The following is a 72089-nucleotide window of genomic DNA, read 5'->3' on the forward strand; positions in this document are numbered from 1 at the left end:
TTACACTTAATATTATTTAAAAAAAAAATAAAACTTTAGTTCAAATACCATCAAATAATTGTTAAAGAGATGTTAAATCATTTATCATAGATCAAATTGCAATTCATTTTTCCGTAACAAAAGTTAACACATTAAGGATGAAGATACTTTTTAACAACCGATTCTTTTCCGAACCGAAAATGCTTATTGACGTAGGTTGGGTATCATAATTGAAGAAGTCTTCTTACAAAAATCCAGATCAATTTATTGAATTAAAAAACTTTAAGATCTCAATAAAGTTCTTTTTTTTCAATATCACGAGAAATATTCTCAGTTGTTCTTAACCGACTTGCTAGTACCGTGGCATGATGGTTAGTGCGTTGGACTGTCATGCAAGGGGTCTTGGGTTCAATCCCTGCCTGTGCCAGCTTAATTTAAAAAAAAAAAATTAGTTTTCGCGGGTACTGCCTCTTGCGAGGAATTGACAAATCCTTCAAGAGTAATTCTTGTCATGAAAAAAGTGCTTTCTCAAAACTAGCCGTTCGGATTCGGCCTTAAATTGTAGGTCCCTTCCATTCCTGACAACAGTACTCGCACACAGGAATGGTTGAGAGTTGTAAGTCACTAGGCCCTGGTTCACAACGGACTGTTGCGCCACCCCATTTGATTTGATTCTTAACCGACCTGTCGCAAAAGCTCAAATTTGTTTTACCAGTTTTATTACTGCTGGCCGATAACACTGGTAGTCAAGATTACATTGTTTTTCCCCAGCCCAAACAAGACAATACATTTTCAAAGGCTTCTTAAATATGGCCCTTTAAAAATGTTAAAGCAACCAAAAACTCGGTTTTTAAAGTTATGTTATAACTCAAATTTTATCGTTACACTAATTTGTATTATTATTTTGTAATGTACAAATCCTTCTCTTCTAAGAAGAATGAAAATTTTTGAATAATATATAAAATAATAACAAGATTTCAACTAAGTATTGAAGAAAGAAGTTATAAATTTGGAAAACTATTATGAATTTTATTGAAAAAAGCTACTTCATAAATTCAGATTGAATTTTAAAAAGTAACATCTCAAAAACATGACGTGATAGAAGCAATTTAAAGCCGGATTTGAATTAAAAAAATCAAAAGCCATTGGAAGAAAACCTTGCCGACCAGTTTAAATAAAGCTGTAGGTGTCGTTATGCATAACGAAATTCACCAATTTTTAAATTTGTACGCATGTATTTATTAAGTAAAAATACCAAAACAAATGTTTGGACTGTTAAATCAAAGGTACGAATAATAAAATATTTTAAAAATTCCCACTTAACTTTAAGAGCTCTCTTTAATCAAGTAGATTCAGAAGAAAAATGAAAGTCGAACGAAACAATTCTCAGGCTACATTGAGTTTTTAACATTTCTGTTAGAGACTTAAGGAAATGAATAAATATAATATTTGTGTCCTTATTTTAGTTTATATATAGACTCCAAGTCTCTGTTACCTGCTAAACATTTTTGCTCGGATGTTTTGCAAATATAATAAATTTCTATTTTCACAACATTTGAATCTTAAAATTTTAGTTTTTACTTGAATACAAATTTATTCGTACCCGAAATAAATATGCTTTCATTATAAATTCGTCAATTTTTAGATAATTATGTTTAAAAAATATTGCGAAATATTTTTTCCCAAAACGAATATGAATCTTTTCATTTTCTTTTAAAACTTGTTGAATTCAGTTAAACATTTTTAATTAAAAAAGTACTACTTCTACGATTCATAAAATATAAACTTAATTAATAATAATTATAAATGATTATTTCGAAGAGCTAAGAACTTTAATAACAAAACATGGTTTTAAGATGTGTTTCTGTAGCTAAAAACTGAAATGGAAAAATTACTTTTAAAGAGTATCAGTATTTTGTATGCAAATGAAATATTTTTCATATCTATTTAAAGAAATCTCGGAATCAGAACTCAAAACCTGAACCTTAACACTTTCACATGGAATGATTCGCTCATCGATGGAAACAACGAATTTTGTTAAAAACGCGTCTGGGTATTGAGAATTCATGAATAAAAAGGAAAATTAAATCAAATTCTTTTAACGTAGGTATTAATTATTACAGAAATCATATGGATAAAGCAAACAACTAAAAGTCAAAACAACATGAAGATAGTGACATTGTTAATTAAAAAATCGTTTCTTAATCTTTTTTCTCCCAGAGCATTTTAGTATATTTTTATTTTGAAAAATGTTTCTTAAATCTCGCACTCAAACTGATTCTACTGTATTTTTTTATTAAATAAAAAATATAATTATTAACAATAAATTATAATAAAAATCATAAATAAATACCGATGCCTTAAATAAATTCTAATACATTAAATAATTTTTTTTTTAATTTTAATTTTTACATTTTTATCAATTTTTCTTATTTTCTAACCCACAAACACTAAATTAACAATAAATTATATTTTGTTTGTTGGTGTGTTTCAAAAATAAATAAATATTTACATAATGGAGATGAAATTTTATGAAATAAAAACCAAAACCGCGTAGAATGCATTTTGATTTCAATTCGTAAGTTTACGTGCTTCGACTAATTTATTTATATCGTTAAATGTATTAATCATCGCTGGATTCTCAAGATCCTTGAAATCTGTGCACATTGAATAAGTCTCTGCACACTTAATACCATCCTGACCATCTTTAGCAGCTTTCATGTATTTGAAAAATCTGAGAATTTCCGGGTTCTCAGAAGTGGGTTTCCGAAGTTCATCGAGTTCTCTAAAGAAACAAAACATAAATTAATGTATTTTCGAAATAGAATTGTTATTTAAATAGTTATGAAACTTTCAAAAATTTCATATATTTTGAAATGTAAAAGTTTTTTTTACCTGCTCAATTGTGCTGATACCAAATTGCTGTAGGGTGCATATTTTTCAGGATCAGCATACATGTGGCAAATTAGTTTCTCTCTGCAATTTTCATCTTTCGACTTAAGCCCCAATTGATCAAAAATTCCATCTAAACGTGACAATATTGGACTATAAAATGGATCATAGTTCGAAAGTACAAGTGATGATGATGGTAGTTTCTTAAAAGTTTCATAAATTTGGGACAAAGATGAAGAATCTGGATTGAAATGGGCATTTTTCTTCTCATCGTAACCGTAGGTGTTCAAATACAAGTCTTTAGTATTATCGTTTTGACCAAATCTGGATAAGGCATTATTATTGAGTGCAGCTGCGTCATGAGGTTGTGTTGAAAAATGATTCGATGAAGCTTCTGATCATATATTAAATTAAAAAAAGAAAATTGGTTTAAATTTTTGATACAAGGAAAAAACTGAAAGAAGAACAAACCAGGTTGATTGTAGGCGTAGCTACCGTCATCCATAACCATGAATTTACTGTCATCTTCAAAATTATCCTTGAAATTCAAATCGTTGACTGTTTCTGATGGACGATTAAAACCAGCTAAAGATGATGAACCTGGAAAGTATTAGAATTTTTGTTAAAATAAAATTTCAATCACATTTTTTTAAAGGCCAACAATTTTTCAAGAGCTCAAAATTAAAACTTAAGACTCAAAAGTTCTTGAGCTTTGTTAACTAGCAGTTCAAAATATTTACTACTCTTTAAGTTGACTTATTTAATTTTGAGAGTGCATTGCTTCATTTTTAGTAACAGTAGAGATGCTTATCCCGTACCCGTAGGGGTCTTGAGTTCAATCCCTGCATGTGCCACCTAACTTTTTTCACGAGTACTGCCTCTTGCGAGGAATTGACAAATCCTCCTCCACCACATAGAATCAACTGTTTTGACGACAATTGCCGTCGAGCGCACGCAGCTAAGCAAGTTGGTATGCACCAACTCATCTGCAAGATATGGCCAGAAGAGAGCATGCCCGATGAGTGGAATCTTAGCAAAGGTTTCCCAATACACAAGGAAGGAGACCCTCTTATTTGTGCCAACTACAGAGGCATTAGTCTTTTTTTTTTCGTATTATGTGAACGTTTGAAACCGTTCATCAACAATCCAATAGTTCCTTATCAGTGTGGATTTAGACCAGGATAGTAATTCATTGACAAAATATTTGCATAACGGCAGATTTTGGAAGAAAACGAAGGAACTTCCAATCGACACCCACCATATCTTCATAGATTTTAAAGCCGCGTATGAAATCGTCTATAGGGAAAAGCCTTACAGAGCAATGTGTAGTTTTGGCATTCCTGTCAAACTTGTCCGTTTATGTAGAATGAGGAGGGAGAACGCATAGTTTTTTATTAAAGTCTGTAAGAACTCACAGATGCATATGATGTCAAAAGGTCTTAGACGATGCACTGTCATGCGACTTCTTTAACATCGTTCTGGAAAGAATTGTAAAAAATTCAACAGTCAACGCTAAAGGTACAATCTCCCAAAGGTTTATCTAATTACTTGGATACGCAGATGATATTGACATATAATTAAAAGATCAAAGTGTGATGTCAGTGGAAAGGTTTTGAGCATTGCGACGAAAGCAAAGAAGATGTGTTCAGTGGTCAATGATGGAAAGTCCAAGTATGCGCTATTATCAAAAAAAAAAAATACATTGAACCCAACGTTTTGGACAAAACGTCACCATGAATTGCTATAACTTTGAAGTAGTTAAGGATTTTGTCTACCTAGGGACCTGAAACCAAACGAAGACCAAAAAGAGTAGTAAAGTCCTCTCGCCATCTATAAGACATTCATCGTACCAGCGCTTGAGGCCTGGACCCTACTAAAGAAAGTCTTAGGATGATTCGAGACAAATAGTCCTTGGGTGATTTTTGGTCTGACCAAACAACAATGTATAATTTTGAAACCAAAATAAATTTACTCTTTTGTTTCATAACTCAAAAAAACTGAATGAAATACTTTTGATAAAATATTTTTGTATTTTTTAAGTTTAAGATAAATTGACTGACGTGTCTGAATGGAAAGTAATCGGTGTGAGTCGCATCCCGACCTTTTTATAAGGTTTACTTTCGAAACCGTAAAACGGAAGAAAAAACAAAATCTGTATGTTAAAATTTCAGATTTCTTTTTTTCAAACTTGAAAATCAATTATTTCGGAAAAAAAACAACCTCGTCAAAATTAACAGGATTTATTCTATTTTAAAAATAACTCAACCTCGAAAAAGTGACCATTTATCTCTCATCGTTGACCAAATTTGTCAATAATGCCTCTAAAAGTTTACTTTTTCTTTTTTTTATCTCAAGTGCCTCAAGTTTTTCTAAAAATATAAAAAATTCATAGAACTTGTTCACTCGGCTGCTATGAATATGGTCCACCAAAGATCAGACTTTTAACAGGTTAAAAGTTGTGTCGAATACCTTAGGCATTTATTACTCATAGGTACACACGCATCACACATACACTGCATATAGTTTGCAGACAAAAATATGTGTTGAAATTTTTCGTAAAAGTATAATGTGACGTGACATGAGTTATTTATGAACTATTTTCAGTTCTCAGAAACGGAACACAGTCCTATGGTGCTGAGTACAAAGAATTGTTTTATGTCCGACAGCCTCCAGTAAAATACATGCATATTGTATACGAATTCTCGTTTCGAGCTGACACTTTTGACTTTTATGGGAATATGTATCTAACCTACCAGGACACGAAATAGGTAAATGAATTACTTCATTTTGAAAAACCAACTTTTTGTTGCATTTTGCCTGAAACGTACATAGAGATGGAAATTCATTTTGATTGGAGAATTCACATCTCTTGCACTAAGCAACACATTTATAATTACAGCTATGGCCATGTTAATAGCAACAAGACTTAATTTTTGGTAATTTATTTATTTATTAATCTACAAGCTTCAGGCTCAACAGATAGAAAATACATACAATACAAATACAGTACATACGAAACATAAATATTTTATAATTTATTATTTATGTCAATATGACTAATTATTTCATTGAAATTCAGAATTGATTTTGAAACAGGTTCATTGAGGCCATTTGTCCTATGTTTAGGCTGAAGAATATGTATAATTGCCATTTTCCAATGACGAGATAAAACGTCAGATTAGAATGCCATTTAGGATATTTTTGTAGGCTTTTTACGTGTTGCTGCGCTGTGATAGAAGCATGGTGACTACGCTCGAAGTTAAGACACTAGAAGCTCATTTAAAAACTCTTTTGTCAGGAGATGAGAACAACCATGCTTTCTATTATGCACAACCCAATGTCACTATCTGCGAACTGAATAATCCTATTACTCGACCTGGGCTTGAAACTACTCTGAGTAAAATGAAGAATAATAAGGCTGCTGGCATAAATAGCATTGCGATTGAATTTTACAAGAATAGTACGAAACCGTTTAACAATCATTTTATGGCATGTTTCAACAAACTTTATGAAAATTCAATTTCAACAAAGCGGTTATATTCGCAACCCTCAAAAAAAGGAGATATCAATCAGTCAGAGAACTATAGATTAATCTCGATTCTCAACTCGCTAAGAAAGATTCTAACTTCAATTTTTTATGAAAGGTTGACGGAATGGATTGAAAATAACTACCGACTCACCATGTTCCAGGCAGGATTTCGGTCGGGTTTCTCAACGCCATACCATATATGCGCTCTGACGAGTATTGCCAGGAGATCGTTTGAGCAGAAAAAAAATAACATGCCTGTTTCGTGGATTTTAAAGCAGCCTTTGACAAGGTAAATAGAAATGCTTTGATTTACAAATTGTCATCCTTAAGAGTTTCATGTAAATTCTTGAATAATCTATTGCATCAGTGTTGGACGGAACTAAATTCTTTGAATGGTTTGAAACAACATCCCCTACGGTTGTATATTAAACCCGATATTGTTCGCCTTGTTTATTGATGACGTGTGGAATACACTTTGCCGGTAAACAAATCAAAGTTTTGCTGTACGCCGACGATTTAGTTTTACTGGCTGACAATCCATCTACCCTTCAGCTGCAAATCAACAAACTTAATATATTTTGTGAATCCTAGAGTCTCTGCGTCAATAGTAACACGACAAAAATAATGAATTTTGAATCGCGTCAGAGAAAAAGACTCGCAGAAGAAAACTTGTCACTAAACAACCCGCTATTGTTTGAAATATCTTGGAGTTTTGCTGTCTTACAATCACACAAGACAAAACCAACGAAGCCAAAGTAGCTCTAAACTTTATGTGTTCTAAGTTGTAATTCAACCTAAAAATCGATCTTATATCCAAATATCGTGTTTTTCAAGCAACTGTGAACTGCTGCATGTGCTAAACGGTACCCAAGTTTTTAGATATTTACAACTGGAGGTGTTTGTAGCCGTGCAAAAGTATTTCTTCAAACACTTTTTCAGATTGGCTTCTTTGACGCCCAATAATGCTAAATATGCAAAGTCTGGCATAAGGCTTCTTTATATAACCAACTTAGACTACATATTGAAAGAAGCCTTCATAAATCCATTATGACAAGGCTTATGGAAAAAACCGCCTCCCCGTTCTTCAAATGGCCTCAACAACAATATCAAGAAATGTGTATAAAAACCTCAACTACCAAATAACATCACAGGTATTAATAATAATAATAACCTTATTTCAGTAACGAGTTTTCTTCTGAGGCTATTAGTTACATATTTAGAGAATCTTAACTCTATTCCGCATCGAACTGATCTTCCACAAATCAGTAGCCTTTGTAAAACCGAAGAACCATTAGACATCACACACTTCTTTGCATCGTATTGTCTACTCCAAGAGATTCGGCGGCTGTATTTCGAACTGAGTTTTCTTAACCCAACTTGACTCTATGAAATCTTTAATGGAGACTTTGGATGGTTGACTGTCTATAGATACTGAAAATATGCTCCAAATCACCGCAATAGTTTTTCATAACTCTACAACCTTGGTTTTTGTAGGTTTAAACAAAGTTTCACAATTACTTTTTATGTGTTTCAAAACATGTATTTCAAAATCATCTCAAAATTGTTGAATTCGCACCCGATGCCTTAAGAAACTATATATTTTTTATACATAATTAATTGCACTTATGTTTATTATTTGAATTTTAACTCCTTAACATTTAAATTGTGTTTTTGTTCTGAAATGTCGATGATGCATACGGCAGAATTGCTATGGTCATATTCTTAAAGAAAAACATTTGTTAATAATTTATATCTTAAAGTAAAAAAACTATCTATCTATCTATCTAACTATCCATTGGGAAGGATGACATCCTGATTCCTTTGACCCTATCTTTCGTACACTACATATGTCGAGCTTGAAAATCTAAAAATAAATTCCATCGCATTTTATTAAAAACACACAACTTGTGAAACGATAAAGAACTTTCTTAATTCTATCTGAAAACGTTTGTTGGAAACGGTTCCATATGAAACCAGAATACTCAAGAGATGATCTTTCTATTGAAGTATATTGTATATAGGGATCACAGTGGTCAGTAGAGTTCTTTTTGATGAAAATAATCATTAAGTTCCCCTTTTCAATAGTACCATGTCAGGATCAAATGAAAACTTGGAATCAAAAAGATAAAGCCCTTTATTAGGGGAGCATAAATGGAATGTAGTACCCGTGGCATGATGGTTAGTGCGTTGGACTGTCATGCAAGGGGTCTTGGGTTCAATCGCTGCCTGTGTCACCTTAATTAAAAAAAAAAACAAAAAAAAATAATTTTCGCGGGTACTGCCTCTTGCGAGGAATTGACAAATCCTTCAAGAGTAATTCTTGTCATGAAAAAGTGCTTTCTTAAATTAGCCGTTCGGATTCGGCCTTAAATTGTAGGTCCCTTCCATTCCTGACAACAGTACTCGCACACAGGAATGGTTGAGAGTTGTAAGTCACTAGGCCCTAGTTCAGAACGGACTGTTGAGCCACCCCATTTGATTTGATTTGATTTGAAATGGAATTAATTTTAAAAAATAATTTATCTCATATGAGACATTGGCTTCAATTTTAGTTTTTACAAATATCATCGAAAAATATTATAAATAAAGTGGGCTGAGATGACTACCCTGAGGAACTCCTGAAGTGCATTTGATATATCTCGAGGTTTGATTGTCTAGTTATACCTTTTGGACCCTAACCGTTAAAAAAGATGAAATCCACTGAAGGAGATTAAATCCAAGAACTTTCGTGCTTACGAACCTGTAAAATTCTACTAAATACCGTGTAAACAGTGGTTGATTTTGACTTTCGATACAATTAAAAACTAAAAAGGAAAAACATTCCAAATTAGTACAGATGATCTAATCGAAATTCAAAACGAAATGTTCTTATTATTTTGGCCCAAGCCGTTAATGTAAATGTACAGAAACACTTACAACTGCATTATGTAAAACTATTGGGTTCTATAAATGCTTTGAAGCCAGTTTAAAGTTGCTTCTCTCATGTAAATGCAGTTTAGACAACAACAGGATATTGAAATCATGAAATATGGAGAAATGGGCATATTGAAACAATGATTTAAAACTATATGAAGCTGCAGCTGCAGGCAGGGACTTCTTCTAAGTTTTGGAATAATACATTTAATACGTCAATCGATATACCATGATAGGCACACCATACGTTACAATATCAACACATTAGGTCTTTTGGCATAAATTCCTAAACTGAATAAATTACATTCATAAGTGGTCTATAAAATCAATAATTCCAATAAATATTGTTTACATTATTTAAGCTTAATTGGAGTTTATGGTCAAATTTAAAGAAGATTTCGTGTTTTTCTTTTTAATAAATAACGATAATTTCTACAATTGTTGCAAAGACTAGGAATTTACGATCTTTGACCGTGAATACAGGCATAACGCCTGTCAACTTGGCTGACAATAATGTTAAGTCTATTTATAAAGTTCAAATTCATTTAAAAGAGATGAAACAAGACACTTGATTAACACGGCCGTTCTTTTCCAAAAACACTCCATTAACTTTTTATACTTCGGCATTATCTTCCTACCGAAAAGAATATTGGAAGTAAGGTAGAGATAATTTTAGTCACTATTTGTTAATCAAATGATCAAGCAATACAGGCAAAGCACCTTAGCTTTTGAAATCTTTAGTGATTTGAAATAAGGTTCTACGTAAGATCCAAAAACCTTCAATTGCAGACCAAAAATCGCTGTTTTTAAAATGTTTCTGAATGGGGTCATTGGTCAACCATAAATGCTAAGTTTTGAAGAATTTAATAATATACATAGGAAAAACTTTTGATGGTAGCAGGTAGGTTCAAGGTGACGTTAAGTTGAAAGTTCCACTTTTCATGTAAATTCTTCCAGAATATCATTGTTGAATCTAAAAGGTGACATAATAAGTATCACGTACTTTTCAGAGAGAATCTTTTCAAACCTATTCTAGCTCTCCCGGATCTTGGATACCCTTTTTTTTTGTTTGATAACAAATATTTCTACTTCAACGTGTTTTGAATTTTATTTTATCAAAATTTTAAAGCTATCTTAAAGCTAGACAAGCATACATTTTATATTACTACCGTAAATTTCAAAAACTTAAAAAAACATCTTACTGGCTCTATGCGGGTTCTTTAAATTAATCCATTATCTTACAACTACCACCTTTCAGCCTAAGAACAATTTTAATACTAAATAACAAGAACTTAATCTAAAACCAAGAAAATTAAAAAAAAATCTTGGCACCTTTATAATTATTTTTTATTTTATATAAAACTAAAAACTAAATAAAAAAAACCGAAACCCATTATAATACTTAAGCAACTTAAAACTTAAAAATACTTAAAACTTTTTTCTGTTATTTTTTTTTGTTTGTGTTTATTTGTGTGCCACCCTGACTGTCCCTAACCTAATCCTTCAACCTATATAATTCGGCCAAGACCAAACGCCCTAGACAACTTTAATTGATATACTCAATTTGAAGCCATCAAAACTGGTTCTCATGCCTCACCCTATCTCTTCGGTCCCTATCGGACACAGTCCTACAGAACCGAAGGCACTCGGCTCCGTCCGAGGACGTCTCGACTGTAAAGAAGTCGCCTATCTACAGTTCGTAACGTATCAGCCCTCGATTGTCTAAATAGAGAAAAGCTTTGGTGGAATTTTGCCACTTAAACGTGCACTTTCGTAGAACTAATTGTTGGGGTAGTAAGCTGTTAGTCGACATCGCTCTTGCAATGTGACTTCTACAATCTTCAGCAAGAAATTATCTATTCTGTTTATGTTGGCTCTGTTGTATAGAACCTAGTTGGAATAGTAATGTTTGTACTTCGACTCTGGTGTTCTGTGTAGTCCAAGGCAACGTCGCAGACATTGTCTCTCAAACACCCGAATCTTTTCCATTTGAGATGGGGCTACGTTGAACCATACTGGGAACCGGTAGGCAATCATCGGCCGGATAAAGGCCATGTAGCAAATCACTTTCACCCTGCTGTCAAGACGCCTGCTAAAAAAAAACCGTTTTGTCAGGGCAAAAGCTCCCATTTCTCAGGCCAGAGCAGCACTCATATGTCTGTCGAAATACAAGTACTGATCCAACCAGATGCCAAGGTACTTTACTACACTTTTATTTATCAGGGGCTGTCGATTTGGTTCAACGATCACTAGATTTTTCCAGTTTTTTCTCGTATCAATTGAGGTTCCATACAGCGGAGTCCTGAACATAATAGTTTCGCATTTCTGAATGTTGATTTTCAACTTCAAGTCATCGGAATATTGCTGAATCTTGTCGAAGTCACCCTGGAAAAGTGCCGTTTTTAATGTAAAATTACTTGATCCCTAGATTACTTGACGTATGTATATTTAACATTGTAGTATATAAATTTAAAATTATAAAGTAAAAAAGTATAAAATCTTTTCTGCTGAATTATGTGAATATCTAAAGCCCTTCATCAACTACCTTATAGGTAGTTATCAGTGTGGTTTTAGAAATACACAGTCGATCAATTCTTCACATTAGGGCTCCTGAAAAAACCCAAGAACATCAAATCGACACTTAACATCTCTTCATCGATTTGTAAACTGCACATTACAGCATCTACAAAGACAAGCTTTCTGTGCAGAATGACCATGCAGAATTGTTGCTTCTCCATAAAGGTTGGAAACAACTTAACTTTACAAGGTGATACGCTGTAATGTGATTTCCTTAACATCGGTCTTAAAAAACAGAGAAGTGCTCCCACGGTAACACTAGAGGCAATATCTTTCATAAGTCTGTCCAATCACTGGCATATGCTGTTAACATTGATATAATCGGAAGAACTCAGCGTGATGTCAATGGAGCCTTTGTAAGTATTGAGGCAGAGTCGGAAGAAATAGGTTTACTAGTTAATGAGGGAAAACCAAAGTACATGCAGCCAGTAAGAAAGGATCTACAGACCGTCACGTCAAAATGTCACTATCGACAGACGTAACCCTGAGGTAGTTAAGGACAACGCTAGCGCTGAAAACGAAGAAATACTCTTGCTAACGGCTGTTTTATCGGGCTAAGAAAACAATTGAGTAGTTAAGACCTATTTTGAGTGGCCAAAGAGTCGTTATATACGAGTAAGACCCTCATATTACCGTCCTCCTATGCGGTGCAAAATGATGGACTATGACACAAGTAGATGAAAGCACCTTGGGTCGTTTTGAGAGAAATGTTCTTCGGGTAAAAGACCAACGACTGAGAAGGCTGGTTCGCGTAAACCGTATGGAAACCAATGCTCCGACTCGAAAAGTCTTTAAATCCACATACACATGACAATGCAGTAGAGAAAGACCTGTTTATAATATTTTGTTTTACAAAATTATTCATTTCGGAATCGACAATGAAAAAGCTATACGAAGACTTTTTTGAATGTGCGTACATACAATAAGTGGGAAGAAAGTTTTTTAGACGTGTTCGGTAAAAAAATCTTCTAAGTTATTGTTATAAATAAGTTAAAAATCAAAGATTTTTTGAGCAGAATTGGCTGAACGTAACATTCTAAAGTTTGATTTGAAGTATCCGAGTGGAGGGATAAGAATGGGAATGGATCCTAAAAAAAGGGTGGACTCGTAATTATATTTACTAATTCTAATAAATCAGGAGAATCAATGATACCAATGATAAGTTGGTAGATGAATAATATATCAGCGATATGACAACGGACGTTGAGCAAGCGTTTTCAGGCATATAAGTTGAAAGCTGTCTTCATAAGGGGGTAGAATTAAGGGATCAGACTAAGGCAAATTACGAAAGGTAAAATCTCCGTTGTACTGCTTCAGTTCTTTGCGAGTGAGTAATGTTTAAAGGTGACCAAATCTAGCTAGCATATTCATTGGGCTGACATAGGTAACGGAAATGATAGGTTCGAGTAAATGAATGAAGGTGAACCTTAACAGGACAGAGGCATAGATTTGCATTTTTTATATTAAGTTTCGAAAAGTTTTTATTGCACCAGTTAAAAAAAGATATCGTTGGCAGAGATGGAAATACCAGAAAAAAAAATGATGTTCCTTACGTCATTGATGGCAAGTATAAATAAGATTGGGCCGCGATAGCTACCCTGAAGAACACCTGAGGATGCAAAGATTGGATCGGACACAGAATTTCTAAAAAAAGCTCTAGGTACGAGTTAATCCACTCAATAAACAATGTTGGGAAACCAAGGGCTTTAATTTGGTGTCAGATCTTGTCGAATGCCCTACTAAAATCAATGGTTTTGACATCAACTTTTAGACTCTATTCTAGTATAAGGAGTTTTTTTGCAGATAAATTAGGTAAGATTTGTAGTGGTCTTGCCCTTTATGAAGCTGTGTTGGAAAGGTGAAACAAGAGACTTACAATGAAAGTAAAGAGTCGTAAACGATGCTTTCAAAGAGCTTGGGTAGTGTAGAAAGTTAAGCAATCAGGCGACAATCATTATTTCCAAACAGAGCAGAGGTTAACACAGTTTGCGAAAGTAAAAGTTGTAAGAGTCTAGTACGGGGTTCCCAAAATGCATTAGAGCATTTGTGAAGAAAAATAGCAGGAAAAAAAATCATGATTCAGTGAGTAAAACTTATCATAGACGGAGGCTATCTCCTCGCGTGCGATAAGAGACCTTTTGTGGAAAGTTCGATAGAGATGTGTGAAAATCTAGAATGGGTTCATTAGACCATTACTAAGGGACTTGCGTCAATAAAGCTAGCAAAAAGTTTAATTATTATTTTTAGATCAGATGAAAATATGCCAAGTAAGTTGAGCATTGAGGAAAGACCGTCTGAATTTCTTTTGACGTTAATAAATTGGGCAAAACGCTTTGGTTAAGAGATAATGTAAGCCTTTATCATATTGAAATACAACTAGTTAAGGGATTGGCATAAAATTGAAAAGGATGAAGATACTTATTGGTAGTAAGGTTAATTTAGAGGCGTCTGAAATATGGGATTAGTTTTCCAAAACATCTGTTTAATGTTTTAGGGTTACAATGGTTAAAAAATACAGAATTTAAGGAATACAGCATTATGACCAAAAAGCATCAGACAGAATTTTGATAATTCGAAAAAAAACAGTATTTTGACCAGCTGTCCTTTAAAATACGTCCAGCTTTCAACCTCTCTATGTTTTTGTTTAGAGCTAAGAAATGTTATTTTAAGCTATAGTAGAGGCTTGTATTAAAGTTAAAATAAAATATTAAGAAAATCTTCTTGATATTTCTCAAATACTTTGTTTTTCTCATTTTGATAAAAAGTGCTTAATGCAAGACTTCTGAAAAGAAGTTTGTATGCCCTTAAAAATAAGTAGTTGACTAATCTGATATCAAGTTAAAGCTTTAGAATAAGAAATTGAAATTGAAAATAATCCGATTTTCATAGCATAAGTGATGTCCCTTACTCCTAATTATAATCTGCAGAGACTTTCATGTTAAGAAGGCCTTAAGTGCGTATTAACAATTAAAAGTTGGTAGGTGTGTTGAATCGGCAACTCTTACAGTGTAGATACTACAATTTTGTATTTATTCAGATAAAACTTTCTATTTGAAAGAACTTACCTTGTGATGCAATTTTGCCAAAAGATCCAATAATACTTGGCAAGAACAGAGCAAATATCAATGATTTGATTATTTGTATTCCAATGAATATCGGCCAAAGTATTTTCTTCAAACCTTGAAAAAAAAAATATCAAATTTATCAATTTTTTTTAACATTTATTTCAGAATGCTTACCAGCAAAAAAGAATAATCTTCCAGTTTCAGCAGCTCTAGGCAGTGAGACATTCACAACAGCAGATCTGACAAATCTTTCTATATTCTTCTCAAGTTTAGTTCCAATCTTTGATAAACCTTCAATCTCGTTTGTTTCATCAGAATCATTTATTTTAACTCTGATTCCAGATCTTTCAATATTCTTCTTAACAAATAATTCATCCAGAAAAGATGTGATTGACTCTTCAATAGATCTTAATTCTGAGCTGATGTCCATGTCATTGAGTACATCTTCAACCCTTTTATCATTCTGAGGCATTTTTTTAAACACATTAACCTTAATTTCTTCCGGTTTGATTGGATGATCACTTTCGATGTTAATTTCGTTTTGTTTCTTAAATTCTTTTCGATTAAATCGTAAATCACTTTCGACTGGTTCAAATATTCGATATTGGCCAGTTTTTGTGAATTGTTGTCTCGCTATCAACTCCGAATCATAGTGTGTTAAAGCCATCGGTTTGAAATCATCTTCCGAGGTATTATTTAAGGGTGCACTGTATCTTGCACTATGGCTACTACTGCTACTTATTGATAAATTTATACTACAAAGTAAAACTAAGATACCTATCACCTTTTTCTCCGTCCAACTTATATCACAGCTCCTGATGAAGTTGAACTTCATCATCGATGTTTTTCTTCGAATTTGAAGCATTTTTATGTAATCATTTGGTCTTTTACTGTTGACTTTTTTGTAGTGACACTGAAAATACAAAAAGAATCAATTATGTAGTTTATTTGATTAAGACTTAGCAACAAAGCATAAAGAAAGGACACTAAAAGTGTCACAACCAACGTTCCATTCTATTAAGTTTTATTAATTAATTATCATACTTTGATTCAAGATACTTTGTATTATGCAAAATTTCTTCCTTGCTTCGCCAGAAGTTGATGTACCTAAGCAATTCACTGTTAGTTGCGCTAGTGAAAGGACAAAGGTTTTCACGGTATCGTGAGAGGTAATTAATTTCTCGTTTGTTTCCGCAACAAAAACACAAATTTATTCCTTCGGTAACAGAAGTTTTAAGGAAGTGTTTTTCTCCCTCAAAGTGTTTAAAATCTGTTCATAAGTTTCAAAGCAACTTTGATGTACTTTTCAATACGAAGAATTTGCATTTGCTTAAGAAGATTGCTTTGAATCTCTTTTAAGATTGATAAGCTTGTTTATTAAGTTTTTCCTAGAACTACTAATTTTGCTTACATCCACAACATAGAAGGATTTGTGATTTTAGTCAAAAATTATGTAATTTGCATAACTTTGGATACAGCCATAAAGGAATGTTTTGATTTTCTATAAAATTTGTTTCTAGAATTAGGTAAAGTTTGTTAAAGCATTATTTTGTTCTTATTTCATACGAAATTGTTTAACGAAAATATGAATATTGTAATTTTAAAACTGTGTACGGAACGGAACAAGTGAAATTGATGATTTTTATTAAACATTCTTTGTTTAAGAATTTTGGGAACTCATTAACCGATATCAGTAAATTTTCTTTTCACAAGCTCTTACATATATTGTCTCAATAATACAGTGCGTTTCAAATTATAACCCACTTTTCTATTTGCGATTTAACCTCCAATGAAATTGACAAAAACTCTAAATAACAGGGGAAAATTTACGATTGAAATCATTTGTAGTCTTCGACAGTTCGATATTACCGCAATTACTTGCTTGATTTTTATCTCAAGAAAATTCCTTTATATTTGAACTGAGCTACGGTGTTCGGTCGATTTGATGTGGTTCATATTTATAACCCACTTCACAATGCTTCCTATTTACATCAAGTTCAGTGTGTTTAGATTAAAGTGTTTTGGCTCAATTAATTAAGACTTTTTTTTTCGAAATATGCCGTGCGGTAAGGTACTTTCTGTAGTCAAAAAATGTGAATGAAGGGAATGTGAGCATCAGTGCATTTTCGAGGGAAATTTACAGTAGTCTTCGGGTTGTTGCAATTTTTTTTTTAAAATCCAGAAAGTTACGGTACTGTGACACAATCAGGAAGATAAAAAAGCTCAGTGACCGCGAGGAGAGAATAATCGGTCGTGCCGCCAGCAATTCAACTGCAAGTTCCGCCAAATTAGCAGCGCTGATTCAGACAAGAGTGTCAAAAACAACGGTTTGGAGAGCTATTCAGCGAAATCCTAACTTGTGTCGGTCTAAAGTGAATCGGGCACCACGTCTTTTAGATAAGCACAAGGTCGCTAGGCTGGAGATCGCCAAGAATAATAAGGACTCTAATTGGACTTCTGTATATTTGAATTAAAAGTTGTTATTGAATCTTCACTAACGTGTTTTTTTTTGCATTCACCTACAAAGCATGCTCTTTAAAGATTATTTTTCCTGATGAGAAAAAATGGAATTTAGATGGTCGTGATGGTATGGACTCTTATTGGAGTAACACGGAAAGAACCGAAATATTTCCACAGGTGAAATTTTAGTGGCGGCTCGGTGATGATGTGGAGTGCTTTCTCATGGGATGTTTAGAAATGCAATTCACTTCATCGAAAATGAACAGTAGAGACTACATTCAAGTTCTTCGACGCAGTTTGGTACCTTTTTTGGCAGATAACCATGAGAGATCTTGGATTTTTCAGCAGTGCTTGTGAATATAAAAAAAAAGAGGGTGGGATGCGACCCACACTAATAACTTCCCATTCCTCCTGTCAATTTGTCTTGCTTAAAAGTTTGTCTATATGTACTCGCATCAATTTTTACCAAATTTGCGTACTATTTTTTGTAGATTTTATTTTTTATGAAAAAAACGGACTGTTGGATCTTTATATAAAAATTACTGAATATCGAAAACAATATTTTCTGTGAAATAAAATAAGTTTCAAGCCAATATTTTTAATTTTTGAAAAGCTGTTTGAGTCGAAAGTAAATTTTTACCACGTTTTAATATTGTTTTTTTTTTAGAGTTTTATTTTTTGTAAAAAAAACTGTCAATTCGATTTTTTTTTCAAGATTTGACTAAATGTTGAAACAAATATTTTGTACAAGATAAAATTAGTTTGAGGCCAATAACTACAATTTTTAAAAAGATATTTGAGTCGAAAACCAATTTTTACCATCTTTTATTAATTTTTTTTTTAGGTTTTTATTTTTTGTAAAAAAAACTGTCAATTCGATTTTTCTCAAAATTTTATCTGATGTCAAAAACATTATTCTTCGTTGCACAAAATTGTTTTGGAGATGAAATCATATTTTGGTCTTAAAATTTTGGAGGTGACAAATTTTTTTTTCAGTTTTTTCGATTTATAAAAAAAATTAAATTTTTCCAAAAAATATACTTGTTTGGTATCTCAATACAGTCTATTTTATAAAATTTAATTCAAGCCTCTAGCGTTTTGGTTCGTAAGATATTTAGGGTTAACCAACATTTTCACCTTTTTTTCAAACTGCTATGGTACAAAAACCACCCACGCAATTGTCTTGAGAGCCCTTTCTGAATCTTTCTGCCTTATTATCTGTATAACAAAATTTATTTGAAGTCGATATCTCTTTTGGTTCTTGAGCTATGGGGGACCAAAAAAACGTCGCGAACGTACGGACGTACGGACGTACGAACGTCCGTACACACGCACTCACAGACATCTTTCTAAAAATCTTTTATTTCGACTCTAGGGACCTTGAAACGTCGAGAAATGTCAAAATTTTCAATTTGACAAATCGGACCCATTACAATAACTTCCTATGGGAAGTTAAAAAAGAAGGATAATGACAGGATCCATACCAGCAGAGAAACAATGTATTGGTTGGGAATAAATTCTATTGATGTATTGAATTGGCCCGCATGCTCTCCGGATGTAAACCCTATTGATAATCTTTGTTGAGTATATTCGCGGAAGGAAAGACATATGAGACTGTATCAGAGCTTAAACACGCTCTTCGTCAGGAATGGCTTAAAATCGAGTTAGAACTCTTTGATAAATTGATTAAATCAATGAGAAGAAGATTTTTGACTTTATTCTTGCCAAAGCTTCTCAAATAAATTATTAGTTTCTGTTTTTCATTTAGTTTTATTAACTGTTGAAGCCATGGGTTATTTATTTGAAACAATAATAAATAAAAATACACTTGTTACGTTTTTGAAATTAATTTGTTGTTTGAATTAATTGCCATGGCCATTACTTTTACTCTCTATCATTTTTTTGTAATTATTTATAAATGACACCGCACTGTATTTGATGATCAAAAATGTCCAAATTTTTGTTTTGATTTTTTTTTTGCAAATTTGGACATGTGTACAAAATGAGTCAATATTTATTTAGAACATCGAAAATAGAATGCATTTTTATAAATGTTCTAAATAATTGCATACTACATTTACTTTGAAACAACAATTGAAAAAAATTTGTTTAAAATAAATACTCTAACCTTTTTCCAAAAAAAAATTTAAAATTAATATTTTTTTGAAAAATCAAAAGGTATTTAGGTTTCTACAGATTAACTTATTTAACGGGTATATTTTAAAATCATACACTAGCATTCAGTTACTTAGAACAAATTATTATACATTTTATATTTGATTTTCGTAAGAAAATGGTGACCCGTTTCGAGAGATAGAATTTTGAAAAAAGTATGACATTTTGAAACAAAAATAAGACAATGAAATTTTTGGTCATCAAATATTATTGAGATTATTATTATTTAGAGCAATACAAAAATTAATTTTTCTTATTGAAAGAAGCCAAGTTAAGAAAAATAACTTAGGGACAAACTTTATTTCTGACCAAAAAATGTCTATGTCAAATACTACTAGTTTTGATCCAAAATAAGAAATTGGAAAACATTAAACACTAGTTTTGAACTAGACAAAATAAACGGACCCACTATTTTTGACCTATCTAATAAAGAAATGTCTGAAGTAACTAAATTATTTGAGGGTATAGTAAAACATCGTCTGTATTTTAGTATAAAAGAGTATATTTGCGTTGAAGAACATGGGTTTATGTCAGACAAGTCTACTTTAACAAATCTCATGCTTTATTGTAAATATGTCGTTATCAGGTAGATACTATCTAGACAAACTTTATAAAAGCATTTGGTTCTACTTGTCATGAAATTCTTCTAGCTAAACTTCGAGCTTTTGGCATTCACGGATTGCTTCTGAAATGGATTTCCAGCTATCTTTATAAGAGAACACAATGTGTGAACTTTGGGAAATTTTTCTCTAATATCATACAAGCTTCATCAGGAGTTCCTCAAGGTAGCCATCTGGGACCACTTCTTTTCAGTATATTTGTTAATGATATCCCCTCTCTTCTTAAAAATGCATCTTGTTTGATGTATGCTGATAACATGAACATTTTTTTTTGATCAGCAAAATCTTCAAAATGATTTAAATGTTTTAACCGATTGGTGTGATACGAATATCCTTCCAATAAATATCACAAATTGTAATGTGTTTACGGCACATCGTATTTTAGTTCCAATGATCCACAACTACCATATGTTCAACCAGACTCTTAATCGCAAATCTGAGATTCGTGATCTTGGAGTCATTTTTGATATGAAGTTGTCTTTTTAGTTACATATAAATTAATTAAGTAACTGTAAGGGCTTATTCAATGCTTGATTTCGTCAAGCGAAACTGCAACGACTTTTCTAGCCCTTATGCTCTGAAATCAGTGTACTTGTAATTTGTTCGTCCGATCCTTGAGTATTGTTCAATTGTTTGGTGTCCTTCTACTTCCATTGGGATAACTCGTATTGAAAGAATTCAAAAGGCTTTCACAAGATTTGTTGTTAGGCATCTGAAATGGAGAATTGATACTCCTTCATATCCGTCAAGATGTGCTTTGATTGGACATGATTCTTTACAAAAAAGGCGTTCTGTTCAATGTGTACTGTTTGTCCATGATACATTTTCATACCGTATAAAATGCCCACAAATCATTTATAATTTTGAAATCTATATTCCGAAGCAAAGATTGCGTCTTCCGATCCTAAACAAAGATGTAATTATAGACATCTAATTAGATGAAGAAAGATGCATACAATTTTTCACCACTAAATGTAATGAACTTGATCTTTCTACAAACTGATGTGAATTTAAAATCGAATTGTAAACTGTATTATAAATTAGCTTGAAGTATTTAATTATATTTTTCTATCAAAATTGTTAGTAATCTGTAAGATTTATATCCGTAGATGAATAATAAAATAAATAAATAAATTAAATTAAAAATAAAAATCTGGAAATACAATTTTTAACAAAGCAAAACCTGGAATAAATTTCATATGTTTTACAAGTAAAACTTAATTTCTCTTTGCAGAGGGAATTCGTGTACTGAACATTTTTCGCAATTTGAATTATTCGTTTAAGTTGTTTAGTATTTAAATACAAAGCTAAAAATTGAAAAAATCATAAGTATTTGTAAACTTTTATTACATAAAATCGATTTAGTGACAGAAGTTCTAATTTTTTTTTATTTGTTATTGCAGATCAATAATATTTTTCAGTTGTATATATGCTTATTTGAGAGATATAAGTAAATAAATAATGTGGCGCAAAAGTCAATTGAGAACTAGGGCCTAGTGACCCGTATATGGTATTTAAATTCAAAATTGTACATTAACCCAAATGCTATATAAATAAAATAACAAATTAAAGAGAGTAATAAAGTGATTGGTAGCACCCGTGGGATGATGGTAAGTGCGTTGAAAGCTCATAGATAGACAGATCAGTTCCTTATTCTTATTTAAATTCATATACTTATAACATTGAGCTCGAATACATAGACATATTTAACAATAATATTGTATAATAAGAATAGTTAGTGACAAAAATTATTTTTAGAAAAAATTGGTGATTCTACATCGATTTTATTTTGTGTGGGGTTACAAAAAATATAATGAAAGAAAAATAATTAATATAAATTATACATTGAAAATTATGCATTAGAAAAATAAAAATAGTTTTAGCAAAAAGAAATTTGAAAATTAAAAATATTTTTTAAAGTTAAGTTTCAGCAAACAAATCGTATTTGGTTACATAAAGAACTTTAATTTGAGTCAATGTAACGTAGCAAAGTTTCTATTTCTTGGTGGTCTGCGGCAAGAAGCCATAACTTTATTTCTTTTAAAAATCGCGCAAATATTTCTTATTTTACGAACTTCTATAGGAAGCGTATCAAAAAGTTTGCATTAAGTAATGGAATATAAGTTTCTGTAGCTTGTCGTACGAAAATATGGGACATTTACAATAAAGGTGGAATTACCTCTAAAACTCCGTGTGTCGGAAATCGGACTATTCAAATAACCAGCTCTTTTAAAAAACGCACTTTTAAAACTTAAAAAAAAATATAAATGTCTAACGGGAAGAATGTTTAAAGGCCTTAATAGTTCCATTGATGTTTTTAAGCGAGAGGTCTTACAAACGTTACGTATAGCTGATTTTTGAAAAACAGTGAGTTGTTGTACTTTGTTGACATAAACACCAACCCAACAGGGTATTCCATATTGCAACTTGGAATGGAAAATGACAAAATAAACCATCTTTAACAAATTTGTGTGTGTCCCAGTTAATGTTTTGATCAATATAGATGCCGAAGTATTTAATGTCTTTAACTTTTAACGATTAAGGCAATCGTGAAAATGAAAAATGAATGATACGTCTGGAAAGATACTACCTCTTAGGTGGAAAAACATTAATTTTGTTTACAGGTAACTCAACAACACAGGTAACTTAGTTAATATCTGAAATAAGATTCAATAGACTATAGCTACAGTATGCAATTCCAAGGTCATCGGCAAAGGCTCTGACTTTAACTCGGAAAGGAATTGAAAAAAGGTAATTAATATAAACTAAAAATAAAATTAGGCCCAGCACGAATCCCAGTTGGACTCCCAAAAGACTGTCATACGAGAGGTATTGGGTTCGATCCTTACCTGTGCCACTAAAGTTTTTTCCACGGGTATTGCCTTTTGCGATGAATTGAAAAATTTTCCAAGAGTAATGTTTGTCATGAAAAGTGCTTCCTCAAATAAGCCTTATGGATTCGGCATATAAACTGTAGGGCCTTCCATCCCTGATAACAGTACTCCCACACAAGAAGTTGAGAGTTGTAAGTCACTAGGCCCTGGTTCTCTCAGGACTGTTTCGCCACCTAATTTTCCTTTTTATTCAAGAGATTAAGAATAAGCTCATTATCAGAATAAAAATATCTTCTTTAAAAGTTGTCTTGCTAATTATAAATTACAAGCTAGAGTTGCTTATCATTACACTTATCATGAAGCCTGACTGTAGAATAATACTTTAGCAAGTTTAGCATTAATTTTAATATTTTGTTTTGCATTCTTGGAAGCTTTTTTAAATGGATTTTAGCGCAGTCAAATTGCACTGCAGCATTTAAAATAAGTAAAGGTTAGAAAATATGTATGAATATCAACATTTTATTATACGCACCAAAACCTGAGTTGGGGCATAGAATTGGTATAAAATAGGATTATAAGTTTCGTTTTGTTAATTGTCTTGGCGATATGCTTGTTAAAAGTCAATTACTCGTCAAGTGTTACCCTTAGGTACTTGTAGTTTTTACACCAAGGGATATCAACAACGTTTAGCTGTAACTAAGTTTGTCGCAAAAATCAGATTTTCTTCGCCGAGAAAACCATATAGCTTGTGGTTTTTGAGCACAAACGTTGCTTTTCCACTTATGAAAATAGTTTGTTATTGTATTCATTGGGCATTATTGACTGCTAAGAACACATTGAGGAAATACGCTAGACGAAAAAAGAGCTGTGTCTGCAGTAAACATAGCAAATTTATTGTTTAAGTTTAAATTTGTCAGATCAGGCACATAAACGTTGAAAGGTAAGGTCCAAGTACAGACAACTTTAGAAATGCACTAATTTTATCGTATAGAATAGTATCGTACAGCAAATTTTTTGTTTTGTAAAAAAAATTGCATTAATTTTGTGAGATGTTTTGGAAAACCAAACATCATAAGTTTGTTAATTAACTCGTCGTGCCACATATTGGTAAATACTTTTCGATGTCCAAAAGTACAAGACATATTTATAATTTTAAATGAGGCGATTATTAACTTCTCATAGAAAGTTTTTTTAATCGGTATGATTTTTCGAATTGAAAATTTTCTTGACGTTTCAACGTTCCTTGAGCTCTCATACAGATAATAATGAAGAAAGACACAGAAAGGACTCTCAAAAAATTTGAGTGGGTGTATTTTTTAGCATAGCAATTTAAAAAAAAAGTTGAACTTTTTGGTTAACCCAAAATATCTCACGAATAAAAAACGCTTAAGGCTTGAATAAAATTTTAAATTACATAACGTGATACCAAACAAGTATTTTTGGAAAAAAATAAAATTATCGGTTTTTTTATAAATCAAAAAATTACGTTTTTCAAATCTAATAAAATTTTAAGAAAAATCGAAAAGACTGTTTTGTATATAAAAAAAAAACAAAAACATTACCAACAAATGGTAAAAATTGATTTTCGGGTCAAAAATTTGAGATCATGTCTTAAAACTAAATAAATCTTATAGGAAATGTTGTTTTTATCATTTGGTAAGGCTTTGAGAAAAAACGAACTTACAGATTTCTTGAAAAGAAAATTCTAATACTTGGTAAAAATTTACTTTCCACTCAAATATCTTTCTAAAAATTAAAAATATTGGCTTCAAACTTATTTTATCTCACAGAAAATATTGTTTTTTCACAAAAATCCAACAGTCCGTTTTTTCATAAAAAAATAAAATCTGCTAAAAATAGTACGAAAATTGGTATAAATGTTTGGTTTTCGATATCTCATAAACAATAGGAGACATTGACTTCAAACTACATAGTTCCATTCATCCAACACAAAATTTTTAGAAATGCTACTTAAATTATTAAAAATTGGTTTTCGACTAAAAATCTCGTTAACGAAAATTTGTCAGTTTATAGAAATAAATTGTTTAGAAATTAATAAAAAGCAAAAAAAGGATGGGATGCAAGCCACTCTGTTAATTTCGCATTAGTGCCCTTCTATCTTTATATCGAAAAGTCTCACTTAATATTTATAACAAGATTTTGTGGAACCTAAAAAAAGTTTGAAGTTACTATCGTTTTTACTTCTTTTTTCCATATACCCAAGTCAAAAACCTATTTTTTTAAGAAATTGTATCCAAATGTCAACAACAATTTTGTCATAAATTTGATTTCAACATCTTTTTTTTTTCAAGAGGCATTTTATTCGAAACCAAATGTAATTAGTTTTTATAAACATGGAAAGTATTTATTTATTATATAAAAATAAATGATGTTTTTTGTTTGTAAATTACCATATTTATTTAAACAACAATATTCTGTATATAATTTTGTATTTAAGATATTCGAGTGAATTTCTAATTATACTCGTTGCAGAAAATTTTGCATTGATAAACAAAATATTTCATCAGTTTTTAAGAATGTAACATAATTTGCAACAATAAATAAATTAACCAAAAATATGATATTAATACGAAATTAAAGTTGTAATAAACAAAAATTGAATCATTAAAAAAATTTGTGTTAACTTCGCAAATTTTTAAATTGAAAAAATAACTTGATGTATTTTCTGAAAAGTTGATTAAAATTGAAATAGTTCTTCAATCTGTTTGGTATTTAAGTTAACTAAGACGAAACAAGAAATTTCTCGCTCCCCTGATCTGGGTAGGTACAACGAAAAAAAGCTAATGTTAACAATATCATCCTTGACTTTTTTCTTGCCCCACCTCAATTAAAAGATATTTTAACGAAAATAGTAAGTATTCAAATAGTTTAACCATAATATTCGCCTAAATTGAATAGTACTGTGAACTACAGAGATTTGCTCTTCAGCCGTACTACGCGAATGAAGAATGCTTAAACTCTTCGTCCTCATTGTCGACAATTTGTTAACCTCTTCCTTTTTCCTTGTGCTCCCGATTTATTTCTGCCATTTTAAATGAATACAAAAGTTTTCTGGGGTGAATATAAAAAAAAAAATTTCAATATATTGTATTCAAAAATATATTAAAAAATGTGTTTTTAATTTGTTTTGTTTTAAAGATTTGCAAAATAAATAAAAACTAAATATTTTTGTTTTGTTTGAATCACGCCCCACACGCACCTTTGAATTGCTTATCGACACTAATATCCACTTTCGGATATTAAGTCGGCATACCTGAATAATAAAACAATCAAAGAATAGGCTTGCAAACCCGTTTTTAAATTAATAAATTGAAAAATTAATTCCTAATTGATTACCAACTGTGGTAACTTATGTAATATTTACAAAATAAAGTTCTACGATTTATTTGACTTCGAACTATAAAAGTGAAACCAACCAATAATAAAGGAGGCAAAATTATTATGTTTACTTTAGTTTCACTTTCACTTGACAAGTCTGAGTCAGACTTCATTTGGTAGATAGCAATGAATTACGTATATATCACGACTTAGCTGCGTTAAGAGACTTGAGATTTTTTTTTTTTAACACGAGACTATTTGCGTTGCGTAGGAGAAGAAACACAGTCTGAAATCCTCTGTAAACCAAAAAGAACCTGCTTGAAAACGTGCAAATCCAGTTAAGAAAAGTTATGGGCAGGTTCGCTTGTATACTTGGTGCACAATGCACATCTAGCTGTAGGCTGCAAGGCAACAATAATGTCTCAATTGGATTTTTACAGTTTTTCTATAAATGTATGTGTAACTTACATACCCACCTCTATCGGCAAGTGTAAGCTATAAGAATTTTTTCAAATCATTGAAGTCGCCATATACCTACAGTGAGGCGAGGCAAGAGAGGAGTTGTTTTCCAAATAAAAATATGTAGGTGACCACCACATCAGCCACTGCATGCTTTCACTTGAATTCTGCATGTTAAAAAGCGGTAGGTAAGTTAAACTTGGATTATTTTATACCTAACTACCATCAGTCATCAATAAAATTCCATTAAAACAATCATCACCAATCCATTTAAGTTTTAACTTTACCGGTTGAATTTTTTGAATTCTTATGCATTTACGAACAAAAAGAAAAAAGTGAAATTAAAATCAAGTTTTGGAATTTCACACAAAATCATGCAAGGCAAACAAATTTAACTTTTTGGTCTGCAATCAAATCGTAAATGTAAATAGTTTCTCAAAATACTTTCAAAAGTAAAACCTCAAATTTTATTGCTAGGAATCAGTTTTAAGTTTTCCAAGAAAAAAAGGTGCAGCACACACAAAAGAGATTCTTTGCTCTAGATGATGGTGAAGGTCGTTAAAAGAACAACTGATGCGTCCTCATTAAAAGGAGATAATATTTATTGTGAAATTAAATGTTCCTCCAGTTTCAGGAATAACCAACGAAGCTAACACGTTCAGTTCCAGCAATTTTTACTTTCACTTAAATGAGATAAAATGTGTTTTGTCGAGAATTTGGCTTAAGGTTTTTTAGGGTTCAGTTGTTTTTAGATTATTTTAATGGTAGGTGATGTGTTTTGCGGGTTTTGAATGTTACACACATTAGTATATACATAAAAAGAAAGTAAAGGATTCTTTGTTAAGCGAGTACAAGCATTCGTCTGGGGCTGATGGTATATCAAATGTGTTTGTTAAACGAATTTCATGTTTCGTAATTGATGTTTTCGCCTGTTTTTTGCAGGGATTTTCTCTGATGCTCTCAAAACTGCTGATGTCATACTATAATTTAAAGAAAGGTTCGGCAAGTATTAGACCTATATTTCTTCTTCCCGTCTTTAGTAAGATTTTTGAAAAAGTTATAAAAACAAGGATGGTTATCTTTTTGAACAAAACAAATTTTTTAATCCTGTCCAATTTGGGTTTCAGAAGGGAAAATCAACAGAACGCTAATTACAGTTTTCTGACTAAATAACGATCAATTTAGATAAAAAACAGTTCACAGCTGGTTTATTTATTGATATAAGAAAGGCTTTAAATATGGTTAACCATAAAATCTTACTGCAAAATTAGAAAATGTTGGATTCCGCGGTTTTATGTTAAAGTGGTTCGGATCTTATCTTGAAAACAGGTGTTAGAGAGTGAAGTTGGATGAGATCAGAAGCGAATTTTTGTTTCTCAACCTCGGTGTACCCCAAGGATCTGTTTTGGGACCAATTTTATTCCTAGTGTACATAAATTCACTCTCTGTTTACTCTTGATTTCATAGGTAAACCAGCTGCGTTTGCGGATGATGTTGGTTTTTCTTACGGCACTAATAGTCGATTCGTAGTACCCGTGGCATGATGGTTAGTGCAATGGACTGTCATGCGAGAGGTCTTGGGTTCGATCCCTGCCTATGCCATCTAAAGTCTTTTCACGGGTACTGAGAGAATTTGACAAATTCTCCAAGAGTAACTCTTGTCATGAAAAGTGCTTTCTCATATAAACTGTAGGGCCTTCCATCTCTGACAACAGTACTCGCACACAGGAATGGTTGAGAGTTGTCAGTCACTAGGATCTAGTTCTCAAACGGACTGTTGCGCCACCCAATAAATAAATAAATAAACTAATAGTCGATTGGATTTGGTCTCAGATATGAATGGGGTCCTTGAGTTTTTGAGAATATGGTTTTCGGTACACAATTTGGTAATTAGGTCGAAAACTCCGCTAATGTTGTTCAGCTTATCATCCTTCCAAGACGTTGAAGCTATTTTCAGTACCATGTCAAGAATGTCAAAAGTTCAAGCTTTCTAACTCTAACTTTTAACCGGGACCAAGACTTATCTTACTTATACTAACCAAAACTGTGCGTGCAATTGTTTTTCACTTACCCCTTGAAAATGATTCCAAAATGAAATTCTCAATTCATACGGATAACTTGGGAAAGTACTTAAGAAGTACAATGAGGCACTTTTACTTTTTGTACAACTTAGTTTCAACTGAGCTTTTAAGAACCATTTACTATGGCACTTTCCAGTCTAAGCTACAATATGGAAAAAATGATGATGTGGTCTTGGACAACCGTTGATACCACAGTTTCTCTTCTTGGCACAAACTCTCCAATCGTGTTTAGAGGAATCCAAACAAGTGAAGCATATAAAATTCTCTTCTACAAATAAAAGTCTTTGATCCTCTCGCAACGCTGTTTGTGAAAAAATTTAGAAGGAGCTTCAACACTTTTTGATTCAGAATGAACACAAGCTCGTGACTTATTAGATCTGGAGACAATTCAATAACTTTTTCCGTTAACTACAATTTAAAAACTAATTACCAAAAGATCATAAAACTAACCCATTAACACCCAAAGGTATTTAAAATAAAAAATATTTGTTTTTTATAGTATTTTATGTTTATTAAGGTGAAAGTTAATATATATTAAAAAAAAATATATATACAAACAAAATTGTATTTAACAGTTATGGAGGTCGGGAATTATAGTAGATCACCTTTGTAGCTGTTTGCTAGCTTGTGGAGCCTCCAGGCATTGGACGTAGTAGACGAGATCATGGCTGTGAATAGGTTCCACCACCACTTTTTATCTCTTATTTCAATGGAGTAAGTGTTGATGAACCGGTCATGCAAATCAACAGCACCCATGTTCGTGTTGTAGTTTTTGAAAAGAAATGGCTGAGGAATATTGACTTTCTTCTGCTCATCCGTGCTCCACCATTTGACATTTTCAAGAGGTTCGATCTGGTCGTAGTTCGTCGCCATCGTTACGATGCTATTGTCTTTCCATTTGACAAAAAGCAATTCACATCTTTTATCAAATTAGTAGTCAAAAGTTCCCCTTTTCAGCTTTTTATATTCTGTATTAGAAGTTAGAGGACATTTTTTTAACCGATTATCCCGAGCTGTTCCGGTTGCTCTAAATTTTTTTTCTTTCAAAATCTTTATTAGGATATAACTAGTAAAAAAGTTATCGAAATAAATAACATGGTCACTTGGACAGTCAACATTCCTTAGAAGTACGAGAACCACTCTAGGCCCTAATGGGCTTTCAATGAAGGCCTTACGTTTTTAGCTCCGCAAAATGTATTGAGTTCATACATGTAGCCATCTTTCCTGGAAAGCATCCAATTTTTGAAACCAAATCTCACAGGGTTTCCTCTTATAAAGTGCTTAGAAGAATGTCGACCGAAATACTTCACCATTGATTCGTCTATAGATAAATGCTCATGCATATATCCCCACTTTTGAAACTTTTGGCACAAAAGTTTACTAAGCGGACGGAGTTTTGCCATTTTATCGTTCATGTCAAGGGTATTATTATCAGCAAAATGAATGAATCGTTTTATTCCTTGAAATCTGTTCCTGGACATACTGTTTGCAATAATAGGTACATGTGTATCAGCTGCTTGTTTCCAGTACATGAATTCTCTTGATTCAGTGTGATAGTCCGAAAATAGAAGGAATCCAATAAAAATGTTTAAGTCTTCATCATTGAACGAAAAGCTGTGTGTATTTTGTTTTGGCCTGCATACAACATTTTTTTATTTACGATAAGTTGCCATAATTCGACATCAAACAGTTTTTCAAAGACTTGAACTTCATTGAGGCCAACCAAATCAGAAGCGCAGCTTTGGATTCTAGCCAAATAATTCGTTGTTGGATTTATTAGATCTGTTGACGTAATTGACTTTGTCCATAACGGTAGAGCAAACTCTAAGCTCAGACAATGGAATATCATCTTCGCTGTCAAATTCACTGTCGTCTTAGGCTAAATAAGTTTCCACAAAAACCTCACCTGGAACATCTTGTGGTAACTGTATTGTCTTGAAGTTATCTTCATCGATATCCTCTTCATCCGTAACATAATCCGCCGGTGGAGGAATCATGACGATATCAGCATTGACTATCTTTGTAATAATATCAATTTCTTGCAGGACGGATTGTGAAAACGTTTTCCATAAAATATTTTTGTAGAAATAGATTTAAAATCCATTTTGGATATCTACTTAAAATAAAACGCACTGTCCTTTTTAAAGAACATCTAACTTAAGCTTTGCTTACCTCCGTATGTTTATACAAAACTACGTGGGGACTAATTTTTAACTGATCTTTATGTTTATTTTGTATTAAATTCTGCAGAAACAATCAAGTTATCTCGTTGATTGAATTTTTGGAAGAAACAAACATTTTTGATGGAATCGAAACTTAGAATATTTTAAAATGCTTTGCGCAAAAAGACAATGCAACAAACGCCTACTTCGATAAAAAAAAATAAGCCGAAAAAGCCTTTAAACAGATAAATTTTAATTCATAGCCTACTTTTATATGCACATAAGTTATCTGCATTTTGCTGTACTCTAAAAAGGACAGTGGGAGAGAATGGGCTAATGAAACATGATACAAAAATATGGCTTGATGACCTGCCAATTAAATTTTTATCAAATTTTTATCGAATGCTAAAGGCAATGTTTCTTATAAATTAAAATCATTTCGAACCAATAATCTCAAACTTTCAAAAAGATATTTGAGTCGAAAATTACTAAAGCCTCAACTTTTAGTAATGTTTTGCTAAGGGTATTATTTTTTGTTTATTTAATCTGAATGTTAAAAATAATATTTTTCATAACATAAATTTAAAAAGATATTTGAATCGAAAGTCAATTTTTAACAACTTTTATTCATTTTGTTTTTATTTTTGAAAAAAAAAACTGTTAATTACTTTTTTTTATTTTACTGAATGTTGACAACAATTTTGTAAAAATAAAATTAGCTTAATTCCAATATCTCAAAGTTTTGAAAAGATATAGAGTTCAAAAATCAACTTTTACCAACTTTTAGTAATGATTTTTTTGGATTTTTATTTTTTATACAAAAAAGTTGTTATTAAGATTTTACTTAAAATTTTACCAGATGTCAAAAACCTTATTCTTAAACCCGTTTTTCGTTAGTAAAATATTTATTTGATTTATGGAAAACCGTTAACTGAGTTATTTTGCAAAAATATACTTGTTTGGTACAAAGCATTATTGGTTCGTGATATATTTTGGGTAACCCAAAATGTTTACCTGTTTTTTAAATTGATATGGTAAAAAAACACCCACTCAATTTTCTTGAGAGCCCTTTCTGCATCATAACAAAATTTATTTGAAGTCGACTGGGTTCTTAAGTCCTATTCCAAGTCCGAACGGCTAATTGTAGGATATATATAATTTCAGTTGGAGGATTTGTCAATTCCTCGAACACATGAAAAAAAAACTTAAGGTGGCACAGACAGAGATTTAACCCAAGACCTCTTACATGATAGTCCTAAAAACAACCTCCGTCCAAAAATCGATTTCATCGGTCAAGTTCAGTATAATTTGTGAAAGAAAAATTTTGATGGATGTAAAAGTACACACATATTAAATACATAACATAATATCATTTTTGTGGAAAGCCTGTATTGCAAAAACCCAAAAAACAGAAAACCTTTTAATGAAAAACATCTTTACACAGACAAAAAAAAATATTATATTTCTAAAAACTAAATTATAATCAGAGCTACGAATAACCCTTAGAAATTCCTATCACTTCATTTTTCAGAAAATAAAGTTAATATATAAATTGGGTTACACTTTTACAACAAAGCAACAACCACCCAACTGAAATTTCCCAAGTTTTTTCCAGACAGTCAATGCACTGCGCTTATTTTCGTTAACAAACATACAGAAGTATCTATAGTCTCGAAAGATGCAATTCTCTTGGCGTTTTTTCAATTATCTTATACCTCTCAAGAAAATCCAATGATTTGTATATTTACTCAGCTGACACTGAGACGTATCAAGACAAATCACTTGTAAAGATGCTTATCATTTGTCATGATAAATCGCATGATGATTCTAGAATCATGGTGTAATAATAAGTTTATATTGAAACCCATTTCTAAACGCTTCGCCGTCATCGTCGTCTGATGAAAATTACGTTGCAATTTCTTGATTTTTGTTCTCAAGTGGGTTGTGGGTTTCAAAACAAAATCTTTTCAAATATTCGCAGTAAATTGTTTTGATTTCTTTGTATTTTTTAACAGATAACAAAGAGTTTCTTTCTAAGGATATCCAATTTTAGGTTGGTATTTTTCGCAATTGAAATGAAATATCTCAAAAGACGAACTCTAGACTATTCTCCGTGATTTTAGATCATCTTGTTTATCTTTTTTTTTATTCAAAGTAGAAATGTCGCCACGTGCTTATGCGCTTCAATTAACTGAAGAAGTGAAGACTGATAATGATGTTGTAAATAATGGCTGATTATACTCTATTTTGAAAAATCCTCGTTACGTAGGTGGTTAATATCGGCAATTTATGAAGATTTTTGTAATGGTTAGAAAACAACGAATCAAAATAAATTGGCCCAACATTTTGATACATAATGTAACACAATTATTTATCTGCATATATTTAGATACTGATGGTTTGTCTACGTCCTTGCCAGTGTTTTATTATGTCTTCGGTCTTAAATCAACAAGTAGACATATTTATCTTTGTTTTTTGATTTAGATGAAAGTCATAAAAGCAATTGTCAAAGATAATGTCATGTCATGATAATTTTATCATTTCACACGAGTATTATTAAACTTTTTCCAATCAAAAGTAATTTATAAATGCGTTTGAAGACTAATTGTCAACTTCAATTTTATTATCATGATTCCCTTTCTCTTCAAAGTTAATATTAAATAGTTAACCAAACTATTAAAGTTAAATCGAAAACAAAACGGAAGCCTTTGTGTGCTTTTCAATAACCAAGATCAAAACTAATCATAAGTTTTCCAGGGCACCATCAGCATCAGTAACTTTCTAATAATTGCTGACTGAATATAAAAAATAATTGAAAATAATTCTAAAGCAAAATTGTGCTGAACTAATTTTATAATTTTATAAAAATGCCATGCAACACCTCTCCTCTATTTGCAATCTTTAATTGAATTATATTTAATAATTGAGGAATACATAATTTATTAGAAAATAAAAGTTTAATAGCCTTAAGCAAATTTGTTTTAACGTGTATATGTAAGTGATATACATACGTATTCACTTCTTTTATATTCAAGACTTTTTTCCGTAGGCTAAAGATTGATGTAATTCTGGAGCTTATTTTGTTTGCCTTGTTTTTAAGTAGAAATGTATTAAATCAGAATCAAAATGATGTTGAAAACGGGTGTCTTTTTAAATTTGAGCTGAAAGTTTAAATCAAACTGCAAACTGTAAAGCAATGTAGAGTTCTCGCTGATCCGGCCACGCGTTCCTATGGCTATCGTTTTTTTTTTTGTCATATTACATTGTGGTAAACTGTTGAAGGGGAACGGTAAGAAAACATCAGACATGGGCACCACCATGTTTTTTTCAAATAGATGCCTTTTGTAAAAAACATGGCGACTTTAATGATTGATTTTTTCTATCGTTACCCTTATTACAATGAAACTAATATAAACGAATGATATAACTTGCAAAACTTGTAAGGGTGCAAAATTTTCGGATTATTTGGAAAGCACAGCCTCCACGAAGAAACAACAGATAACGGCTTCCGACTAATCGACTTTGCTGCAGCTCGTAATATGGTGATAAGTAGCACTAGGTTTCCAAGACGGAAGATCTACAAAGAACCTAGCGCGAATATCGAACGACAAAAAAACATGTGCGGCCCAAAGAAAGAAGTTCAACATCGGTTGCCTTACCAATGCCAGAGACTACAGTGAGCTCCTGAGCGAGCGACTCTCGGCCGCCGTCCTCCCAAATACTATAGACGTCAACACATTGTGGAACCAATATCGCGAAATAATAAGAAATGTAACCGAGACCACCATAGGTTACCAGCCAACCCCGAAAAAGAACCCATGGTATTATGATGAGTGCGTGAAATTGAAATGAGAGACGGAAAATGCACGTGTGCAGTGCAGATGCTGAAACGGAAAACAAGAGCAGCAAGGGAAGAGTACCGCACGAAAAGGTGAAATGAGAAAAAGACCCTGTGAAGAAAAGAACATCCGCATTTTTTCAGCTTAAAGATCTAGAGAAGTCTCGGGCCAAGAAAAACACCCGCCGTTTTTTAAAAGGTCGAAGCAATTAACTTCTGGTTTAAGAACCGGACACAAGCTCTTTTAAACAGTGAAGGAAACCTATTCACCGAAGCACAGGGAATTGTAGATGTTTTCAAACAGCACTTCCAACAGCTGCTGAATGCGCAAAATGTCGAGCAAGATAATGACGAAAGGGAAGCAAGCCCCAGCAGAGAATAGGTAGAAAGAGCCATCCAAAAGCTAAAAATTAACAAGTCCGCCGGGTTAGATGGCATACCCGCGGAACTCTTTAAACATGGAGGAAGTGTTTTGACAAACCGCTTGCACCAGGTCATCACCAAAGTGTGAGAGGAAGAATGCATACCCATCGATTGGTCGATAGGCTCCATATGCCCCATCTACAAAAAAGGCGACCCGATGTTATACAAAAACTACCTTGGCATATCCCTGCTTAATGGTGCATACAAAATCCTATCCAACGTATTGAGGGTGAGCGTCTTAAACCTTTCTACAACACAAATATCGGCACGTACCAGTGTGGCTTTAGGTCAGGCAGAACAATGATAGACCAAATACGCACACAATCCGAAACCCACCATCTATTCATCGACTTTAAAGCTGCTTATGATAGTCGCCAAGAGCTTATGATGGCTGAATTCGGGATCCCGAACAAACTGATCCAGCTATGCCGCATGACGCTAAACAATACGCGCAGTGTACTGTGCAAATGTGACTTCTTCAACATAGTCTTGGAGCAGATAGTGCGTAAGGCAGGTGTGAGCACGGAGGGCACTATCTTCAACAAATCCACCCAGCTCCTAGGCTATGCGGACGATATAAACATAATCGGTCGATCCAAGAGAGCTGTGCTTGAGGCCTTCACAGCGATTGAAGAACAGGCGAAACTAGTTGGTCTTGAAGTGAATGAGGACAAAACAAAGTACATGTTATCAACAAACAAAGCAACATCTGTCCGCCACCTAGGACAAAACGTCACTATTGGTAGCAGCAATTTCGAGGTAGTTAAGGAGTTCACCTTCCTTTGAACAAACATCAATCCCACGAACGACACCGCTCCAGCCAAGAAAGTCTTCTCAGCCCCCAGGTTCAAGACGACAAATAAGACCGAACCTACGGTACAATGACCAAGTGACTGCGCTTGGACTCCATGACTGGAAAGTGCATGCGAGGGATCTTTTAAGATGGAAGACTGTAGTATCTCAGGCTCTCAGCCTTCATGGATTGTGAGCCGGATAAGTAAGTAAGTATAAGTAATGTAAAGCAAAAATCAGAATATTATTTTTATTCAAGTTTGTAACAAATGAGTATATTACATAGCTTTTAGGTAATAGCTCGTGACAGTTAAACTTATAAATGAGGTAGGTAACGTAGGGTGGATAGTTTAAAATCTTCTAACAATAATATTTGTTATGTGGACTAAAAATACTTTAAATTTATATTTAATGTAGCACTAATCGATGCACAATATTTTTGTTTAACCTGTGTTTCGCTTAAACAAATAGACTCGATTGTGTTCCTACACATAAACATACAAAATATAGGTAGCTAACCGTGAGAAAAACATTGTTTACCTTTGAGACTTATTTATATATATGTTAAAAGCTTAAAAAATTGGTAACTGTTATCGTCTTGAGGGTATAATAGAATCTGAAGGTATCATTGGAATACGTGGCTACAGGAACACTTTTGATTTGGTTTCCGGTGATTACCGGAATTGACAAAGTAAAATTCACTCCATCTCGTTTACTACAAAATAAATTTAACCTTTACTCAAGCCTCAGTAACATGTTGTAGTTATGCTATTAAATTGTAGCTTATACAAAACTTTTGGAAGTTTAACATAGCGCCATCTATTGAATAATAACTCATTCCATTCAACAGATTTTGACATCTGTTGATAATTGTGACTGTCAAATAATAGACAAATAATTTGCAATCAAATAATATAACGATCATAAATTGAGATATTAGCTTACATTTCAATTTATATACATATGTATATCCTTTCTTTCAAGTTGAAGCAAATTGGATATGGTGTACAAATTTGATTAAAATCGGTTAAGTAGTTTAGGATTCTACTGCGGACATCGTTTCACGTAATTTTTCTGCATTAAGAACTTAAAATTCATAAATGGCTCGAAGTAATGAGAGTTTCTAGTAGCTTAGAAAGATACTAAACATTTTTACACTTTGTCCAGAATGTAAATATTTTGCTTTGCAAAACCATCATGATTTACCTTTTTTAAGATTTAAGAGTTATGTTTCAAAAATTTTACCTGAAGATCGAACTTTGGAATTGGTTTTCTTTGCATTGTGAAGGAGTTTGTGTTTAAGTGTTGAATAATAGGTGAAAAACGATAACCGCTCTGACGTAAAAATAAGGTCAAAATTTGTCAAAATTTGTCAAAATTTGTCAAAAAACATCTAAGAAAAATTCTGTCAACGCATTGACGAACTTCTACCACGAATAAATAATTCTAACCCCCAAATTATTGAATTTCTTCAAAACATTTTTTTTCCTAAAGTTGCTCTATCCTTTGCTTAACAAAAACCGTAAAGATACACCGAATTTATTTATTTATTGTTTTAAAGATACTAAATTTACAAGAATATGATAAATGCCATAAAATAGTATTCGTATCGCATTAAAGTTAATAATCATGATATTTTCTTTGAGAATTCGTATTTGAAAAATAAATATTCTAAAAGTTATTCAATGGTAAGTTCTATATGGGTTAGTTTGATAATAAAAAGAGACATAACTCTGTGGGATTATCTTCCGAAACTGTTTTGGTTTAAAAATTCAAACATTCGTGGCTATCTTTAAAAGTGCGTGCACAGAAAATCTCATTTATATAATAAACCGATGGATTGACACCCATCTTTTATGTAAATTATCAGTAAACCTCCATAATTTTGTATCTGTGAAAAAAGTTTTCTCCCACGGATATAAATATTTAGATAAGTGTGTCAACAAATACAAGTTTGGGTGTGTTTTTGTATCTGCTTATTACATAAGATCCAAGTTAAATGTTTTTTAAATTTTGTTTGGAATTTACAATAATTTATATTCATGTTCAAATTCTAAATTTGGTCACTTGGTGTGTTATTGACATTGTTCTAGTTTTATTTTCTATCATTTCAGAGGTTGGGCCAAATCGTCAATTTTTCTCAAAACTTGAAAGAATCTTGTTTAGAATTATATGAAAATTCAAAAATAATGGTCCTTTAAACCTCAAAATAGAATACACTGAGAAAAAAAAGTACAATTAAAAAAGAGACTTTAATACCTAAGATTATTTTATTAAAAGTTAAAATGACTAGTAAATTAATTTTCAAAAAAAAAGCTGGAATGCGACCTTACTAATAACTTCCCATCTTGTCTGTCGATTTGCCTTGAGTTTCTAGGTTTTCGTGTTGGGTTAAAAAAGTTGTCAGTTGAATTATTCTTAAAAATTTTAAAATTACCAACAAAATTTTGTATATAAACAAATAGTTTAGTTTGAAAATCTAGTTTTGTTAAATAGATTTTTAGTCGAAAACAAATTTTTTACCAATTTTAGAAGCATTTCTTAAATTTTTACAAATTGGATGAATGAAATTAATTTGAGAGATATGAAGAACCGAACAACAATATTTACCAGATTTGCGTACAATTTTTGTGTACATTTTTATTTTTTAATGAAACAACGGACTACTACTGAATGGGTATCGAAACAATATTTTCTGTGAAATAACAAAGTTTGAAGACAATATTTTTACTTTTTGAAAAGCTTATGAGTCGAAAGTACATTTTTTTGTAGAAAAACTATCATTTAGATTTTATTCAAAATGTTACTGAATGTTGACAACAATATTTTTTTAAAAGATAAAAGTAATTTAAAGCCACGATCTCTAACCTTTGAAAAGATATTTGAGTCGAAAATCAATTTGTACCAACTTTGAGTAAAGATTTTTTAGGTTTACATTTTTTATACAAGAAGTGGCAATTTGATTTTTCTTAAAAATTTCACCAGTTGTAAAAAACAAGATTATTCATTGAAAACAATTGTTTCAAGATTAAAGCATTTTTTATTCATAATATTTTCGAGGTGACAAATTATTTTTTTTTCAGTTTCTTTGATTTATGAAAAAATACCGTTAATTGAATTTTTTTCTAAGATATACTGGTTTGGTATTGCGTTCAAAAAAATAATATTGATTTTAATTCAAGTCTCTAGCGATATTAATTCCTGAGATATTTAGGGTTAACCAACATTTGTACCTCTTTTTTAAACTACTTTTGGTAGAAAAACCACCCGTGCAATTTTCTTGAGAGCCCTTTCTGTATCTTTCTGCATTATCATATGAATAACAAAATTTATTTGAAGTCGATATCTCAAAATATATATATATTTCGACTGCAGGGACCTTGAAACGTCGAGAACATGTCAAAATTTTCAATTTGACAAATCGGACCATTACAATAATTTCCTCTGGGAAGTTGAAAATTACAAGTTAGGTAAGTAAAACAAAAGTCTTAAATAATTGGCGGTTTAAAAATATGTACCTAATTGTAAAATGTGAATTTTAGAAATGCAAAAACAGTTTGACTCTTTTATCTGTATTGAACATGGATGCAAGAATATTGAACAATAAAGAAAGACTGAGTTAATTATTGTGTAAAAATGTTTAATAGGTTTTATGTGGCATTCAAGTTTTGGTAAAATTTTAAAAACATGTTCCTATAAATTGCACTATTTTGGAAATATTGTTCAGCAATGAACATACGTTTTTCTCTTCGTTAAAATGCCTATATTAGCTGTTAAATTTTCAATTTGCTTGTCAAAAATGTTCTAAAATAAATTAAAATTCGATCTTATAATCATTGGTTTATCATATAATATTTTTTTTTGGAATGTTAAGATCTCGAGCATTTCCTTACATATTATCATTTCTGGTTTCTTCTTTTCAAAATCGTTTTTGACTTCTTGCAATTTTAGGTCTCTTTGGATGAAACTGAAGAAGACTTTTTTTTGCTTTTATTGTAGTACGAACATAAGAACATCTGTTATTGTATGTTAGATTAGGAATTTGGTTTTGATATTATCCATTGTGTTTTTTTGTATAACAGTATTTCATTTAAGATTAATGTTACATATTTAAAACTATTCTTTTTTAATTAAACAATTGTACACATATAAACAAATAAATAAATTGGGTGGCGTCTTACGTGGTAGATTAATGGAACTGAAAATCTATCCTGTATTAGACCGCATCTATCTAAAAAGAGGAATGCTTCTGGTGGAATGAAGCCGCTCAAGCGAGAACTTGATTCGAGCCCCGTTGTATAGGACCTCGTTGGAATAGTAATGCACATAAGAAGATTCGGGTGTTCGATATAAGCCGGTACAGCGTCGTAAACACTGCCGCTTGAACACCCGAAACTTCTCCATCTAGGAAGGAGCAACGCAAAAGCAAACATGACAACCATAAACGATCATCGGCCTTATGAGGGCCATGTAGCAAATTACCTTCACTCTGGATTCAAGCCGACTGCTAAAAAACAGCCGTTACGTCAATGCGAAGGCTCCTCTGGCTCTGGTCAGAGCAGCATTTATACATATGTCTGTCGAAATATAAATACTGATCTAACCAGATACCGAGGTACTTCACAACACTTTTGCTTGCTAATGGCTTACCGTGAAGATCAACGATGACCATCTTGTGCCAATTCCTATACGTATCCCTCGTGGCCCTAGCCAACGGAGTCCGGAACAAAAGTGTCTCCGACTTCTGGACAGTTGCCAGTCTTCGCAATATCGCTGAATCTTGTTAAAATCACACTGCAAGTGAATTCTAATAACCTTAACCTTTTGGGCCCTTCTGTACGCAATTAGATCGTCGGCGTAAAAGTCGACGCACTAACCATCATGCCATGGGTATAACATAAACACATATTTTTATTTACTGTTTATGAGGTTTTCGCAAAATTTGTATGTTATGTTAATTTATTTTCCAAAAACTATTTTATACTTGCGTTATAAAATTCTTTGTCGTCTGACATATAATCCATTTCGGAATGAATTTAAATAGAGCCTTTGAAAGAAGTAAGATTATTGTTTAACCGAGTTCTAATATCCTACAGGCTACAATTTGAGGATTTAATAAATTGAAGTTCAAACTCAAATAGAGATCTAAATCAGATTTGTTATGCTTAAAAGCTTGATGAATAAATGAATAAGAACTCAATCAAATATTAAATTTAAAAAAACAACCAGTTTTAGAGATCAAAACTTGGTAAAGAAATGTATCGAATATTTATTATTTCATTTCATTAAATTTCAGTTCATTTTATTGTACAATTAATAAAAAATAATTTTAACATTTTTCTCCACTTTCATACATTTTACAGCTGGCCCGCCAATATCTCAAAAACTTTCCCATAGGAAGTTTTTGAATCGGTCCAAATTGAAAATGTTGATATTTCTCAAGGTCCATAGAATTTAAATTAAATATTTTTAGAAAGAAGTCTGGCGAATGTACCTTCGTACGTCCGTGCGTTTGGACAGCTTTTTTTGTCGTCCAAATCTCTAGAACGAGTAGAGACATAGACCCCAAATAAATGTTGTTACATAGATAATGATGCAGAAAGGACTTTGCTTAACAATAAATTTAGCGACTTGAATTAAATCTTATACAAAATAATCTGATGTCATACCATACTGATATAATTTTGAAAAAAATTTAATGAAGTATATTTTTATGAATCAGAAAAACTGAAAAAATAGCTGTCGCCTCGAATATTCTACGTAAAAAAATGATTTTATCTCCAAAATAATTTTATGTGTTTCTTACATCTGTTAAAATTTTGAGAAAAATCGAATGAGCAGTTTTTACAAAGAATAAAAACCTAAAAGAAAACATTACTAAAATTTGGAAGATTCTTATTTTTAACCTAAATATCTCTTCAAAAATTTAAAAAAAATTGGTTTTTAGCTAATTTCTTGATAACATTCTGTGCTAAATTTAATTTTTAACAAAAATGTTGTTCCTAAAAAATACAATCTTTATTTTTGGTTTTTATAGGAAATAAAAACTTTCAAGAAATGATAAATGACTAAAAATTTTGTTAGCAAAATTATATTTTCGAATCAAACTATTTTGTCATATGCAAAATGCTATTGACAATTTTCAGTTAATCTTTTATTTATTTCCAACCTAATTTAATTTTAAATAGGGAAATTTTAAATCTATCTTTCTATTTCATCATATATACTTTAAGCATTAAGATGGAAAAGTCGGCTCTTTGAAGATTGAAGTTTGTGTTTCCAAAGTCAATTTTTCATTTAATTCTTACAAAAAAGGTCTATCAAACAAAGGAGTAGTGAAAAATGTATGATCAAAAGAAAATGAGAATGTTATAACTTGTACGTAGTATTTAAAACCAGGATTGCTTTTGTTTAGTATCAAAATTAAATAGTGTTAATAATATTAACTTAAATTTCTCTCAAGTTTGACATATGTTTTAGCTTTGCGAACAGTTTAACATTCCTTAAAGCCCTAATGTCACTCAATTACTTAAGAAAAGACAGAATTATGTCAAAATGATTCATTTAACGCAATTTCAGAGACATTGCCTTCAAAAATCATATTTAACAAAACAACCGCTCCTTAAATACGCCACAGATCTATTAACGTCTCATTTCAAACAATTTTAAAGACTTACATTATCTCATCTCAGTAGCAGCACATCACATAACAATTATTATTCTCACATATAAAGTGTGTGAGATGTGAAAGTTGCCTTCATCAGACGCAATTAAAAGTCTAAGCTAAGAATAGGTATATTATTCTCACTCTTCCATCAACGTTGATTGTTCTTCCGAATTATACCAACGTGCTTAGTGTGCATTATTACCTTTACTTAACTGGTAGCATTTAAGTCACGATGAGGTTCAAATGTCTTTAGAGAATGATGGTGATTTGTCTTGTAGTCGTTTGTGTGCATGGTAAACGCAAATCTTCCCAGGGGACGTATAATGACTTATTCAAACTAATTCATATATCAAAGCAATGAATTTAGTTAATATTTACTTTGAATACCGTATGGCTCTCAAAAAATAGCAACGGACTACCTAACAAGCTATATTTTGTCATGATATTTTCTGTTATGCTAAATGATTGTGATGACTTGAAATTACCTTAAAAAAAAGAGTGTTATAAACTCTATTCATAGTCACATGACTACAGGGGTTTTTAGTCATCATTTAATCAAACTTAAGATCTTCAATAAAGATTTCAAATAGAAATGTTCTTTTTTCACTTTGATTACTACAAATTCAATTAATGAGATTTTTCTTAGGGCTGCATGATAAAACACTTTTACATCTAATTCCATTGAGGACCTCTTTAAATTTAATCATTACTACTTTATTTCAAAAAATCATTAATTTAATTTAATGTTTTTTTTTATAAATAAAAAACCCACACCAAATTTGTACTATTAATGTTTAGAGGAAAAAGGAATTCGAACAAAAATAAAAAAGTAAGTATACGCCCAAGGGTCCCTTGTTGTTTTTTGTTTGCTTCTACTTTTTAGTAACTACGGTCATTTATGTAGTTGGAGGGAATCAAAATGTTCTCTTCACTATTCAGATTCACTTTAAATAATTTAACACTTTTAATTTTTCCCAACAAAAAATGTTAGTTTATTATTATGTATTCTTGGTTTAAAGTGAAAAATTTAAATAGTCTTCTTTTTATGTGAAACCACTTTTATTTAGCTCATGTGTGTCAAATTTTGTTTAACCAATTTAATTGGTAGTTCTACGTAATATTGGAATTTTAAATGAAATCATGTCTTTTTCAAAACCACTGTCAGTTTGTTTTTGCTAGTAATATCACATACAAATAAAATCGGTATTAATAAAACAACATTTTGAAACAAAAAATTCAACACAAAAATTTAAAACATGAACTGTCATTAAAATAATTTCAAGTGAAAAGGAAATCAGAATTCAGAAATCAGTTCTTTTTTTCAGGAAAGGGCTTTAAGTTAACCTTGAATGAATTTTGGGAGAAAAATGGTTATTTAAAAAAGTTTCAGTTCCAGAACAAAAACAATCAATTAAATATGAGGAGAAATAAAAATACAAGAATTATTCTCAGAAGGTTCCCAATAATAATGCTTTGTCTTGTCATAATATTTTGGCAATAAAAATGATTGTTTATACAACCTTAGGTCTTCACTTGGTTAATGTACCTACAGAGATTCACTAAAAGTTCTGAAAAATGGATGTAACTAAGTTAAATTATTATCTTTGTGCCACATATCCCATCATATCGCATTTTCCCATAACCCCAGGGTTACGTGACTATGCGAGTAAAGCTCATAAGTAGTTCAGACGTGCTTAGAGTGAGTAAAACATGGAAGAACAGAACCAACAACAATAAACTCTAAGGAAATATACAATTTTTGCCTCGTTGATATGGTGGAGTGACATTTCAAGGAGAAAGGCGGGTTATGCATTTCATTATTTTTGAGATGGATGCGTTTTATTGATTTTTTTATGAAACAAAGGTTAGCATTATGGAAAATGAGACATTTTTCATTTATTGTAACGAGGATGCATTTTTTTAATAAAAGAGGAAAAATAAAATAAAATCTGAATGCCACGTATGTTTGTGACATTATTAAGAAAAAAAAGGAGAATATGGTGGTGATATTACTAAAAAAGTACGTCAGGAATTCCTATTAGCCGAGTGTAATTTTCGAAGTAGTACAATCCTTGGATCAATAAAAGAAGCTGATAATAATAACATCATAAAAGAAATCAAGTAAAACAAAACTCTTACATCCAAAAACATAATTTATAAACTATGATCCCCCTTCATATGCTACTAGAACTTGAATGTTTTGCACAAAAGTAACCTCTCAGCAACCTTCGGAAGGAAAGTCGTATACAAAGAGTGATTGGATCCTTATGTATGGAAGGACGATTCAAGACAATCTACAATCATGAATCGTATCCAATGTTCGTTGAAGTAGGTATTGTAACAAATTCATTAAGTTCACTTAGTTTTGAAAGGTTCAGAGGTGACTAGAAACAAACTAATTTGGTGGATGACATCAAGATAGTGGAAAAGAATTGTTGAAGGGTAATATAATTGACGTCGGTCGCCAACGATGATGAATATTGTGAAAGTGCTTATCCGGTTTAGAACAAATGAAAACTTGGTTTAAAATATCTACATTCAGTTAGTTATGACTTTTGCATAAGTATACACCTCTGGCTTAACCTTATCAATAACATAAGCTTTACGTTTTTTATGTTCTATGTTATTCAATCATTATTTCAGTTTTATTAAACTAGGTATTAAACAAGAACTGTAAAAGAAAGTAGGTGATTTTTCCATTATTTATCTTTTTCTTCTAAATGGAATAATTGCATTTTTCTACATACAACACAGAAAAAAAAAGTTGTCATATTAACAATCGTCGATAGTCAACTTGAAATTTGGACAACTTGTCGCATTGAATACCAAAATAGTCAATATAACAGCCTTATTTTAAAAAATTGACTACTGGATAGTCAATAGAACAATTTTCGATTGTCAATTTTAAGTAGTCAATATGACAACAAAAGGAGTCGATAGAACAATTTCGGTAGCCAATATGACAATATAGCTGTCACCAAATTTGACTATCCAGAATTGTTATATTGACTACCTGGTAGTCAAATTAGATTTCGGTTTTCAACAAAAATTGTCATATTGACAACCGCAGTTGTCGTATTGACTACCACAGTTGTCAGTACGACAACCAAAGTTGTCATATTGAGGACTGCAGTTGTCATATTGATTAGCAGATTGTAAAAAAAATTTCGGATCCCAAAATTAACAACCGAAAATTGTTCTATTGACTATCGAGGTTATCAGCTAAAAATTGACTACCAAATAGTCATATTGATTACCAAAATAGTCAATATGATAACTTTGTTCGTTCTGTGTATGTACTAAAGGTGTATAGTACCCTTGTCACGATCGTTGGTGAATTGCACTGTCATGAAAAGCTCTTTCTTAAATTTTCCGTTCGGATTCGGCTTAAAATTGTAGGTCCTTTAAATCCCTGATGACAGTGGTTTTGAAATAATAAAAAACATCTTAAGCTAAAAAATATCTAATGAAAATCATTTCTCCTGTTATTTATAGTAAAGTCTACAAGATTTCTTATCTACTGTTTATGAGCCCTCAAATAATTCTGAATGTGAAGCACAAGTAAACATCAAGTTTTTTACGAATTTCTTTTGACATTTCTCAAGTTAATACTTACTGAATTTGAACCACGGAAAGATTCACAATCAAGTATAGCGTTAAACTTATTCAGGATTATTATAAAAATTAATGCTCAAATCAAAATGCATATCGTGCAAATCGTGATTTTTAACTTCCCATAGGAAGTTATTGTAATTCGTCCGATTTGTGGAATTGAAAATTTTGACATTTTTCGACATTTCAAGGTCCCTAGAGGCGAAATAAACCACTTGTACGTATGTTCGTCCGTTTGGGACGTTTTTCTCGTCGTCCATAGCCCAAGAACCAGTAGAGATATCGACGTCAAACAAATTTTGTTATACAGATAATAATACAGAAAGATGCAGAAAGGACTCTCAAGAAAATTGAATGGTTGCCTTTGGTTAACCATAAATATCCCACGACCCAATGACGCTAGAGACTTGAATTAAATTTTATATTGTATACTGTATTGTGATACCAAACCAATATATTTTTATCAACGGGTTTTTATGAATCAAAAAACTGAAAAAAAATGTTCACCTCAAAAATTTTACGAGTAATATATAATTTCATATCGAAAACAATTTTGTGCAACAAAAAACAACGTTTTTAACATTCGGTAACTTGAAATTATGGCAAATGTCTTAAGCATTTAAATCAGACAATTTTCACTAGATTTTAAGGTAGATTATGTTGGGAAATATTGAGAGATACGAAAAATTGTTTATACTTAGCTCCACATTGTAAGACGGTAGTATAACTGGCTTAGAGTAGATTTATTTGCTTCTGTTTTCAATTCAATTAATATAGTTTAAACTTAAATTTCAAATTCCTGTGCCAAAACCAGAAATATTTTCATATAAAACAAGGTTTAAATATGTTTTGTTCATATTAAGCTAGTTTTAAAGTCGATGACTATTTAAAAAAAAATAACTAAAAGAAATCATTGTTAATAATAAAAATATTCATGTATTTTTTCTATTCATAAATAAAAATATGGGACACAGATCTAATTTTTGAATAAATTCATGAATCATAATATTAGGGGTAAAAGGAGTGAATAAAAAATATGATTCATTGGAAAGTGGATTGAATTTAAATGAATAGCTATTAATATTTTTTTTTTTAAATAGCTTTCACATTTTTTAAATACAGTAGAAGTCTGGTAAAATGAACTTTTTTATATTTTAAATAGATTAAACGAAAAAGATGAGTTTTCAATGAACAAATATATTTAAGTATTAAGACCTTAAGTATTTTCCACTGTTTGTCTCAAGATTATCGCTATTATAATAATGATAAATTATACTTTTGATAACTACAAAAATATTACGGAATATTAAAACGAGTCGGTAAGTTTTTTTTTCTGGCTAATAAATTGTTCTTGTGTTTTGATGGCCTAAATTCAAATACTTCTTCAAAACTAATGTATCACAGCATATTTTTATGATATAACTTTTAAAAATTAGAAAACAATACGTATGTAAGATATTTCGGAGATTTCTAAGTTTATAGAGTACTTTTTTTTTTAATGAAATATGAGATGGTTTTCCAAATCTATAATTCCTTTTTTACTTGCGACATATAGGAACTATATGGCAAGTTTTGCATTCGTGCAAAATTTCGAACTCGAGATTTTAATCAAACATGATATAACGATGGTAGACAAGTCGAAAAAAGTGGGTCCCGTGGTTCCGTCCGGTCGATTTTGTCTGTCTGTCCACGCTCCTACAGCCTAAACCATTGGGTCGATTGAGTTCAAACTTGGAAGTTAAGGTTTTGAGCAGATTCGCGTTAGGCGTTTTTTTCATTTTTTTTTTAAGATCAAAACTAACAGTGGCCCCCATACAATTTTTTTGGTCAAAAACCGAAAATTCGAATTTTCTCAAAAACAAACCAATAGATTTTTTTTTAATTTTCTCTGAAATATTATTTTTTAACTTGGCTTCTTTTTATAAGAAAACCATATTTTTGTATTGCTCAGGAAAGGTACCGCTCATAGAACCGTTATTTTGTTTTTTAATTTTCTCAGCAACTTATAAACTGATTTTAATAATTTTTTTTCTGAATAAGCTCCTATATTGCCTTAACAATATTTGATTAACAAAAATGCAATTTTTAATTGTTTGGGTTTTTTAAAAAATATTGAATTTTTATTTTTCAAAACTCTATATCCCAAAAACGGGTCAACAATTTTTTACGAAATTCAAACGGAAGACGTATATTTACAATCACTAAACAACTGCATTCCAAAAATATTTTTAGAACAAAATTGGAAAATTTTATATATAAAAAATTAATTTAAAAAAAACCGCTCTAACGATTTTCAAAATAAAAATTTTAAAAATCAACGGTTTTTTTATTTATAAAATGGCATTTAAATTTTTGAAGACAAACTTATTTTTCAGGTAAAATTTTGAATCTTAAAATATTATTTTTTAAATTATTTTTAGTGTGCATGAGCCCGAAAGAGCGCATTATTTTGACAAAATTGTAATTACATTCATATCTTTCATCCAAATTAATGCATTTGGTACACATTTATATGATATATTTAATCAAAAATCTATTTTAAAGAGTCTATCAAGAAGTATTATCTTGGTAACTTTGTATATATGATTTTAAAATATTATTCCTTACGAATAAGGTTGTTTCACACATGATTTACTGGCCTTCGCCTATATAAAAAAAATAAATACTTAGTACCTACAAGTTAAAGAAACTGGCCAGAGAGAGTATATGTATTTTCTATTAGAATCACTTTTTCAACGCATACGCATTGTACCTATTTATAAAAGTATTACGTACAACTTCTACAACTACTGCTTACGTGTCACTTCTTAACTAAAATCCAAAACGCACAAGAGCCTGACTGTAAACAACACATGAACAGCAATTTCTTGTACTTGTTCGTATGCTCGTTTTTTAAAACTTTAGTAAAAAAAAATAGACTGAACGTAATAACTCCATGTTTGAACTGAAAACTTAAGAAGGAATGTAGTATGTACCTTCTAGCCACCAATAACATTCCTTCATTATCATCATAAACATGTCCTTATCTATCTATCAAAGCTAAGCACGCCAAGTGAACTATTCTATGGTCGTTTTAGACATCTACCTGCTACCTAACTACACAACCAATAGGCGATCGCCTTACAATTTAAACATTCATGGTCTGCCTCTTTGTTATCTTATTTATTTTCCATCCAGGTTCTTCTAATATGAAATTACAATAAAGCTATCTAAAGGAAAAAAGCTTTTAAGGAATAAGTTGAATCTATATGAATCGCATTGTAGCTTTATAGGTAATAGAAACCATTTTTCATATACAAAGATCGTACACAAGTAAAACAAGCCTTATGAATGTAAATAAAAACAAATATCGGTAAAAGATCCTAAACAGCTGACTTAAGCATGCAAAAGTTTGTTTCATCCCCTTATTAGATACAATATTAAGCCATTTTGTTTGTTATATATAGTGCGTTGATATAAATAAAACAAATTCATCAACCTTCATATGGAAGCTCTTTATGTGAAAACATATACGAGGATAGACTCAAATAAAATGAAGAAAATTGTGTTGACTTTTTGGGTCGAAAATTAATTATCTCCCTTATTCTGCTGGCTGCTTATTGGAATGGGAATAATATTTTTCTCTCGCTCCCGCTGAATTTCTCCACTTTCGATACTAAAGCCACGCCAACGACTCGGCATCTGGTCGCCCTAAAGTTTCTGCTCATGAGAGTACTATGGTTTTCATATTCAAAGATCGTGCGGTTTTTTGGACAATTCAAATGGCATTTATATCTTTGAAGCCAAACTTATTTTACAGGTATATTTTTAAATCTCATATAAGTACTTTTTTAAACAGACTCTTTGCATACAGGAGCAAGTTCGTGCGACCCAGTCGTGCATTTTATTCAATATTCATTTAAAATGTGTGTTCTTATTTCATATGATATTCAAAAAATCTTAATAAGTAGTTAGATTTCACCTGACTTTCAAGGATTCAGGAAGATTCATATAGAGTCAAATAAAGACTCCTAACTTACGAAAATTTTCAAAAACTCATTAAGATACATAAATGAAAAAAAAGGTAACATATAAGATTTTAAAAAATTCGCCGCAACATTTATTGTAAAGAGATAATTTGATTTTTGATTAAGAATTAATCATCCCCGTTTCCGGTTGTTTAGAGCATTTTAAGGGGAAACTTGAAGGCGAGAATTTAAATTACTTAATCATTTAAAAATGGATTGTTGTTTTCAGGATAATTTTCTTAGTGCTTCAATTGATTAGGAACATTTCTATATCCTCTGTGTAGTTACCTAAAACATAGGAGCTGATGTACTTATATTATGTATGATATAAAATATTTGTTGGTCTATAATGAATACACTTTTTTAATTGACAGGTTTAAGGTATTCAAATTATGGTAGTGGAGGTATTAGAAAAAATTCACAAAGTTACTTAAAAAATTGATTTTAAATCCTTACTTAACCAAATTTAAGTAATTTCTATCAAGCGTTAATAGTTAAAGAATTGGAATAAGTTAAACCCTATTAATCTTTTTGTTAACACAAGGTTCTAATTAAATTCCGTTTATTTAACGCTGAACGAATAAACAACCAATTTCATCCAGTTAAAAATTATTTGTGGAATACTATGCGAACTTCAATTGTTACCTAATTTCACCTTAACATTTTTGTTTACATCTCTAAATAACTCGCTGTTTTCTTTTCTTTGGAAGAACTTTTTTATAATATCAATACACAAAAAACTGTTACTGTTTTACTTTACGTCCTTTTGTTTTAGATGTTTTTCAAAAAAGTTAACAAGTTGATTTTCTGATTTTCTCATAAAACATAAGTTTTAAAACTAGCACAGCGAGGTTTTAACGAGAATATCATAAACTGCATCACCTCATATTTTTGTAATGAGTGTTCAAGTTTTTGTTTCGAATTCTGGGGTCCCCCAGGGTAGCCATTTTGGTCCTATTCTATTTGTTAACTTCCCGTAGGAAGTTATTGTAATCGTTCCGATTTATCAAATTAAAATTGTTGGCATTTCTCGACTTTTCAAGGCCCCAAAGTCAAAACGAAAGATTTTTAAAGAAATGTCTGAGCGTGCGTGTGTACGTTCGTACGTTGGGGAATTCAATTTTTTTCGACGTCCATAGCACAAAAACCAGTAGAGATATCGACTTCAAACGAATTTTGTTATACAGATAATAATTCAGAAAGAACTCTCAAAAAATTGCGTGTTTGTTTAATTAAATTTAATTTAAATTTAATTAATTTTAAATATTCGGTCAAATTTAAAAAAAAAAATTAATTGATAATTTTTTACAACAAAATTAAAACCTAACCAAAATATTAATAAAAGTTGGTAAAAATTTACTTTCGATTCAAATATTAAAAACATTGTTTTCATACATTTTTTATTTCACAGAAAATATTGTTTCCGATATTCAGTAGTATTTTTTTTTTCTTATAAAAATCCAAAAGTCGGTGTTTTCATAAAAAAAATAAAATCTACAAAAAATAGTACGCAAATTTAGTAAAAATTGATGTTCGGTTCTTGATATCTCTCAAATTAATTCCATTCATCCAATTTGTAAAAATTTAACTACTAAAATGGTTAAAAATTTGTGTATGAAAAATATTGTGGGTAATTTCAAAATTTTTAAAAATAATTCAACTTACTACGTTTTTAAGCCAACACGAAAACCTACAAACTTTTAAGTAAGACAAATCGGACGGAATGGGAAGTTATCAGTGTGGGTCGCATCCCAGCCTCTTTTTAACTTCCCATAGGAAGTTATTGTAATGGGTCCGATTTGTCAAATTGAAAATTTTGACATTTCTCGACGTTTTAAGGTCCCTAGAGTCGAAATAAAAGTACGTTGGCGACGTTTTTCTCGTCGTCCATAGCTCAAGAACCAGAAGAGATATCGACTTCAAATAAATTTTGTTATATAGATAATAAGGCAGAAAGGGCTCTCAAGAAAATTGCAGTTTGAAAAAAAGGTAAAATTTTTGGTTAACCTTAAATATCTTACGAACCAAAAACGCTAGAGACTTTAATTAAATTGTATATAATATATTGTAACGTGATACCAAACAGGTATATTTTTTGAAAAAAATCAATACAACGGTTTTTTTTATAAATCAATAAAACTGAAAAAAAAAATGTATCACCTCCAAAATTTTACGACTGACATATAATTTCATCTCTAAAACAATGTTGTGCAACGAAGAATAATGTTTTTGACATCTGATAAAATTTTGAGAAAAATCTAATTGACAGTTTTTAAAAAAAAAAAAAAAACCTAAAAAAAAATGTATAAAAGTTGGTAAAAATTGACTTTTCGACTCAAACATCTTTTCAAAACTTTGAGATATTGGCTTTAATTTACTTCTATCTTTCAAAACATCTTGTTGTCAACATTCAGTTAAAGTTTGAAAAAAATCGATTTGACAGTTTTTGTACAAAAAATTAAAAACCGACAAAAAAATTAACAAAAGTTCGTAAAAAATGATTTTCGACTCAAATATCTTTTAAAAACTTTGAGATAATAGGTTCTTACTAATTTTTTCTTGTAGGAAATATTGTTTTCAACATTAGGACAAATTTTGAGAAAAATTGAATTGATAGTTTTTTTTTACAAAAAATAAAAACCTGAAAAAAAGTATAAAAGTTGGTAAAAATTGATTTTCGACTCAAATATCTCTTCAAAAATTTTAAATATTGGCTTCAAACTAATTTTATCCTATAAGAAACATTGTTTTCTAACATTTGATAAAATTTTTAAAAAATTCGAATTGACGGTTTTTTTTACAAAAAATAAAACTCTAAAAAAAACAATACCTACTAAAACTTGGTAAAAATTTACTTTCGGCTCAAATAGCTTTTCAAAAATTAAAAATATTGTCTTCAAACTTATTTTATTTCAGAGAAAATATTGTTTTCAATATTCAGTAATTTTTATTTAAAAATCCAACAGTCCGTTTTTTTCATAAAAAATAAAATCTACAAAAAATATAGCGCAAATTTGGTAAAAATACATACAGACAAACTTTTAAGCAAGAAAAACCGACAGACGGGATGGGAAGTTATCAGTGTAGGTCGCATCCCAGCCTCTTTTTTATTAAGGTTTGGATTCTTAAACAGCACTTTAAATTAAGTCCACGACGTAATTTTTAAAACAATGAGAGTATCAAATTCAAGGTTTTCACTAAACTTCATATAGATTGAAATAAAGACTCCTTACTTATGAAAAACGTTAACGAGTTGAGTGATAATTTACTGATATCGGCAAGGCCTTTGACAAATTGTGTCATAAAACATTACTTTTCAAACTAGCACAGCAATATTTGAGAGATAGTTGTTAATTTCATAATGAGTTTTCGATTTAATTTGTTGTGAATTTTGGTGTCCCTTAGGGTAGACACCTAGGTCCTACTCTACTTGTTTTATTTATAAATGATTTGGTTTCGATCATACAAAATTCGTCTGTCCTAACATATTATATTCATTACATTAAAATTTTCAAAAAATCAACTTAACATTTGACTGTCTTCTCTTGTAAGAAGACTAAATATTATTTAGGGATGGGTAATGATAATCGTCTTGTTTTAAATGCTGACAACTATTAAACCATGAGTTTTACACGAAAAAAGTTACAATCCTTTATGTAGAGTATTTATTTTTTCTGACTTGGGTTTTGTCTTAGATTCGAAACTAACATTTAATGAACATGTCTGTGAAATGTGCCTGAGTATGTAGTATGGTCACCATACAATGCCATTCACGTCAAATGAGTCGAAACCATTCAGAAAAGATTTTTGCGTTTCTGTCTACGATCCCTTCCGTGGTTCATGATATGCATATATTTCCGACTTACTCATAAAGACTTTCTCTCATAAACCTTCCTTCTTTGACAAATCATAGGAAATACTTGGAATTTTATTTTATTGTCGGAATAATATATATACAAATTACATCACTATCAGTTCTTGAAAGTTTAAACTTTAGTTTCAGTCGCTCAAATAAATAAGATTCCAGGATCCATTAAATATTAATTTTAGTAGATGGAAGTATTGATTAAAATCTCTAATAAATTTCACTCTTGTATTATTTTACCAAACGATAATATAAAGAATATAAGATGCAAATTAATGTTCTTCAACAGCCTAGTGTAGCTTTTTCAATTTTAGAATGTCTTATACTTATAAGAAAAACGTCCACTATAGGTTCTGGTTCCCTACGAGCTTTGGCAACCAATATTTGTGAAAAGTCAAAAATTTGACTACTTAGAAAAAATTTAATAACTTTGAAGACCAAATTTTAGCTTGTTTGCAGTGAATTAAGGTTAAGGTACCATAGTTGGAAGATTAATTTCTGCAAAACAATAATTTCTTAATCACTCAACCAAAAAATAGTGTGATGGTTCTGAAAAGCTTTCGAATAATTGTTTGCTCAGGGATTAAAGAAACTTCCATTCCTTTGTTATTTCTGTCTCTTTCAAAATGTGTAACGTCCATTTCCCTTTCAAATTTGGTATTTATATTACTCATATAAACTTTCTTTTAAGGTTTATTGGCGATATCCCTTTGATTGTGTTTAAACATATCTTTTTCATTCTATAAATTGAATACTTACTGTAAAATATCGGTTAAAATAATCCACAACAGGCCTGAAGGAATCAGCAAACCCGTACGACTCATGCATTGATTATGACGATGACTTTCACAATCGTTTTGAAAATAAAAAAAAGGGGAATTTTAGTTAAATCCTTTCACTGATTCTTGTTACTTTGCCATCACATCACATCACAGGTAGTATGATCAATAAAATTCTTTTTTATCTCCTTCACACTAAACTGGTTTCGAAACTTCACTTCACTAGATCAAAAGCCTCCAAATTTAATATTACGCGCGTCTTTTTTTGATTGCTAACGAATAAAAGATTCAAATGACTTTCTTATCAATAAAATCTTTGGTTCTATAAGATTTTCGGTTTCTTTTCTTTTTATTTTTGTTGAGTGCGTAGCTCCCCGACTGATAAGTTAATTTAAAAACGAACAAAATCGACCAAAGTATCTTAGCATTTCCGTAAGACTGTCTTTCTATAGCTAACCGAGCGAATGACGAAAATGAAAATCAGCAGGTAAGGCAGTCATTACACTTTGGCGAAAGCGCACATATGCACGAATGGTGGTACGTGATCGGTTTCATAAAATAAAGATACGTTAATATAAAACATAAAAATATATAAGTTTAATGGGGAAAGAAAAACGATTTGTATTTTTAATATCAAGAGCAGAAATTGTGGTGTGTTGCTCTGGCGTCTGGCTTGATGCCAGGTACTGGCTCGAACTGAATCTTTTTCTGGGCTAGTGGAATCGGATGTAAGACTACGACGACGACGACTACGACGGAGATGACGTATGTTGTGTACAAGGCGGTTTGGCTCGGATTCTTTTAGTGTGACATTGAAGTGGACGTCTTGTTGCCGATGATAATGGTGGACTGGGTTACTGGTATTTTTATCTTTTCTTTTTCAATTTCTTTTATTTCTTAACCTTCTTCGAAAAGAGTGTGGAAGTGGATACGGATTGTTAATTTGCTTTGCTCTCTCCCCATTTCTTCAGGTGAAAGAGTGGTCTGAAACTTTGTTTACAAATTGTGGATTGTGGGCTTGAAGTTGCGATGGATGGAAATATCGTAGATTTAAGATCGTAAAACCAAAATTCAAAGCATGGTCTTAAATGTGTACACATGAAAGAAGTCTTGTGATGTTTTGGCTTTTGCGATGACTTAAATCTAACATATGGTTCTTTTGGTAGACCTTTTGTGGCCAGTTTACGGATTATAAACGATTTGTTTTGGGTTTAGCATCAAAAACAATTTACCATAGAAGTTTCGTTTTGGGGGTCAAACTTAATAGTTTGGCTTGGTCAGTGTGGTCTTATGGTTATGGGTGGCAGTTCCAAAGGCATGCCATCTGTTGCTTTGGTTATCTAACAGTTCAAAGAGGAACTGTAACCGATTCATTAATCATGATTTTTTTTACTAACGAACTTATAAAGTAAACTTGGTATTATGAAAGAGGTTCTTTTGAATTGAGAGAAGATTAAAGAGACAATGGATTTAAAAGAAAATTACATAATAGAGTATTTGGAGAAATGGTTTAGAGGGAAAAGTGATGTAGGTTTCATTCAAACTTAATTCGCTTAATTTAAATGTTTATGACATGGTTTTAGGAAGTGATAAATAATCTGCGTTTATACTGTCAGCTGCATTTGAGTTATTTGTTGTTCTGGGAAGATACACGATTATAATTTTTTGAGAAAAGGCTGGCTGAGACCAGCACTGATAACTTCCCATCCCACCTGTGTATTTGTCGTTCTTAAAACTTTAACAAAATATTCACAACAATACTTCGTATGTTTTGTATTGTGTTAAAACAGTTGCGAGACTCTTTCTCGAAACCAAATTTTTACAAATGTTAGTAGCATTTCTTCAAAGTTTGCATTTCTTATAAAAAACAAATACAAATGTTAAAAACAAAAAATTATCACAGAATGAAATCATTGAACTTAAAAAATTAAAATTTACGAATTTGGGGTACTATTTTTTGTAGATTTTAATTTTAATGGAATAACTGACTGTTGGCTTTTTATAAAAACTTTACTAAATGTTTATACAATATTTTTTGTAACATAAAATGAGCTTAAACCCAATATCTTTAATTTTTAAAAAGATGTTTGAGTGGAAAATCGATTTTTATCAACTTTTTGAAATGTTTTCTATGTTTTCAATTCGATTTTTCGTTATTTTTTGTTGAAAAAAAAACTATTTTCTAGATATAATCATTTTGTGTTCGTAAAAAATTCGATTTGATAATTATATGTTTTTACATTTTATTCATTTGGTAGTTGTCAATTTAATATTTCTACAAAATTATTCAAATTCAAAAACAATATTTAACATCAATTAAATTATTTATTCTCAAAAAATTTGAGTAAACATTTAGCTGTTACTAAATTTTCTTAGAATTCGTTTTGAGTTTTTTTATTTTGTCAAAAGCAATCAGCTTTATGGATTTGTCTTAACAAATATAAAATGTTAAAAATAATATCTTTTATAAGATTATTTATATTATGTTTGGGTTGAAAATCAATGTTTAAAAAATTTTAATACAATTTAATTTTGTTGTTTTTTTTTTTAATTAAGAAGACGAGTTAATACCTGTATTTTTAACTTCCCATAGGAAGTATTTGTAATGGGTCCGATTGACAAATTGAAAATTTTGACATTTCACGACGTTTTAAAGTCACTAGAGTCGAAATAAAAGATTTTTAGAAAGATGTGTGTGCGTGCATGTGTACGTCCGTACGTTCGCGTTGGTTTTTTTCGTCATCCATAGTTCAAGAACCAGAAGTAATATCGACTTTAAATAAACATTTTTATACAGAAAATAATATTGAAAGATGCAGAAAGGGCTCTCAAGAAAGTTGCGTGGGTGGTTTTTTTTTACCATAGCAGTTTTAAAAAAAAGGTGACCATTTTGGTTAACCCTTAATATCTCACGAACCAATAACGCTAGAGACTTGAATTAAATTTTATAATAAATATTGTTACGTAATTCCAAAAAACTATGTTTTTGGAAAGAAAATCACTTAACAGATTTTTTTTATAAATAAAACAAAATGAAAAAAAAAATGTTTCACCTTGAAAATTTTAGGAATAAAAAACGATTTTATTCCAAAACAATTTTGTCCAACAATAAATTAACGTTTTAACATCTACGCCTACCTACATAAAACATTATTCATTTTACATTGGTAAAAATTGATTTTCGACTTAAAAATTTTTTTAAAACTTCGAGATATTGGATTTAAACTATTTTTGCCTTAAAAAAATATAGTTGTTAACATTCAGAAAAATTGTGAAAAAATCGAATTTACAGTTTTTTTACAAAAAGAAAAACTCAAAAGAAATTTTAACAAAAGTTGGTAAAAATTGGTTTTCGGCTCAAATGTCTTTTCAAAACTTTGAGATACTTTAAACTACTTTAATCTTTTAAATAATATTGTTTTCAAGATTCAGTAAAATTTTGAGAAAGATGTAAATGACAGTTTTCTTTAGAAAAAATTAAAAACTTAACAAAAAAACAATACTAAAACTTGGGAAAAACTTACTTTCAACTCAAATTGGTTTTCAAAAATTTAAAATACTTCACAGAAAATATTATTTTCGATATTCAGTATTTGTTTTATAAAAATCCAACAGTCCGTAATTTTAAAAAAAATAAAATCTACAAGAAATAGTACTCAAATTTGGTAAAATCAATTTCATTCATCATATTTGTAAAAATTTAAGAAATGCTACTAAATTCGTAAAATTGGTTTTCGAGTAAAAATCTATTTAACAAACCTAGATTTTCAAACTAAACTATTTCTTTATATGAAAAATATTATTAAATAAATTAAATAAATTGGGTGGCGCAACAGTCCATTAAGAACCAGGGCCTAGTGACTTACAACTCTCAACCATTCCTGTGTGCGAGTAATGTTGTCAGGAATGGAGGGGACCTACAGTTTATACGCCGATTCCGAACGGCTAATTTGAGAAAGCACTTTTTCATGACAAGAGTTACTCTTGGAGAATTTGTCCATTCCTCGCAAGAGGCAGTACCCGTGAAAAGACTTAAGATGGCATAGGCAGGGATCGAACCCAAGACCTCTGGCATGACAGTCCAACGCACTAACCATCATGCCGCTGGTACTACAAAAAAATATTATTGGTAATTTTAAAATTTTAAAGAAAAATTCAACTAACAACTTTTTAAACCCAACACGAAAACCTACAATCTTTTAAATTAGACAAATCGACAGATGGGATGGGAAGTTATCAGTGTAGGTCGCATCCCAACCTCATTTTTAATTTAAAAATTAACCTGCGAAAAATGTTGGTTTTCAAAAATTTTAAATACTATTTCATTGCCCAAAAATCTTAATTTTTCAAAATTTGTTATTAAAAATCGTTAGAGTGTTTGTTTTTTAATTAATTTCTTATATAATTATTTTTTAATTTGAGTTAAAAAATGCTTTTGTAATAAAGTTGATCCATTTTTAAGATACCGAATTAAATATTTTTTTTTAAATCGAAAAATAAAAGTAATGACATTTTTAGCCATCAAATATTATTGTATCAATAATTAAAAATATCTGTTGCAGACAAAAATTATTGAAAACGGTTGATAAGTTTTTGAAAAAACTTAACAAAAATTAAGAAAAAAAAATGTTAGCGAACATTTAAAATAAACCTATTGGTTTATTTAAAAAAAAATCTAATTCTCGATTTTTGACAAAAAAATTGTTATGAGGACTTTTATTTTTAGTATTTATCGGTTCGAGACCTTAGTTTTCAAGTTTAAAGTCAACCGATCCAGAACAGACATACAATATGTTATTTCATGTTTGATTCAAATCTGGAGTTCCTATATGTCTCAAGTACAAAATTCGACACAAAACCAAATGAGAAAATTTTATATTTTCTATCCCATTCTCTAAAAAAGTCACCAAAAGTTGTTAATGAGATAATATAAAAAAAGTAAAATAACAAAATTAAACCTCAAAAAATATAAACAAAACAACGTGATTAAGATGTCAAGTAAAAATTACTAACAAATTGCGGATGCAAACATCAATTTTCTGTAATTTGTTAAATTATATACCATTTGAGCTCTTATGCATTAAAAGTAATTTTGTCTCTTTATTTAATAAGTTTATTTATATGACAAAATGTAGCTTTAAATTTATAATGACTCTACACACCTTGATGTGTTAAAGACCCAATCATTAGAAGAGCTGAAGTTATATTCGTGTGCCGGCAAAAATATTTAATATGATTACTCGTATAATTTTCTACACTTAAACATAATATGTTTTGCTTAACAAAGCATAAAAAAGTCCAATTTAAAAAGGAATATTCACTTATTTAACTCCCAGAAGAGATTCTTGTAAACTTCAGGTTTTGAAATTTTCCGAACACAGTAGTTCAAGAGAAGTTCGAGCTGCTTTGTTTTTTTTGGGTGAGCAAAGAAAATTAAATTTTTTTAAATTAATGGATGGGTCTTTATTGCAACAAATATCTTATCAACAAAACCTTACACCTTAACTCGCAATAAAACAAAATAAACATTAGTAAAAATAAAGTTTAACTCACAGATTTGTTTGTATCCATTTAAAAGACTTTAAGACAAATATGTTTGAATCAATATATTTTTAGGGGAAAATGTTATATCTTTTAGAATAGTCTACTTTTTCAAGTCAGTTATTTTACAAAAAAAGGAGGCTGGACTGCGACTTACATTGATAACTTCAGATCCCGTCTGTGGATTTGTCTTGCTTAAAATGTTTGTATTTTTTTCGAGTTTTGTTTTTTTTTTTAAATTACCAACAATATTTTGCATATGGTAAAAGAGTTTGATTTCAAAATCTGTTTTGGTTAACGAAATTTTTATTCAAAAACCAATTTTAACCTATTTTAGTAGCACCATCGAATATTCCCTCCATCATAAAGAGTTCACTATGGTTGCTTTCCTTGACATCGAAGGTGCCTTTAGCAACGTGGACAATCTGCAGTCATATCTGCACTGACATCTCTAAATGTAGAGAGTTCGCTTCGGGAGTTAATTCATTTAATGCTTACTAGCAGAATAATTAACTCAAAACTGGGCAACTCTTCTAGCAGACGATTCGTTTGTAGAGGGACACCGCAAGGTGGTGTTTTATCCCCTCTCCTCTGGTACGTAGTGGTGAATGAAATCCTAACTAGTCTGGATGCGGAGGGTTTCAGAGTGATAGCCTATGCGGACAACGTTGCTATAGCAGTTTCAGGAAAGCATCTTAATATCCTAAAAGAACTCTTACAAAATGCCTTGAACAGACTAATACTTTGGGCTGATCGGTGTGGACTGGGTTTTAACTCACACAAAACCGATCTGGTCTTATTTTCGAGGAGATACAAAATTCCATTTGTCAACCCTCCTTATATTAAAGGAAACCAATTCAATTTTTCCCATTTTCATTTTTCTTCTTTTGCATATCGTCCTATTCCGTTGCGAAAAATCATTACCTTCGATTTATTTATTATTTATGGAGTTTGTTTATCATTATTTGCAACATATTTGGAGTCTCTGCAAATATGACAACATCATCATCACAAGACAGCTATGTTTAACACCTGATGTCGTGTGGAACCATTCTGATCTTTCTGCTCCATTCCATACCGTTGTTTTTGTGGATATACCTAAGCAGCTTATCTTGTAAAACAATGCATTGAAGTCTATGAAGAAAGTGTATAACTTCTTTCCCTGTACACCGTTGAGTATCCTTTTCTGCAACCAGCAGATTGTTATCTTGAACTCGTAGAGTAAGTCTGCCTAGAATTACACTTGCAAAGATTTTCATGACAGAGTTCATAAAAGATATGCCACGATAGTTTGTTGGTTCGTTTAAGTCACCTTTTTTAAAGACTGGAAAAATGATGTCCTTTCGGAAGCTTTCCGGAAAATTATCGTTCATAAAGATGTATCTGTTAATTTTATTTAGAAGTTTTCTGAAGCATATTTATAAAATTCATAGGGAGCTTTGTTCTTTTTGCATCTGCGAAGGATAGTCGCAACTTCTTGAATTGTGAATGCTTGATCCAGAATTTCGTTGTCGATCTAAAAGTCCCGTACAAATTTCGGTTTTCCTAACGAAAGGTATCACATTTAGTTGTTGCACTAATTTCCAAAAAGATCTGCTATCTCTTCGCGTTCAGCTTCATCCTTCTGTTTTGACTTGCAGAGATTTTTGAAGGCTATATTTGCCTTTTGGTACATCATTTTGCTTTTTTGATTTTATTGTCTTGACTAGCTTAAGCAGCCTAAACGATTTCGTCCTAGCTGCTTCACATTCTGCATCAAACCATTTGTCTCTCCAGTTTTTGTTTTACCTACGGTTTAATTGGAATGGTCGGGCGGCTTATTCGACACACTCAACCAATAATTCAACACCATTTATCTATTTAATTTGATCGTCGTTTACAAGGCTTAGACTTGTGTCAAGGCTTGTTTCTTATGACAGCAAAAATCATTTATGACATATCGAGAAACAAACATCAATTTTTACCAAGTTTGTGTACTATTTTTTTTAGATTTTAATTTTTCATGAAAAAACTGACTGTAAGATTTTTATAAAAAAAAGAGGCTAGGATGCGACCCACACTGATAACTTCCTATCCCGTCTGTCGATTTGTCTTGCTTAAAAGTTTGTCTATATGCACTCGTATCAATTTTCACAAAATTTTGGTACTATTTTGTGTAGATATTATTTTTTATGAAAAAAAGGACCATTGGATTTTTATATAAAAATTACTGAATATCGAAAACAATATTTTCTGTGAAATAAAATAAGATTGAAGCCAATATTTTCAATTTTTGAAAAGCTATTTGAGTCGAAAGTAAATTTTTACCAAGTCATAGTATTGGTTTCTTTTAGAGTTTTATTTTTTGTCAAAAAACTGTCGATTCGATTTTTTTTAAATTTTACCGAATGTTAACAACAAAATTTTTTGAAAGATAAAAGTAGTTCAAAGCCAATATCTCAAAGTTTGAAAAGATATTTAAGTCGAAAATCATTTTTTACCAACTTTTATTAATTTTTTTTTAGGTTTTTATTTTTTGTAAAAAAACTGTCAATTCGATTTTTTCAACATTTTTTAGAATGTTGAAAACAATATTTTTTATAAGATAAATTAAGTTTGAAGCCTACATTTCAAGTTTGTGAAAAGATATTTGAATCGATATTCAATTTTTAAAAACTTTGAGTAATGTTTTTTTCAGATTTTTATTTTTTATAAGAAAAACTGTCAATTCGATTTTTCTCAAAATTTTATCAGATGTCAAAAACATTATTCTTCGTTGCGCAAATTTTTTTTTGGAGATGAAATCGTATTTAAGTCGTAAGATTTTGGAGACGATACATTTTTTTCAGTTTTTTTGATTTATAAAAAAACCGTTAGTTGGAATTTTTTCAAAAAATATACTTCTTTGATATTATGTTACAATATATTATATAAAATTTAATTCAAGTCTCTAGCGTTTTTGGTTCGTAGGGTTAACCAACATTTTCAAACTGCTATGGTAAGAAAACCACTCACGCGATTTTCTTGAGAGCCCTTTCTGCATCTTTCTGCCTTATTATCTGTATAACAAAATTTATTTGAAGTTAATATCTCTTCTGGTTCTTGAGCTATGGAGGACGAAAAAACGTCGCGAACGTACGTACACACGCACACACAGACATCTTTCTAAAAATATTTTATTTCGGCTCTAGGGACCTTGAAACGTCGAGAAATGTCAAAATTTTTGTTTTACAATAACTTCCAATGAGAAGTTAAAAATACTGAATGTTGAAAACAATTTGTTTATAAAATGAAATTAGCTTAAAGCTATTATTTTAAAGTCAAAGTTCTAAAAAGATATTTAAGTCGTAAATCAATTTTTACTAACTTTTATAAATTTTACCGAATGTTGAAAACAATATTTCATATAAGAAAAGAAAAGTTGGAAGCCATAATCTTTTTTAGTTTTAGTTTTAGTCGAAATGCAATTTTTATAAACTTTGAACAACGGTCTTAGATATTTTTTTATAAAAAAACTGTCAATTCGATTTTTTCTCAAAATTTTACCTGGTATCAAAATCGTTATTTTTTCAATGCACAAAATTGTTTAAGCAGATAACACCATTTTTTAGTCGCAATATTTTCGAGGTGACAATATTTGTCTGTCTTATTATGTCAACGTCTGAAGCCGTTTGACAAGAACCTGATAGGTCAAATATTCACATTTCGGCAGATCTTAGAACGTCAAACCGACACCCAAAATCTCCTTACCGATTTTTAAGCTACATATGGCAGCATCCATGGCTAAGAGCTTCACATAACAATGTCTAGTTATGGCATCCCTGTCAAACTTATCCGTGCAGAATGGCGTCACTGTGCGATGCACTGTCACGTCATGTGCAATTAAGAGAATTAACTTAACCGTTAATGCTAGAGTCACAATCTTCCATAGGTCCATCCAATAACTTGTATATGCCGATGATATTGGCCTGATTGGAAGATCAAAGTGTAATGTCAAAAGAACGTTTTTGAGCCTTGCGAAGTGAGCGGAGAAGATGTGTTCAGTGGTCAAAGAGAGCAAGACCAAGTTAATGCTGTCATCAAAAAAGGACATTGAAGGACGAACGTCTTGGAAACAACCTCACAATGGACAGCTTAAGCTTTAAGGTGGTTAAAGACTTTGTCTGCCTAGGCACCTATAGATTACGAAAATGACAGCAGCGCTGAAATCACACGAAGAATAACTCTTGCAAATCACTGCTGTTATGGACTTAGAAGTCCTTATCTAAAAGATACTCATAATCCCGGTTCTCATTGATTGCACTGTTGCTTAGACCCTGTCAAAGAAAGATGAAAGCGTTTTAGGATGCTTCGAGAAAAAATTCGTGGTGCGATTTTCGGTCTAGTATGCATAGATTGACGATGATGTTCAAAAATTAATTTTACAAAAATGCTCTCCTTAATTGTTCAAACTTCTGGAACTTGCAAATGACAATGATTTTCCTAAAAAAATGTCAGGTGCAAGTTTCTAAGGCCATTCATTACTTACTTACTTAAAGTGGCACTACAGTCCTGTGTGAACTAGGGCCTCACCCAACAAACTTCTCCATCTAGCTCGGTCCCTATCTAGATGTCTCCAGTTTCCCGCTCCAATTTGGGTGAGGTCACCTTCCACTTGTGTGAGCCACCTGATCCGCTGTCTTCCTCTATTGCGCTGTCCTGTGGGTGCGGATTCGAAGACTTTCCGGGCCGGAGCATTGGTTTCCATGCGCTCTACGTGACCCAGCCATCTTAGTCGTTGGACTTTTACCCTTCTGGCTAAGTCTACGTCGCTGTACAGCCCGTACAGCTCGTCGTTCCATCTTCTCCTCCACTCCCCTTCGATGCATACGGGACTGTAGATCACACGAGAACTTTTCTCTTGAAGCGACCCAAGGTGCTTTCATATGCTTTTGTCATGGTCCATGCCTTTTGCACCGTATAGCAGGACGGGGATGATAAGGGTCTTATACAGCAACACTTTGGTCCCTCGAGAGAGGACTTTACCACTCAATTGCTTTCTTAGTCCAAAGAAACAGCGGTTAGCAAGAGTTTGATCTCAGCGCTGGTGTTGTTTTCTGCGTTTACAGCGGAGCCTAGGTAGACGAAGTCCTTGACTACCTCAAAGTTACGTCTGTCGATTGTGACGTTTTGACCAAAACGTCGGTGTTGTATTTCCTTTCTAGACGACAGCATGTACTTTGTTTTGCCCTCATTAACCGTTAAACCCATTTTTGCCGCCTCTGCCTCAATACTCACAAAAGCCCCATTGACATCACGCTGAGTTCTTCCGATTATGTCAATGTCATCAGCATATGCCAGTAATTGGACAGACTTTTGAAAGATAGTGCCTCTAGTGTTGACGTGTGAGCTCTGCACTATTCTTTTAAGCACGATGTTAAAAAAATCACATGACAGTGCATCACCTTGTCTAATTCCCTTTTTGACATCAAAAGGTTCTGTTAAGTTGTTTCCAACCTTTATTGAGCAGCGTGAATTCTCCATGGTCATCCTGCACAAACGGACGAGTTTGGCAGGGATGCCAAAACTGGACATGGCTCTATGCAGCTCATCCCTGTAGATGCTGTCATATGCGGCTTTGAAATCGATGAAAAGATGGCGGGTGTCGATTTGGTATTCTTGGGTTTTTTCCAAGATCTGCCGTAATGTGAATATTTGATCAACTGTGGACTTTCTTGGTCTAAAACCACACTGATAAGGAAGTATCAGGTTGTTGACGGTGGGCTTTGACGTTCACTTATTACGGCAGAGAAGATTTTATAGGCGATGTTAAGAAGACTGATTCCTCTATAGTTGGTGCTGTTTAGAGGGTCTAATTTTTTCAGGATCGGTCAAACAATACTGAGGTTCCATTCATCGGGCACGCTTTCTTCCGACCATATCTTACAGATAAGTTGGTGCATGCTCCTAACCAACTTATATCCAGCTTCTTTAAAGAGCTCGGCATTCAAGCCATCCGCTCCAGCGGCTTTATTAGACTTCAACTTAGATATGGCAATCTTTACTTCATCTAAGTCGGGAGGACGGGATTGTTGGATTTTATCGTCTGTGATGAATGGATCATCCTGACAGCGAAATTCTGTTCGTCGTCGCCGTTATACAGTCTGCAAAAGTGGTCCTTCCATTTCCTCAGCATTGCCTGCGGATTTACTATGATGTTTCCACTTTTGTCTTTGAAGCCTTCGGTTCTAGGTTTATGTACTTGTGAGTTTCATTTCGCCTATTCATAAAACTTTCGAACTTCATTCCTGCTTTTGAAACTCCAAAAATCTTCCAATGCTCCCTTTTTTTTTTTCTTCTGAGAATTCGGTGTTCCTTTCGCCTCTTTTGCTCATTGAGCTTATGAGCGGTTCTCGTCCTTTATGCAGCGCAGTTTTACGAGCCTGTTGCTGCATTTGTTTGCCGACATATTCCTCTTTGAACCAGGGGTTCGTTTTTATTAGTTTCTTGAAACCCAGCACATCAGATGCGGCTTCTCTGATTTCATCTTGGTAATGTTGCCACAGGTTTTCGATACATTGTGTTGGTAGCAGATAACTTCGAGAGAGGTTACTTGTAACTCGATCGGAAAAGGATTTGGGAATCTCTTGCGATTGCAGCCGTTAGATGTTGTACTTTCTATCAGCATCTGCCTGTTTTGCCTTGGGTCTGGAAACCCGAAGTGCTACTTTGACTACAACGAGGTAGTGGTCCGAGAGGAAATATTGGACATCCATGATTCTGGAAGCGTGTCGTGCGTAGATCGCAATATGGTCAATCTGGTTGACATTAGATTGATCTGGAGAGCTCCAAGTTTCTTTGTGGATGATGAGGTGTGGGAAACTTGTACTGGCTTTGATGACGTTTTGCCCCGCAGCAAAATTTATGAGCCTGAGAAATTCATGTGTCACCATCAGCTTCGTTTTATGTATGATTAAAATAAAACTCACAAAATTATTAAAATTAAATGATTTTTAAATTCATGGTTTTTAATCTTAAAAGTTGCGTTTAAAAAATGTTCTGAATATGACCTTTCTATCTTAACATATTTAAAAAAAATAAACTTTGTACAGCTCATAAAATCGTTGTTTTAATCTATGTTTTTCTTTTAAAACATATCAAAAAATCTCTGACTTATTTTAATTAATTTCTAATCCTCAAGATTAAAAGAGGAAAATAATGGTAAAACGAGTTGCACTCAAAAAGCACACACAAAGTGAATGTCAAATGTTAAGTATAGTAAACTGCACAAGTGCATGCTTGAAGCAGTAATGTCAAGCGGTATAGTCTGTAGAACTGGTAATTGCAAATAGAGTATGACAAGTACCACTTACCATGGTGGGAGTTGTCAACAAAAAAAAACTCTGTTCTTAGCAAAGATTAAATGTTAAGCTGAATGGTACTCAAGTGACACAAATCGCTGAGCGAATGGTACCTTATTACTTTATATTTTTGGTCTTTATTAAATGAAGTATTTAAGGTTCTTTTCAACATCGCCACTGGAAAGTTTATCACTTTAAAAAAGAGTAATTGTCCTTCTTCGTCTTTCATCGTGAATTATTAACTAAGCATCTAGTTGCACATCTTACTCTTCTGACGTTTGGAGTTGAATCTCCATCCTCTAGCACTGCTTAATTCTGGTCCAATGATTCAATCCCACCTACACGAAGTTTATACATTTTAAAAAGTATAGAAACTATAAAACTCTTTGAGATAAAACGTATACAACTTCTATGAAGTATCAAGAGTATTTGAATAAAATAACTAACCAAGTTAACAAGATATCGAACAAGTTTAAGGTTAATGAAGTTAACATCACTCTCTACTCATAATCTACTACCAGAAATGAATTGAATTGGTAAACTACTTGCCTGATACATTGTTTCCACTTGAAGGCTTTTTGAAGTCCTAATTTATTCAACCGAAGATATCAATTGATATACGAGTAGCATTTAATTTCCGTATTGACCGACCGAGACCAACTATGTACTTTATAGGAACATGGATACATTGACAATGACGCACGTCAACGGCAATAAACCACGCGAGTACGTGCGTATCAAGGTTCGTTAGTTACGTTCCCATTTTGATCTCAAAAACCATTTGTATCATTGTAAACTGTGCGATGATGGGCCTTAGGCGCCAAAAGTGCTCTAGCTTTTTGTTCCTTGTCAATGTTTTCCAAACAAGTACTGAATATTAATTCAAATCGCAATTTTCAAGAGGAATGTTTTTGCCCACGACCGTTCGCTTAAGTTTGATGTATGTACGAGTATATAGCTGTGAAAATCAGTATAACATCAAGACAGTGAATGGTTGTGGAAGTCTTGTAGGTATATACTACAGCGCAGTGGTTGTCAATGACAGCTCGGCTGATAGGTGATGAAAGTTTAAAACAGTCTACGATTCTGTCAAGGTTCTAAATTTTCGACAGAATGAAATCAATAAAATTCAAAAGAAGGTCGGAGCGGAAATTGAATTTACAACTACGTGTAGGTTGCTAGAAGCTAAAGCAACATGTGCACTTGACATTTTCACTGACTTAAGCTCTATATGACAGACCTTCCGGTATCTATAGGCCGGCCGTTTGCCAAATATCAACCACGCACTCAAGTTCCAATGATGACCATAAAATAAAATAAAAATTAGATTTCGATTCGAATTGGAACGAGAATTTCTCCATTCACCAATATTTTGTCCACAAAGAAGAGTGATGGGCTTAAGCAAGGTGTCTTTAGCTGTCTTGCTGTTGTTGCTTTTGTATTGAGTTTTTCTTCTTCGCGGTTGGTAGTTCTTGGGCCTTTCAACCATCATGCATGTAAAATACAAAATGTTGCACCATGTGAACAACTTGTGATGGATGAAGATGACAATGATTCGGAGGGTGACAGTGATATTGTGCCGCTGCTGCTGCTGATGATGATGGTGATGGGAATGTTAATAATAAAGCCGTCACCCAGTTGTTCAGCGAAGTGATTATGATGCTTCACTTCATTTAAATGGCTTGTTCATCAGGTTTTCATGTTTTCTTTTTTTGTTTTGCAGATAGGTTTAAATGTAATATGAGTTCAATATCTTAATGAGTTTCACTTGAGATTTAAAGTTTTAAGAACAAAAAGTTTCTTTCATGTCATTTCTTTCTTTTCGCTTTGATATAGAACAAAAGCAGAAAGAAGCAGCACACTAAGCGATGCTGACAAGGTCATGACATGATTATATATTTTTTTTTTCCAAAAGCTGCTTTTGTTATGATGAAAAGCAAAAATTATATAGAGAATAATAATAACTGTTTTAAAAGGTTTTTCTTTCCGATTTTTTTGTTTAAGATCAAAGACTCAACATAATGCTCTGGAAAATTGTGTATATGTAGGTAAGGTACGTATTGAGCATGAATATCTTATTACAATTTCCAGGAAAAGTAATTTGCAAACTTTTTAATGTAGCGCAATGGTGCACTCGCATTATGCTGAACAAAAGATTGGGGATTCACAGGTAAGACTGAAATTTTCACTTTTTTGTTGTTTGAATATTCGATAAGCTTAAGTTACTTTTGTGATACATCTCAAAAAGTTTTTGAAATTGATAAAGTGACAGAATGCATTAAATTATTACTGTACTCAAGTTGTCACTGAAGGAGATTGCTTACGGGAATGCATATTCCTGGTATAGTTAAAATTACTTTAAGTACATAAGAGCATTGTCTTATCTCAAAATTAAAGATTTTTGGTATTTCAGTATTATTTGTATTTATATTTTTTGTATTTAAATATTTAATATCTGTGTCAACAAGGAATAAGAGCATAAGTTGACTTATGTCGAAGATGAGTTTTTGATGCCACCCGATGAGCAATTAGCAGTTCCATCTGTCATATTTGTTCGTATGTTTGTCTCAAACTGTAGAGGAACTACGTTCTACGTTCATACTCCGTTGTGACTTATGCTTATTTGACATTGATGAAACACATTCAACTCAAGTTAAAGAAAATGTTGCTACAACATTTACTAACAATATAAAAGGGGCTAAAAAACCCCGAGAGGAGCGGCGTATTTATTTATAAGCGTCAATTATGGTATGGACGTATAATTTAACAGTCCACAATTTGGATAACGATCAACCTCACTGTTATATGTGGGATGATGGAATGGCAAAGAGAAATGAAAATGAGATGGCCTGTTGTATTTTTAAAGGCATACATGAAGATGTTCCTGCTCCTGTTAAAAATTAAATTTTGTATAGCGATTCTTGTCCGGGGCCAAAATAAGAAGACGCATGTTAGTTGTATGTTTATAGCCGCTTTATGAATAGCGAGAAACTACAGGTAATTGACCATAAATTCATCAAACCTGGTCATACTCACATCGAATGTGATGTCGACCATTCTGTAATTGAACGAAAAAAAGAACACAACATCTAAGATTCACCATCCAAGAGACTGGAAGAACTTTATTGCTGGTATAAGGAAAAGATATCCTTTCAAACTGAAGGAAATGCGTCAGCTAGATTTCCTAGACTTTGCTGCAACCTCAAAGAACAAGTTCACATTGCGAAAGGTGATAAGTATTCATGGTGTGCATTCAGGGGGCTTTGATATCGCAAAGACAACTTTGGTACAATATTCTACAAAAACACTTTAGCCGAGGATGAGCCATTTAAGGAAATAAATTTAAGAAAAAAAAAAATGGGGTGGCGCAACAGTCCTTTGTGAACTAGAGCCTAGTGACTTACAACTCTCAACCATTCCTGTGTGTGAGTAATGTTGTCAGGAATGGAGGGGACCTACAATTTTTATGCCGAATCCGAACGGCTAGTTTGAGAAAGCACTTTTTCATGACAAAGATTACTCTTGAAGGATTTGTCAATTCCTCGAAAGAGGCAGTACCCGCGAAAATTAATTTTTTTTTAAATTAAGGTGGCACAGGCCCCTGCCCAAGACCCCTTGCATGACAGTCCAACGCACTAACCATCATGCCACAGGTACTACCAAATAAAAAAATTTAAGAATCTAAATAGATCCGACATTATAATTATTTCCCTACTTTTTCTTTTTTTGTTAGATTACGTTGATCCCCAGTTTCATGCCTTTTATAGAAGTTTGGTTGTTGACACCTTTACAAAAGAAAACGGTTATCCAGATGTATACGACATCAATTAAGAAGATGATTAAAAAATTATCCTTTTTTTTTAATTTTATATTTAAAAAATATTTGTGAATTTTTTTACCTAATAAAATACAATTCTGGTTCTTTTATAATATTTTATTACTCAACACTTTAATTAATTTTTATTATTTTTATAGCTATGACGAAAAAGAAAAAAATCTGTGTCTTTTAGAGCCTCCATGAATGTAAGTAATTATTTTTATCCTTCTACGATTCTAATCATTTACGCAAATTTCAATAATTTGTTTTGCAAAGGTATTTAGTCAATTTTTGTTAGTGCATTATTTTATTGTGTATTTGGAAAAATTACACAACTTAACTTG

The 72089-nt window shown here is 31.7% G+C and overlaps 1 protein-coding gene across 1 annotated transcript; it reads right to left on the minus strand.

Annotated features, from left to right (window-relative positions):
• Positions 1 to 2338: 2338 nt before the first annotated feature.
• On the minus strand, positions 2339 to 55885 carry LOC129943163 (uncharacterized). Its single transcript, XM_056052430.1, has 6 exons — positions 55049 to 55885; positions 15130 to 15868; positions 14956 to 15069; positions 3343 to 3471; positions 2875 to 3265; positions 2339 to 2764 (listed from the first exon to the last, which is right to left on the minus strand). Exons 1-6 carry the CDS (start codon positions 55115 to 55117, stop codon positions 2551 to 2553), a joined length of 1656 nt encoding a protein of 551 aa, XP_055908405.1. The 5' UTR covers positions 55118 to 55885; the 3' UTR covers positions 2339 to 2550.
• Between the last annotated feature and the right edge of the window lie 16204 nt (positions 55886 to 72089).

The sequence above is a fragment of the Eupeodes corollae genome, chromosome 1, assembly GCF_945859685.1.
Source record: "Eupeodes corollae chromosome 1, idEupCoro1.1, whole genome shotgun sequence".
NCBI classification, from domain to species: Eukaryota; Metazoa; Arthropoda; class Insecta; order Diptera; family Syrphidae; genus Eupeodes; species Eupeodes corollae.

Bases quoted from the DNA above. Each gene is read 5' to 3' on its own strand.
- LOC129943163 (XM_056052430.1), bottom strand. From the start codon at position 55,117: ATGCATGAGTCGTACGGGTTTGCTGATTCCTTCAGGCCTGTTGTGGAT. The intron at 3,472-14,955 runs GTAAGTTCTTTC...AATACTTTCCAG, and splicing joins TGGCAAAATTGCATCACAAG to GTTCATCATCTTTAGCTGGT. The intron at 2,765-2,874 runs GTAAAAAAAACT...TTGTTTCTTTAG, and splicing joins GTATCAGCACAATTGAGCAG to AGAACTCGATGAACTTCGGA.